Source organism: Denticeps clupeoides, chromosome 7, assembly GCF_900700375.1.
Source record: "Denticeps clupeoides chromosome 7, fDenClu1.1, whole genome shotgun sequence".
Lineage (NCBI taxonomy): Eukaryota > Metazoa > Chordata > Actinopteri > Clupeiformes > Denticipitidae > Denticeps > Denticeps clupeoides.
In genome coordinates, this window is record NC_041713.1 from 3001734 (window position 1) to 3063085 (window position 61352).

The window sequence follows — 61352 nt, forward strand, 5'->3', positions numbered from 1 at the left end:
CCACCACTGCCCCACCGCTAGGCCACCACTGCCCCACCGACCGTCATGGCTTCCAAATGTGCGAAGCATCGCAGTTGCTCGATGATTGGATGTAAAAATGAGGACAAATGTATTGTTTTAGTTCCAACACGCGAGACGCTGAACTAGTGGGTCCATTTTATTATTTTCTCTGGAAAAAATGCCGACACGACTTCCTGTCTGCACCAAACATTGTGGTTGGTGAACGGTGTTGATGTCATTTCCGCAAATGCCTGCTCAACTTCTATTGGCCACTCTCCTCCTCTACAGACACCAAAACGGTGCGTGCTGGGAAATCTCATTGTGGGACTGGATCAAAGTGGCTGAAATTCTGCACCACGGCTGAACTTCGGAAAGAGACTCCGATACAGTGTCAGGGGACAAACAAGGCCGATATAAAAGTAAAATAACATTTCATGTCAGGGGACCTTTAAGTCTTTCAGAATAAAACTGAAAATGTCCATTTTGGGCTGAAAATTCAGTGTATCCCTATTGCAACCACTGAATTTATTACTATAAATACAGTACACAAGCTTTTCTGATGTTTTTGAGATACAAACAAGACGACTACTTACTCACTCCAGGGTATATACGAATTAGGTGTTTTAGAAAATATTGAATTCAGTTCAGAGTTAGGATGTTTCGGCTGAATTATTAACGTAACGTGATACAGACACATCAAACACGGCATCTTGTATATCAACCCTGTTTTTACATTTTCAGTGAACTATAGAATATTGCAATATGCAGAGTATATCATGATTTAATCGTACATCATGTAATGCAAGATCCTTGCCAATACACGTCCCTAATAAGGATCTAGAAGCTTTATCAACGGCAGAGTTGAAACTAAAAAAAAATTAAAAATAAATCTAAAGCCTTTAGTCTTTCAAGAGTGACTTCAGTTACCACGTAGGAAAATCGTATGAAATCACAGCAAAGCAAATTTCACGCAGAGACACCCTTTTTAAGCATTAATGGTGACTGCCCTCATTGTATTGCAAACTGTACTAGCATGCAGCATAAAACTTAATACATTACTATAGTATACTTTAAAGCACCACCTTAACAGCAATCATGCATCTCGCTGGACATGCTGTAAAAATGATCTTAAGCTTTAATAAAATAAAAATGCACGAAATGCATGCATGCATGCACATAAATAAAACAAAAAAATGCAGAACGCATCCCCGTTACCTGCTAATGATTTAACCACCGGCCTAATCCAGGTCACGCAAAAAGGCAAGTTCAAGTCACATCACACGACCTAATTGTTTGATTGCTGCGTTATTAATTCGCAGGTTATACTGCAGTTACAACCCCTTTAAGTCAGCAACAACATTACAGAATACTCACACCGTAAAGAATTCACTGAAAATATAGAACATTTCCTCTAATAATGGTCCATTCTGCTCATTTGGGAAAGCGTGGCAAGGGGACAAGCTAATTCGTTCCAATTTCAAGTTTGGTTAAGGAAAAATGAAACGATTGTGCGGCACATCGGGGTGTTTGGATGCTACCGGGGCAAGGTACAAGCCTAATTCAAGCCTTCATTCTACCTTCTGCAGTACACGGTATTCTCAGGCCAAAGGTCTCATCAATCGCAGCCGAATCATCGGCGCGGATTCGAAGCGAGTGACAGTGGACGACAGGCCGATGGCGGGGAGCAAAAGGTCAAAGTACCATGTAAATTAAAAATGCATTTGTGAGTAAAACATTTTGTTCACAACTGGACAACAGATCACCAGGCTGCCTTACAATAAAAAAAAAACAAAAAAAAAAACACGTGATCATCCTTCTTGGCTTTTCTAAAAGAGAGAACGATGGCGATTATATATAGATTTATGTATAGAATGAGTGTAACGTCCAGCGAGTAGAACCAGTAACTGTCTACACCACCGACAGGGCAAGTTCGGCACAGATCAGTCCGTAGTAGCCGCCTGATAAATGGATTATCGCGGCATCGGGGCCCGAATGACCTCCCGCTGTAACCCCGGTCGTCCCTGCACGCTAAAGCCGACACCGAGCGGCGTTCTCAAAAAAAGCGAAGAGAAGGGCACTTACAGTTCCTGATGTCCGAAATGAACACCGCTAATCCGCGCATTCCATCTCCTTTGGACACAGCCGGCATTTTGGCGGCTTTGCTTTCCCCCTCCGGTCCAAACGAGAAGAGGAAAATATATATATATATATATATTTACTGACGCAGCCGTTCGGTTTTAGCAGCCCAAAGCCTCGGAGCCCGGAGTGGCCTGTTAAAAGGATGCGGGCGTCGCTGTCGTGCCGCGGAGGCGGCTAATCTCGCCCCTGCAACGCTGGAGGTCGGCGCTTCCGCTGGCTAATTCATTCAATGCCGCTCCGCCTGGACGGTGCGACCGCTGACGCCCGTCGGCTGCTATCTTGGCGTAACGGTGTGAACGGAACTTTCACCGGGACGGGGCCGCTGCGGACAATACGGCGTGTCCCCCCTCCACTCCGGGAAATAAATTATAATTTAAATAAAAAAAAAAAAAAAAAAAACCGAGAGAAACGTCAAAAACTAAACACGCGCGGGCGGGCTAGCCGAGGAGCTAGCTAGCTAGCTTGGCTGGCTAGCAGCGTCCGATGCAGAAAAACATCCCAAGTAAAGCGTCGGGCGTGCGGCCAGCCAAAGTGCCCGTTTCTTCGGTTCGTTTTTTTTCTTTTAATGGCAATCGTATACGGCGAGAGAGAGCGAGAGAGAGCGGTCCGTGTTCGGAGCGCGGCGGTCGCGTCGTCGGCGCAGCTACGACTCGTATCCCCGCACTGTGCTCGTGACGGACCGGGCACTGGCCGCTGGCGCTTCCTTCGGTTAAGCCCCGCCCCGCCGCCGCTCGTCCGCACTTTTATTAGCTCCGAGTTAATGTTTTTTTTTTTTTTTTGTTTTTTTTTGTTTGTTGTCACTCGCACCCTGTAATCCTATTGGTGGGTTTACGCGTCCATCACGGCGCTGTGTTCATTTTGATTGGTTCATGCTTTTGACTGTCATGACTGCGACTGTCAAAGTGAAATCCTGCAAATTCTGTGTAAACCTGATTAGTTAAGACGTATCCTTGTTAAGTCATATTAAGATACAGTTTCTTTATGATTAGAAATAAGACATTTCAGTTTCAATTGAATGAAGTGGTGGATGTGATATCTCTCACTACAGCATCTCGGGCTGCTACCAGGGACGGATTTCAGACCGGGCCATCGGGGACGCTGCCCAGGGGCCCTTGGTGTGCAGGGGGCCCGCGGGGCCCCTAGCCCAAAACAATTTGCAACGCAAACAGTTTTTTTTCACATTGGAGAACTTGCAATGCGTAAATCATGGGGAGAGACCTATCTTTGATAATAACCAGGCTGCTGAATAGAAATGGATGCTTTGATTTAGAGCATGAATTGTATGACATTCAAATAATGTCTGTTATGGTACGATCTGGCTGTGCTACATCGCTACCTGTCTCTATAAACAGAGATGGGTAACCTGGTGCTAACATTAACGTGAGGTAATGGCATTAGGCTGTACTGATTATAATTTGAGATCCAATTTACTGTATCAACTTAAGACACCTTTTCACTTTTTACGAGGTAAAAAACGGCAAAAGATTTTGTCAACATCATTCTGCTTTTACAACACGGTACACCGCACTAGTTTGGACCCACCCTCGCGAACATTTTGCCCAGGGGCCCATACGACCCATAATCCGTCCATGGCTGCTACTAACGAGTATTTTGATAATCATTATAATCTGTCGATTGTTATTTTTATTAATCAGAGAATTGGATTAAAAATATATACAAAAAAATAGCACTCATTTCTAACTCTTTATTAAAAAAAATCTTTAGAAAATGCACGATAACGTTGCTCCTTGAGCTGTTATAACAATAAAATAAAATAAAAATGGAGTAACACAAAAAACACACATCTATGCTTTACATCTGCCAAATATAGACCTAAAATAATAAAGTGCCACCTGAGCTACCAGAACAATAATTTATAAAAAAAACAATACAAATCAGAAAACAGGATTTGTTTGAATATCAGAACTTGTTGTCTACACTACACTGCAGACGCACACACTCACAGACGCACACATCTTTGGGGCAGTGGTGGCCTAGCGTTTAGGGAAGCGGCCCTGTAATCAGATGGTCGCTGTTTCAAATCCCGAACCACCACTGAGGTACCACTGAGCAAAGCACCGTCCCCACACACTGCTTCCCTGGCTCCTGTCATGGCTGCCCACTGCTCACCAAGGGTGATGGTTAATAGCAGAGGCACCATGTGCTGTGCCCATATGGCCTCGTATCTTTCCTCTGCCTCTGCTTTTTTTTTTTTTTTTTTTTTTTTTTTTTTTGCTCTGCCCTGTCTATAAAGCGCGGAATTCTGCAGGCATCATTGCGCGAGAGAGACCGAGTTAATTATTTTTAATAATCAAATGTCTCCACATCGCACGACACAACAAATCGATTATGAAATTTGTTGCCGACTCTTACTAATCAATTTTTTTCGATTTAATCAATGCATTGTAGCAGCCCTATTATTATCATCATACTATATACTATCATATCACTACTACTACTACTACAATCATTATTTTCATAGTATATCATGTACTATTTACAGTGTGTGAAAAACTATTTGCCCCCTTCCTGATTTACAGAAATTGAACTCAGGCATGATAAACCACAGTTAAGTTATTTTTTCACCAAGGGGGGCAATCACTTTTTCACACAGGGCCATGTAGATTTGGATTTTTTTTCTCCCTTAATAACGTAAACCTTCATTTAAAAACTCATTTTGTGTTCAATTATGTTATTTTTGACCAATAGTTAACAGTTTTTGATGAACAGAAACATTTAAGTGTGACAAACATGCAAAAGAATAAGAAATCAGGAAGGGGGCAAATAGTTTTTCACATGACTGTATACTAAATACATACATTCACTGATATATTATTATATTGCACTTTCTTGTTCGCCTGGTTTGTCTAGTTTGTCTCCACCTGCACTATATCACGGGTTGGTGCACAATTTCCTTTTTGCACACTGTAAATTCCTGAAGCTTCACAATCTCGTCTCTTTGTTTACTTGATAATGGTAAGATGACAAAAAAGTCGACTTTGATATATGGCCTGGGGTGGCGATGTAATTGCCATGTAATTGGCACACTGAACAGCTCTAAACATGGCATAATAAATATTCTCACAACACATTAGGTTATAATTATTACGAAACTCTATTTTAGGCTTGAGAACATACTTAGGCCACATATTGGCATGCAAATTTACCAAACTTTTTGCAATGCTTCAGCACCTTGGACACGTTTTTCACCCTTTTCTTCTTCTCAAAGGGCAACCAGATCAGATGGATAAAGTAGATTTTCAACATGAGAACTTAGAAGTATGGCATGAGAGCACACAAAGACAAAGTCAAATGCATGTGTCTCATGCTCATTATATGAGGTTTGGCAGCCCTGAATTTGCGTTGTCTTCCATTTAAAAAAAAAAAAAAATATTGTAAAAAACATTGTTATTGTTGTCTTATTGTTATTTTTAAGTCCAGTGTTTGAAACTAGAATAACTCTATCACATTGGCTGTAGCTTGTCAGTGATGTTTTTCATTACCATGAATAATATATTAACTAGAATTAAAAATAATGCATACACTTTGAAACAAATTATGTTCATGAAATGTTCATTTGTTAAACAGTTTAGTCCCTGTTTCAGAGGTCCAGCGGAATTCACACTTCCACTGGCGTAACGGTTAAGGAAGCGACCCCACAATCAGAAGGTTGCTGGTGCGAATCCCGATGCACCGAGGTGAAACTGAGCAAAGCACCGTCCCCACACGCTGCTCACCGGGGCGCCTGTCATGGCTGCCGACTGCTCAACAAGGGCGTTGATTAAAAGCAGAGGACACATTTCGTTGTGTCACCGTGTGCTGTGGTTGTATCACAATGGCAAATATTGATCAACGGTGTTTTTTTCAGTGCCATATGGAAATGCTAACTTCTTTAGCATGTATAAACATGTAAGAATTTATGGTTCAAAAGAGTTTTCACTAATACTGTAAATAAATTAAAACTTATCGAGATGAGAAGCAGCCCCGCAGAGGACTTCCACCGCAGCCCCAACGTTCCGGTCACTGAAGAGCGCCGTTGAAGAAGTACAGGGAAAAGGTCAACGTGGTGGATAAAAGTCCAGTGGAAGCTTTGCTCCTCGCTTGCTTGTAAATGTGGTTCATCTCTTTATCGCTTCTGTCCCTTCCTTGGTCCCTTTGCCATTTTCTGCATTACCTTTGGCTACGACCCTTTTTGTTCCTCTCAACTTCGCCATACGGTTGGCCGAGTCAAGATGTGAAAGGAAACAGGAGAATAAAATATGTGCACGCTGTACGAGGCTTAATGTGCACTGACCTAACGAGAGAGAAGAATAAACACATAATGACCCATGCCAAACATCAAATTTTAACCTGGCCAGTGCACAGATAGTCATTTACCTATTAGCAATTAGCCAATATCCATGTAAGCTGTCTGTTAAGTAATCATTATGGTAGCAGTTAGCGACTATGGCTAGTAAAAAATTATAATGTTAACTTTAACAGACAGTAGTTAAATGTAATTTATAAGCAAGACCCAATTATTTGTGTCTAAAAAGTGTTCAAAACCAGATTTTGAAGACGTTTCAGATAAAGTCTGGGGTTCACACTTGTGGGTGGTAGTGCACCCGTCACATTCATCCCCAAAAGCGAAGTGTAAGGCTTCATTTAGTTGATAAGAGCTCATAATCACCATCATCATTTATATTTTAACCCTCCAGTTTGCAATAACCACCTCTGTTATTATTCAGGCAGCACCAAGCAGTTCCCAGTTGAGTTCCATCTCAAGCAGCTCTCAGCTTGAGATGGATTATACCTTATTTATTAGATGCCTAATGTCCTCTTCCACCTGATCCATTTCCAGTTCCAGATGAACCTTGTACCTCTGCTTAGATAAATTATCCAAACTGATGGACATGCACTGATATTTCGTATTTAGATCAGTCCATTTCTCTCGTAGGGCCTTGATAGTGGCTGCTAGTTCTTCTTTGGCTTTCTGGGCAGCTACTTCTTGTTCCTCACGTTTGAGCCTGAACTTCTCCTCTTCTGCCCGTATGGCCTGTTCCTCCAACATTTTGTAGTCCATCAAGTATTTGGGGGTTTTACCGTAGTCCGATTTATAAACATATTTCCTGATTAGGCCGGAATCATCCAATAACTTTTTATCCCCATTCCTGGTGTCGGCTTATATTTGCTTTGGCACTGTTGGTTTTGAACAAAGCATTGAAATGATATTGCTTTTTACATAATCTGCAGGTGTGGGTGGGACTTTGGTCCTTTTTTGGTTGGGTGGCACAGGAGGTTTTCTCTGAAGGTCAGTGGGATAGCTAAATGGCTTTACCGAAGACAGTACAGGCTCCTTGCTGTGCTTAATGAGGTAATGCTGTGGTGCAGGTGGCTCCACCAATGCCGGGCCCATGGTCTACTACGCCACTTTATTCATTTGCGCTTCACGTTTAACCTGGTCCCTGTATATCGATACATATCTGGGTGGTCTGGGCCCAAAGAATTTTTTACAACATGAGTGTCTTTCTAAAGAATCCATTTTCTTTTTATTATTGAGATTTGATAACTATTACCCATAAATAATGTATTTATTTATAAAGAAATTTTTTTCTTTGTTTTTTTTTGGTATGTTACAGGTGTGACCACATTCAGTTTAGATTTGTTTTAAGGCATTTAAACATGCAAGTATCTTAAAAATGCAAGTGTGTGTTAGTAATGCTTACATACTTTTGTATAAATATTTCAGTATATTTGTTGAAATACAAAATATATTAAGGAATTACTAAAACTGTGTTATTTTTGCACTTTACTAATGAATAATAACAAAAAGTACATATTTCATTCATTCAAAAAATATACACTGCTCACTACTCCCCCTCCCAATCCCTGCACAGTCTGCCTGACCAGCTCGCCTCGTTCTCGTTTTTCTCGCCATTGGGGTCCTTCGGATCGCCAGGGAGTCCTCTCAGCAGCGAACAGAGGCGCCCTCTCATCACTCTGCCCACTCCACCCGCAGGCCGTGCTTCGTAGATGTCATCGGGAGCTCTCGGATCCTCCACCCTGCTTACACCCTCTACCCGTGGTGGTCAGCATTCCGGCCCATTTTCCAACCGGAGGAACGAGCGCTTATGTCGTCTTCGTCTGCACGTTTTGAGACTGCCACATTCTGTCACGTCCAAGGGCTGAGGGGTGAAGAAAGCGCAGAAGGAGGATATTTTTCAAGAAAGGAATTTTGAATGGCAAATACGAAAGAAACGGCACGAGGGCCAATAACAACGGAAACAAAAACAGAAACTAAAATTATCACACAGGTATAAGTGTTTTCGAGTCTTACTTCAAGTGTGGCAGCAACGTCTGACTCCTGATCCATTAAGCTGGGATGGATCAGGACTCCATTATCACGTGTACGTGCACCTGCTGTGCAGGCACCTCCCATGACCCGGGGTGTTACGTCATGACTGTGGCTGTCAAAGTGAAATCTTGCTCATTTTGTGTGAAACATGATTAGTTAGGTGTATCCTTGTTAAGTCATATTAAGATACAGTTTATTTATCAGGAATAAAAGTTATTATTGTTATTATGATGCAACATGTTAATTCCAACCAGTTTCCAGGGCCAAGATGAAGCGTTTGTTTCTTGTGTGAGATGTGGATCATACGCACTTTATTCGATGCCTTATTTCCTCTTCCACCTTATCCAGTTCCTGCTCCAGATAAAGCTTCTATCTCCTCTTAGAAAAATTATCCAAATTGAAAGACATGCACTGATATTTGTGGTTTAGATCAGCCCATTTGTCTTTTAGGGCCTGGAGAGAGGCTTCCTGTTCTTCTTGTGCCTTCTGGGCCGCTTCACGTTTGAGCCTGACCTCCTGTTCCTTTGCCCGCATGGCTTGTTCCTCCAACTATTTATTTTCCAACCTGATGCGTTTGAGCCTGATCTTCTCCTCCCTTGCTTGTATGACGTCTTCATCCAACAGGTATTTTTTGAGCAACACGCTTTTGGGTGTCTGACCGTAGTCCGGTTTATAAACATATTTCATGATTAGGCCGGAATCATCCAATAACATTCTATCCCCATTCCTGGTGTAGACTTATATTTACTTCGGCATTGTTGGTTTTGACCTAATCATTGAAATGATATTCAATTTTACATAATCCGTAGGTGTGGAGTGGACTTTGGTAGTTTTATGGTTGGGTGGCACAGGAGGTTTTCTTGGAGTGGCAGTGGGATAGCTAAACTTTTTTTTTTAAGGCAGAACAGGCTCCTTGCTGTGTTTCATAAGGTAATTCTGAGGTGCAGGTCGCTCCACAAATGCTGGGCCCATAGTCTGTCTTGGTGCTTTATTCATTTGTGCTTCACGTTTAATTTGGTCCCTGTATTTCGTTACATATCTGGGTGGTTTGGGCCCAATCCATTTTTTATAACATGGGTATCTTTCTAAAGAAACCATATTCTTTTTATTATTTAGTCTTGATAACTATTTCCCATAAATAATATATTATGTGTGTGGTTACTATAGTGGATTTTTCAGTTCTTTAAAAGATCAATTTCTCCTGCTTTTTTGCATCAAACAGGAGTGACCATGTTCACAGTGAACCAGTCCAGCTGTGGAGGTTAGGTTTAGTGTTTTTAAACCGTGTCAACAGAGGGGCTGTCAATGTGACTGTCAATGTGAAATACAGCAAATTTACTAAGTCATATTAAGATACAGTTTCTTTATTATCAGGAATAAAGTCTGTCTTCAGATTTCAGGAGAAGTCTGGGGTGAAGTGAAGGTAGGTGCACCTGTCACATTCATCCCTAAAAGCGAAGCGGACGGCTTCGTTTAGTTGATAAGCGCTCATAATCACTGTCATTATTAAAGTTTTCGCCCTCCAGTTTGCAATAGCCACGTCTGTTATTATTCAGGAAACATGTTAATTCCAACCACCAAGCAGTTCCCAGGGCCAAGCTGAAGCGTTTATTTCTTCATTGAAGAAAATCGTACGTTCTTTATAGATTCCTTATGTCCTCTTCCACATGATCCATTTCCTGCTCCAGATAAAGCTTGTATTTCTACTTAGAATAATTATCCAAATTGAAAGATATGCACTGATATTTGTGGTTTAGATCAGCCCATTTGTTTTTTAGGCCCTCGAGAGAGGCTTCCTGTTCTTCTTGTGCCTTCTGGGCCGCTTCGCGTTTGAGCCTGTCCTCCTCCTCCTTTGCCCGCATGGCCTGTTCCTCCAACAATTTTTTTTCCAACATGACGCATTTGAGCCTCATCTTCTCCTCCCTTGCTTATATGACGTCTTCGTCCAATAGGTATTTTTTGAGCAACACGCATTTGGGGGTCTTACCGTAGTCCGGTTTATAAACATATTTCCTGATTAGGCCGGAATCATCCATTATCCTTTTATCCCCATTCCTGGTGTAGACTTGTATTGGATTTGGCTTATAAGACAGTGCCGGCTTCTTGCTGTGCTTGACCAGGTCATTCTAAGGTGAAGGCTGGTCCACCAATGCCGGGCCCATAGTCTGTCTCGCAGGTTTATTAATTTGCGCTTCTAGTTTAACCGGCCCCCGTTGTTTCCCTGTTTGTAGTTCTTTAGACCCCTGTTCTTTTTCTAAAGAATCCATGTACTTTTAGTTACTTAGATTTTTATAACAATTTCGCTTAAATATATATTGTGTGTGTGTGTGTGTGCTTGTTCTTTAGAGAGTTGTTTAGGTGAGACATTTTTTTTCTTGCCTTTTTTGTATATTACAGACCAGGTTCAGACCAGGTTTAGTAAAGGTGTGTTGTTTTGCACTTTGTTAATGTAAATAATCGAAAGTACAAATTTCATTCATTCAAATTTACTTTCTGTTTAGCCTTCATATCTTGATCGTTCCCCACTTCCTCTTAAGTTGACTGTTTATTTTAGCTTTTTACACGGCTCGGAAAAACCGAGTCAGGCCGCAGTAAACATCAGTCCTCTCCTGAGCTGGAAGTTACTCCACAGTCGGACACTAACCAAAGTCTGTTGCTGGTGTAGCGGTTCTTCTTCTGCGTTGTGTAATTTTGTGATTTTGTTTCTTGAACCGCAAATGATGAGCTGACACCCAAGAGATTTCCTGTGCAAAGTGTATTCTGTACAAAAAGCAAGAGTCTGTCACGCTTGGGGAACTGATAAAACATGACATGGATCATGGCGGGCGATTACCGGAGGTGCGTCCCTGGAATCTGGACGAGACGGCGGCGTTGGGGGACGTACATACATGGAACCTTGAACATGGATCTGTGGGGCAGACGTCCTCCCGACCAACCACGGCTCCCTGGATCTCAGTGGGGCGTCGATCGGCTGCGTCCACGTGGTCGGGTCATTCTGTCACGGGTGGGCTGGACATGGCGATGAAGGAGGGCGCATTCGCACAATTTCACACGACAGGGGTTTAATACAAACTACACGCGACAAGGGAACATAAACACGCACAATGACCCAACGGCGAACAGACACAAACAGGATAGCTTTATACAATTATGTAAATAGACAGTGCTTACACTGCTGCTCGCACGCCAGACATTCAAACGTTTTAAAAAACACATCTACCTTATCTGGACAAAACCGGGCTACAAATTCTTCTATGTTAAAGGCAGAAATTGACACTCCTCAACGTTTAACGGATCACAAACCATTCGTGTCAGACAGAACAAGACACACGCTGGTCTGAATCAGTCACAACAATATAAACACATGAAAGGACACGCACAGTTTGTTGACAACAACCAGTCAACCACTTGCTAACGCTACCACAAACCAGGCATGAACGACTCAGAGTCTTGCCACTAGAAGCTGCAAAATGTAAGCAAACAAAACTACTATTGTACTGCACACATAAACACAAAAATCCTGAACTCGAGTCCCAACACTGTTAGGATGTCAGCTAAAACCCAAACTGAAAAAAACCTAACCTGAATATGTGACACCACTTACCTACAGGTCTCAGCGCTAAACCTGGTCCTGGGCCTAAAACCTGGAGCCAGAGTGTCCTCATTCCCCATTCCTCCTTAACTCCACCAGTTCACGTATCCCCACAAACGAAAGAAAACCAAAAAAAAACAAAAATGTGCATTTAAACGAGACAAACAGGAAACAGGGGAAACTGAGGAAGATCCACAACCAATTCTTGTGGATGGGATGTGATTGTGAAAGTGTTCTGCCTAGCTAAGGTGTAGGGCTGCAACTAACGATTATTTTAATAACCGATTAATCACTCGATTGTATTTTGATTAATTGTAGAATCGGATATTTAAAAAAAGGCAGGAAATGCTAAAAATGAATAAAATTTTAGTTTATTAAAAAACAGAACTAAAATCTTTGGAAAGTGCACAAACGTTACTCCTTGAGCTGTTATAACAATAATAATAAAATACAATAAAAATTGAGTAACGCTAAAAACACAAACATGTATGCTTTAGATATGGCAAATATATGGACTTTTTAAAAAATAAAGTGACACCTGGGCTTCATGCACCCTGTACAACTATTAATTACTCTTATCTAACATTTTCCCCCTAGACATTGATTGATATGGCGTAGAAAAAGGCAGCCGTAAGTAACTACATCTACTTTTGAGGCTTCTCTGGTTAAACAGACAGGCAGCCCCTGTTGGCATGAAGTAAGACTGCAGCAGTTGGAAAGCTCCCCATGCACAGAGACCCCCTGACCACGCCTCTTCAGCTAAATTTGTGGGTCTGGACCGTGAGAGGCTGAAGCTTAGGGCTCCTTTAAAGTTGCTATGTTGAGTACTGTAACGTTTCTCTATGATCAGAAATGAAGTTGATCAGTTAAAAGTTTGGGGTGCGTTGGCACATTCCTCTTTAAAAGCAAAGTGGAGGGCTTCATTTTGTTGATAAGAGCTCATTATAGTCACTGTCATCATTTATATTTTAAAGAGCACAAAATGCATGCAAACTAAAAATAATGAGCAAAAATAAGGTTAAGATAATTACATATGTTTAAATGAAATGGTTAAATAATATTAAATAATTTCTCAAAACGAATACAGGCCAACTCATCAGAATCAGAATCGTGTTCATTGGCCAAGTATGTGCAAGCACATACAAGGAATTCGATTCCGGTAGAGGGTGTCTCTCAAGTACAGAGTAGAAGATTGTATCCGAAACGTTTTATGTCTTCAGCTGGAGATGTGGATCATATCATACTCTCTTATACACTTAATTGACTTTTCCACATGATCCATTTCCTGCTCCAGATTAAGCTTGTATCTCTGCTTAGAGATATTATCCAAATTGAAAGACATGCACTGATATTTGTGGTTTAGATCAGCCCATTTCTCTAGTAGGACCTGAAGATTGGCTGCCCGTTCTTCTTTGTCTTTCTTTTCTTTGGCTTCTTGTGCTTCACATTCGAGCCTGAGAGTCTCCTGCTTGGCCTGGATGGCCTGTTCCTCCACCATTTTTCTGTCCAACACGCATTTGGGGGTCTTACCGTAGTCCGGTTTATAAACATATTTCCTGATTAGGCCGGAATCATCCAATAACATTTTATCTCCTTTGCTGGTGTAGGCTTGTATCTGCTTTGGCACAGTTGGTTTTGACCTAATCGTCGAAATTACATTCCTTTTTATAAAATTTGTAGATGTGGCTGAGGCACTAGTAACCAGAGGCGGCACACTGGGTTTTCTTGGATCGACAGTGGTACAACTAAGCTGCTCCTTTTCAGACGGTGCAGGCTTCTTGCTGTGCATCCCTTCCTTGTCCTGGACGGCCTGTTCCTCCACCATTTTGCTGTACAACACGCATTTGGGGGTCTTACCGTAGTCCGGTTTATAAACATATTTCCTGATTAGGCCGGAATCATCCAATAACATTTTATCTCCTCTGCTGGTGTAGGCTTGTGTCTGCTTCGGTACCGTTGGTTTTGATCTAATCGTGGAAATTACATTCTTTTTTATAAAATTTGTAGATTTGGCTGGGGCATTATAAGCCAGAGGCAGCACACTGGGTTTTCTTGAATACACAGTGTTACAGCAAAGCTGCTGTTTCTTAGACAGTGGAAGTTTAACCGGGTCCCTGTATTTTGATACATAGCTGGGTGCTTTTGGGCCAAATTGTTTTTCAGAACCTGGTCCCTTTTGTAAAGAATACATATTCTTTATATTATTTAGATTTCGAAAACAATATCGTTTAAATATATTGTGTGTTTGTGTATTCATTAGCCATTACAATTACTAAATTCTACAAGAATTTTATTAACAGATCCGGCATTTCTCTTGAGTTTATTAAAAAAATACTCAAAAGAGTCAAAACGTACAGAAGTAATCAGTCATATGCTGAAAACGACAACCAGAATCGTATTTATTGGCCAAGTAAGTGTGAGCACATACAAGGAATTTGATTCCGGTAGATGGTGTCTCTCAAGTACAATGTAGGGAAAAAAAAACAACAACAACAACAACAACAACAATGTGCAAGGATGTGGTGTTATTGTCCAAGTTGTGGATTGTTTGTGATTTATAAATAACTATATCTACTTTTTATGAATAAATAGGCAAAAAACAAACTAAATCTTATATACAAGTGAACATGCTAGCATTATAATAACTAGAAACCAAAATTCCAAGTGAAATTTTGATGGGCCTGTCCGGGCGTTTTTCGTAGGAGCGCGGGCATAACCTCCTGAGCTGGTCTCAGCTGTGAAATCAAGTGTTATTAAAATATCCGATAGAGCAGGCAGTGATGTAAAATTTGTTGACGTTTAGAACATGTTGAAAAAATAGCATGTTAGCATGTTAATGCTAGCATGCTAATAAAAAATGCTAACAGGGCGTGGCCAAGGTGCGTCACATTAAATTTGGTGTTGTTTGGAGCATGTTTAAAAAGTAGCATGTTAGCATGCTAATGCTAGCATGCCAACATCAAAAACGCTAACAGGGCGTGGCCAAGATGCGTCATGTTAAATTTGGTGACGTTTGGAGCATGTTTAAAAATTTGCATGTTAGCATGCTAATGCTAGCATACTAACCTCAAAAACGCAAACAGGGCGTGTCCAAGATGCATCACGTTAAATTTGGTGACGTTAGGAGCATGTTTAAAAATTAGCATGCTAATGCTAGCATGATAACATCAAAAACACTAAGAGGGCATGTCTAAGATGCGTCACGTTAAATTTGGTGAAGTTTGGACCATGTCAAAAAACCTAGCATGTTAGATCAAGGCGTAGCATTTTAGAGGCCGAAGGACAGGGCGTCCCTAATAAAGTGGCCGAAGGACAATGCGTCCCTAATGAAGTGGCCGAAGGACAGGGCGTCCGTAATAAAGTGGGCGAAGGACAAGCATCCCTAATAAAGTGGCCGGAGGACAGGGCGTCCCTATTAAAGTAGCAGAAGGACCGGGCATCCCCAATAAAGTTCCTGAAGGACAGGGCGTCCCTAATAAAGTGGCGAAAGACAGGGCGTCCCTAATAAAGTTACCGAAGGACAGGGCGTCCCTACTAAAGTGGCCGAAGGACCGGGCGTCCCTACTAAAGTGGCCGAAGGACCGGCCGTCCCTACTAAGGTGGTCAAAGGGCCGGGCGTCCCTAATAAAGTGGCTGTAGAACAGGGCGTCCCTAATAAAGTGGCTGAAGGACAGGGCGTCCTTATGAAATGGCCGAAGGACAGAGTGTCCCCAATAAAGTGGCCGAAAGAAAGGTCGTCCCTAATAAAGCGGACCAGGCGGTCTTAATAATGTGGATGATTGGCATCCTAATGAAGCTGCTGGTTTAAGATTGCATTGAATTACAGTGCTGGCGCCGCTGCTGTATCAGTACCCCTTGTTAGCATTCAATACATTTAAATGGGAAATGACCCTGTTTGAGCGTTAATAGCTTGGCCACGCCCAGTCCGATCGCTTATAGAAGTGATAGCACACATCACTAATTTTTGATATGTAGCACGCCGGTGTGCGTGATTCGGTACAACCCGCATTAAGTGCCGAAAAAAGGTTGAAATAAATAATAAATACATTTTTGTTTCCCATTGACACTTTTTTGTTTTTTCAAAATTGTGCATGATCCGTAAATCAAACAGAGACAAACCATATATCAAAACGTCGGTCTTGATGAGATCTACGAGACAACATTGAAAACTTTTTGTATGTCAAACTGTCTGGACACAAATCCAAAAAAGTTACATTTTGGACTAAGGATAATAAACACGTTCTGAAAACGCTTTTTGGGGAATTGCGCGCAGACCGTAAATCCGGCCGAGCCGAGCCAAATGTCAAATCGTGCAGAACGAAAAGCCGAAGGTCTGACCTCTTTGTTTTTTTTGTGCATTTCAGGGAGCTGAAAACCTCTTCCTCTGCACAATAGTAAACGGTACTTTTTACACTTTAAACACGATTTGTGTGGGATGATTTGTGGGCGGGCCGCATGACCTACCAAAACAAACCATATGTCATCTTGTGCGGACATGATTCTGCGTTGGTTCTGTGCGTTTCACGGTCTTATCGTGGCAGCCTTGAATGTAAGACATTTCCTTTTTTGCCATTTTCCCAGTTTTCCGGGTTTTCCAAACCTCCGTTGGTGGCACCGACTCGTCCCATATCTCAGATCGTAGGACTCGATTTTCGTGTCGCTGTCTTCAGCGGTTAGCCTCAGGGAGCCAAAAACGTGTTCCCAGCACAATAGTAAATGGTCTGTCATTACGACAGGCCCAAATAATAATAAAATACAATAAAAATGGAGTAATGCAAAAAACACAAACATGTATGCTTTAGATATGCCAAACATATGGACTTTTTAAAAAATAAAGTGACACCTGAGCTTCAGGCACCCTGTACAACTAATAATTACTCTTATCTAACATTTTCCCCCTAGACATTGATTGATATGGCGTAGAGAAAGGCCGACGTAACAACTACATCTACTTTTGATGCTTCTCTGGTTAAGAAACAGAAAGTTGATCAGTTAAAGTTTGGGGTGCGTTGGCACATTCCTCTTTAAAAGCAAAGTGGAGGGCTTCATTTTGTTGATAAGAGCTCATTATAGTCACTGTCATCATTTATATTTTAAAGAGCACAAAATGCATGCAAACTAAAAATAATGAGCAAAAATAAGGTTAAGATAATTACATATGTTTAAATGAAATGGTTAAATAATATTAAATAATTTCTCAAAACGAATACAGGCCAACTCATCAGAATCAGAATCGTGTTCATTGGCCAAGTATGTGCAAGCACATACAAGGAATTCGATTCCGGTAGAAGTACACAGTAGAAGATTGTATCTGAAACGTTTTATGTCTTGGAGTATGATGTGGATCATATCATACTCTCTTATACACTTAATTGACTTTTCCACATGATCCATTTCCTGCTCCAGATTAGGCTTGTATCTCTGCGTAGAGATATTATCCAAATTGAAAGACATGCACTGATATTTGTGGTTTAGATCAGTCCATTTCTCTTGTAGGGCCTGAAGATTGGCTGCCCGTTCTTCTTTGTCTTTCTTTTCTTGGTATTCTTGAGCTTCACATTCAAGCCTGAGAGTCTCCTGCTTGGCCTGGACGACCATTTTTTGTCCGACATGCATTGGGTGTCTTACGCCAGAGGCGGCACACTGGGTTTTCTTGGATCAACAGTGGTACAACTAAGCTGCTCCTTTTCAGACGGTGCAGGCTTCTTGCTGTGCATCTCTTCCTTGTCCTGGACGGCCTGTTCCTCCAACACTTTTCTGTCCAACACGTATTTGGGGGTTTTGCCGTAGTCCGGTTTATAAACATATTTCCTGATTAGGCCGGACTCATCCAATAACATTATATCCCCATTCCTGGTGTAGGCTTGTGTCTGCTTTGGTACCGTTGGTTTTGACCTAATTGTGGAAATTACATTCCTTTTTTATAAAATGTGTAGATTTGGCTGGGGCATTATAAGCCAGAGGCAGCACACTGGGTTTTCTTGAATACACAGTGTTACAGCAAAGCTGCTGTTTCTTAGACAGTGCAAGTTTAACCGGGTCCCTGTATTTTGATACATAGCTACGTGCTTTTGGGCCAAATTGTTTTTCTGAACCTGGTCCCTTTTGTAAAGAATACATATTCTTTATATTATTTAGATTTTGAAAACAATATCGTTTAAATATATTGTGTGTTTGTGTATTCATTAGCCATTACAATTACTAAATTCTACAAGAATTTTATTAACAGATCCGGCATTTCTCTTGAGTTTATTAAAAAAATACTCAAAAGAGTCAAAACGTACAGAAGTAATCAGTCATATGCTGAAAACGACAACCACACAGTAACAACACAAGGCTCCATTCCCGTTACTCTTGTGCAATTTTGAGTCCGTCTGGAAATGACTGCTCTCTTTCAGCAGGATGAGCAAATGCAGGTTCAGGTTGATCCAGACTCCCTACTTCTGGAATCTTTTCAGGGCGCAGCGTTCCACTCCGGCTTTCAGCTTGGCTTTGGATCTTTTCTTCCTCTCCTGCTCCTTACTCAGGTTTGCCGCCACGGTGTGACGAATAACATCCTAGGGCAAGAAGGGATTACGGTCTACTGATTACCAGATAATTCGCAATAACTCACCTTTAAAAATCTGCGTATACAGACATACAGCATGCCCTTACTGCGACGTGGATTTGAAACGAAGGCCCAGTCCTTCGCTTTTCGGTTTCTAAAAACCTGCATCCACATGGGAGCATGATCTATAATGTTATAGATTATAAGTCAGAAAGGCTACAAGACTGCATCGACTGAGAGTCGTGTCTCACAAAATAGAGAGATATGATGGGTGCTTTTCAAACGCAGCGTCCAACGAGGGATGTGAATGGCACGGAGGATTTTCGGCACGACCCCAAACTATATTTTCGCCAAACGTGAGGCAAAAACATAGACATGCAGTGGACACGGGGCATTGGAGTGGCTTCGCACGCGCTATCCTAATGCTTTTTTGAGTTGTGCGAGAGATCTGGGGTGGCCCGGCAGATACAAACACGATTGCCGGCAGTGATCAGGCAGTGGCAAGATGTCCTCCAGGTATGGTAGTAGCCTAGTGGGTAAGACACTGGAGTAAGCCTATGAAGTAGAAGGCCCAGGTCCAAACCCCACTTACCACCATTGTGTCCCTGAGCAAGGGATACGCCAAACGCGTTAGCCATCTTACGTAACCTTCCCTCGTCGCTCAAATAATACAGTGTCATCGCGACTTTTTTTTTTTTTATTGGCTCAGTTGGTCCTCTGCCCTTCGATGAATGGACAAAGTTCTTCGACCAGGACAAGGAATGTCGCTCTAGACATGCGGAAGTTCTCTCTCCGTTCTTTGTCCACCACAAGGGCATTATCAAAGCGCTGGTTCTCCCCGGTCTCACCCAAAATACTCTCCTTGCGTCGTGCCTTGTTCTCCATGTTAAACATCCAGAAGTTCTTGTTCTCCAGACTCTCATAAGAGAGATGACTTCTTGAAGCTGCTTTGAGAGGTTCTGCAGGTGCTGCAGCACAACTATGGGCGTGTCATCCGCCATTGTTGTATTAATTACACATTTGGGGTCAAAGGTAAAAAAAAAAAAAAAAAAAAAACACTCTGCCATCCAGATGGAGACACGGAAAAGAGAAATTCGCCTTGAAACCTGTTTCAGAAAATAACCATTCCGGGGCCCCTGAAGCGCCGTTTCCATGTGGGTGCAAGGCCAGATAGAACAGCAATTTTTCAGTTATCGTGTGGACGGGGCCTACATTGATTTAATTCACTGTTTCAGATATTCAGAATGGGGTAAATGTCAGGACCGTCATGGCCAATTCTATGTGGGTGGTAGTAGCCTAGTGGGTAACACACTTGCCTATGAACCAGAAGACCCGGGTTCGAATCCCACTTACTACCATTGTGTCCCTGAGCAAGACACTTAACCCTGAGTGTCTCCAGGGAGACTGTCCCTGTAACTACTGATTGTAAGTCGCTCTGGATAAGGGCGTCTGATAAATGCTGTAAATGTAAATGTAAATGTATGTGAAATGATATCTCGACCACACTCGTGGTACTAGACAAAACACACATTATTTACAATGGCAGAAACACTTTAGTTGGGCTCCAAATATTTCACTGGCACTTTATAGGATGCAACAATTTGTCTTCTCATTTGCAGTTATAACGTGAATTTACAAATAATCAATGAAAATAATATTTGTCTTTTTTTACCCTCTGGTCCTCATGAGCCACCTTCCTCTTTCGCTTCTCGACGGCTCCACTTGAACTGCGCCCTTTCTTCCTCCTCCGGGGCTTGAACTTTTCGTGGGCAAGTGGGTCAAAGCCCTACAGAGACACACATTTAAAAACACCATGCAATGTAACCCACATTCAGTGAAACGGACACTGACATTAAGATGAGATCTGACCAGGTGCATTCTGGGTTTCTTAGGTGGAAATTGAGGACGTTCCGTTTATCTCATAACTGCCATTAGAAGAGCTACTAACCAGTGCCTGGACACGCTCCTGGTGCTTCTGCTGCCATGTGGCGCGGTCAACGGTGCCCAGCATGGAGGGGTCGAGGCCAATGAGGTCCGGCTGGACCTTCTCCAGAAGGGTTTTCACTTCCCATTCCTGCCGCTGGCGCAAGCTTGCATACGGGTTTAATGCCATGCCGTCAAAGTTGGCCTCACCCGCCCCTACACAGTAAAAGAAGGGCAGAGTATGTATACATATACATCCCTATCAGGATATGAGCGTATGTGTATGTGGCAACACCAGGTTCTGGGTGTTATGCCGAGTGTGCATCTGTGTGTATGGACCTGGCACGATCATGCTCGTGAAGCCCTCTGCATGTCCAACGCCCAACACATCTTCAAAGGGACAGAACGCAAGTCCAGCCACTGCCCCCCTTACACGATGGGCCATGTAGGGCTTCTTCACAGAAGTCCCCCAAACATCCCTGTATACCTGCAGAATCAGAGAACACGGTAACTGCAGGTTTAAGAAAGCCAAATAGAACTTTTAAGGCCACTTTCATTCAATTTTAGATCCTGCATCAGGGTCATCAACTACATTTGTACAAGGGCCATTTTGTTTCCTCTGCAGACACTAAAAGGGAAAATACCTTAAGTAAAATATTATGACATTATTATGACAAATATCTGTCATTTTTTGGCCTTTGTTAATCTACAGACTCATATTACCTGTACTGCAGCAAGCTACTAGGGGGTGGACTGCAATATTTTGGTTTGTTATTCGTGGGTAATTTCCATACATGTTCTGCACTTAGGCCCTTTCCACACTAGAATGTTTTTCTCCAAAACAATATAAATTATCTGACCGACCTGGCCTTGTGTCCACCCCCCCATTTAAATCAAATGAAAAAAAAAAAAAACTAAAAACGTGTGAAACCATTCTTGTGCCACGTAAGCCGTAGAAAATAATGAGTTTCAGAGCAAAGCACATGCCAGGTACGATCTGAAAGCGCATTCATTCCGCTTTGGCTCCGCAGCGCGTCCTTGACATATTAGCCCAACCTGACCTATGACCCAAAAAACGTCAGGCATACAACAATGCCGGATAACATGTTTATTCTGTGCTGCAGCGGCTCTGGCAAAAAGTCCATGAAAAATGTTGCCTGTTCAGCTAATTACGATCTCGTACACAAAAATGCAAAACACATATTAGAAATGCACCAAACGAAACAGTGTAAGTGTGTGTGTGTAATACCTGGACTACATCTCCCATCGACGCACACAGAAGGCCTCTCTGGCTAAGAGACAGACAGGCAGCCCCTGCTGGTAGGAAGTAAGACTGCAGAGGTTTGAAAGCTCTGAGGTCATAAACCTTCAGTTTCCTATCCAGGCCTGAGGTCACCATGTACCTGGATGCACACACGCACACACACACACACGCACAAACACACACAATATTAAAACACAAGTCTAACTTTAGACACAGTCAAGCACACACACACACAGGGATGGAGACTCACATTCCAGTCTTGTCAACGGTAAGAGAACGCACCGCACCACGATGACACAACATCTTGACAAGTGCCTCTTTCTGATTGGGCGACCAGAGGCTGACTGTACCGTTGGGGTGTCCCAGATGGATAACGGCATTGTGTGGATTTTGTGTCATTACGCCTAGACGACCCATCTTGGTGCCGATGGCAGTCACCTCCTTACCCACAGAAACATCTAGATACTGTAGGAACCCAGAAGAGCTCTGGATGGAGTGAGAAAGAGTGATCAACACATAAGAACAATAAGCGATCACACACACACACACACACACACACACACACACACACAAAGCCTCTTACAGCTGTGGCCAGCAGAAAGTGATACGGCAGGAACTCCATGCGCAGAACATCATTGAACTTGCGGATGCAGTGAAGCTCCACCCCCTTGGAATCATAGACATAGAGCCATTTCTTCTGAGCAACGGCAAACATTGCCTCATTGTGGAGCCACCTACAAAGACAGACACACAATCAAAAACAACAGTAACACACTCGTACAGACTCACAACACACACCACACGGTGCAACCATTAACAAAACTAGCCTAGTGGGTAACACAGTCGCCTATGAACCAGAAGAGCCAGGTTCAAATCCCACTTACTACCATCGTGTCCCTGAGCAAGACACTTAACCCTGGATGTCTCCAGGGGGGGACTCCCTGTAACTACTGATTTTAAGTGATAAGGGCGTCTGGTAAATGCTCTAAATGTAAATACTCAGACACACACATACACACATTCGTACAACATCAGGACACAATGCACACAAATATACACACAGCCTGTAGACTAACATACTGATACAACATCTTCTTCTGACTAACACGTGTGAACTGATGTTTACTCACTTGACATCATTGACCGCTTCCATGACGTTTATTTCACTTATGAGCGCTTTGGACTGCCACTCAATGCAACTCACATGACCCCTCCTCCCACCCAGCAGGAGATGCCTGAAAAACACACACGCGTGCAGATTTAAAAGAATATTTTTCTCATCATCATGATTCGATGCAGAGTTGGGAGTCAAAACAGATTTTACAAAATTTGCAAAGTTGCTCTACACATCACAGACCTTCCTGCTCGGCTGTAGTCCAGTCTGTAGGGTCCAAACTGGGACAGGTTCAGATTAAAATACTGCAACAATGAGAAAAGAATGTCAAACCAGATGTCAGTGTCCAACCAAGCACTTTCCACCATTAATAAAGTATATTGACCAATCCAGGCAGACAGAGCATCCTGTTGCCAAACTCACTGACTTTTGCCCCAGACGTGATGTCCACAGCGTCTGCGATGTCGTCCTGTGCGATGGTGCAGGTGTCCTCATCCTCATCACCCTCCAGGAAGCTGAGAAGAGCAGCAGTAGTCAGCACCTGACTGCAACAGCCGCAACTGTGTAAGGGTGGATTGGAGACTACGTTACCCAGCATCCTCGGGGAGCAGAAGGTCATGTCGGGCTGCCTGTTCCTGAGCGAGTGTTGACACTGCCTGTGAGCGCTTGAGGATCTTTTTCAGCTTGCCCTGCACACCAGAGGTCTGGAGACAGAGAGACAAATCGTGGTCGCTCTACAACATTATCAATAAATCAGCTGTTTTTAAGCTATTTCTGTTGAATTTGAGTTTTCAGAATCAGAACAATCCAAATAATTGCGAGACAAAGACCTCCCTGATTGGTTTACTTAGCAAAATAAGCTTTCAGGGCAGATTTTTTTTGCCAAATCTTCCAGCCCTAGTTGGTATCCTGGTTTGGATTTATTAGAAGGACCATGTTTAAGGTAATGAGAAAACGGTCAATCAGGACAACTCACCACTTTATCCACATCTCCACGCACAAATTTCTTTACGCGCTCTACAGGAATAGGGGCTTGTCCCGGGAACGGATCCTTTTTCTGTGGAACAGCAGGTGTGACGTGATCAGGTGTGTCCAGGTAAGAAATTGTTAACTGGGCTTAAAATGAGTGGGTCACCTACCTCCAACACACTCTTCTTTGCCTTCTTCTTCTTCTTCTTCTCTAGCTTCTTCTTCCACCAAGCTTCTCTAATTTTTTTTGTGGAATCTTCTTTCTGTAGAGCGCCATTCTTCCCTTCTCCATCCTTCTGTTCCGCTGTTGTGGCCCAGTAGCGCCGAGGTATCTGCAAACAAGACAACGTTGACATTTTTACAGCATTTACCAGACGCCCGTATCCGGAGCGCCTTACAGTCGGTAATGACAGGGACAATTCCCCCCCTGGACACACTCAGGGTTAAGTGTCTTTCTCAGTGGGGTCACTGCCAACGTTTTAAACCAAAATGGTCCAGCGGTCTCATGCTAACTAGTTTTGAAAACCACAAGCAGTCGGACGCACGTCAACAGACAGCAAGGATCGAACCGTCTGAATCTTATAACATGGGAGGTAGTAGCCTAGTGGGTAACACACTCACCTATGAACCAGAAGACCCAAGTTCAAATCCCACTTACGACCATCGTGTCCCTGAGCAAGACACTTAACCCTGAGTGTCCCCAGGGGGGACTGTCCCTGTAACTACTGATTGTAAGTCGCTCTGGCGTCTGATAAATGCTCTAAATATAAATGTAAAATGTTATAAGCACGGTTGCCATGGTTATTGGGTTAGGTTGTTGGACACAGTAAAACTATCCATTTGGCTGTATTACTGACAACTAGTCTGCCTAGTCACAGGGTTGGAGTTGAATTAGCCTACACAACCACGGTTCCCAACGCACAAAAAGCGTGATGGTAAACGATCTCCGGAGGGAACGAACAACTCGCTGCCTCTTACTAAGGCGGCTAACGTGAGACTCTGATAAAGATTTTCGCCATTAGCGACAGATAAATGCATCCACCGAGCACGGCCACAAACGCGCCCGCTGTTGGTTCGTTGCGCTCCTTTTTTCACCTTTTTCTTTTCCTCCACGTGAGTTCGGCCAAACGCGGTCTCCTCGGCCGCCGCCATCTTTGTTGTGAAGAGATCCGGGAAGGTGACGTCACGCCGCATGGTTAACTCTTTCTCTGGCGACGATCAATAAGCAGGCACCGTGTGTTAAGGCAAGGCTTATAAACTATACATTTTCATTTTCGAGAAATCGTAATTTTACGGTGACATCGTGTCTTCAGTGATTAAAATTAGTTGATAGTTTTTTGGCCCTTAATTCCCACTTTGTTTCAATTGCAGCTTAGTTGCCATGATGTCATGACCAGAGTGAAATTATCTATTTTCAGAAATCTTGTTATTTTGGTTTGAAGAAACCGATAATACGCCAAGGATCGTGACCACTCAAGTAGCCCCGCCCAAGTGTGCGATTCAGCGCGACCCTCTAGCGAATGTGGGGCAGCGGCAAACCAATGACGTCCAGCCTTCAATGGCCGGCCGGCTAAGTGGGAGGAACAGGCCAACCTCCCGACCAATCGCAGCGCAGCGCCTTCGTCGGGGGGCGGAGCCGAGCGGGCTTACATTTACTTTCCAGCGTGCGCCACTCGTCGAGATCCCAAGTTGAGCGGCGAAATGGCGGAGACAACGGAGAGGATGGAGGTGAGTCGCAACCGCGAGGCTCCGGCCGGCCGGTTCTTTGTCGCCGGTTGGCTGCTTTGTGTGCGATTAGATTCCCCCACCCCATTTTAGCGCGTCGTGCGCTCCTTTTTTTTTTTTTTTTACCGCGGCCGTTCGCGCTTTTTCGCGACGCTTGTCGGAATAGCGCGCTAGCCATTCATTCGTCACGTGGTTGCTAGCCCTGCTGCAGATGCTAGCCCGCGAATGGCCGGCCTCGTAGAAACGTTTACGTCCAGCCCGGCTGCGGAGAACACCTCTTCCCCACGTGCGGGTTTTAGATCTTTTTATTAATCGACAGTATTAGATTTTTAGACCTCTCCGGTAGCGTGTTTAGCTGCGTGGCGCGCCTGCGCTAATTCCGGGCCTCACCACCACGTCCATGGTCCGGTTTAAACCAAACTACAAAAACACTACTTTTTTTTTGTCCTTCGTACAATGGTACGGAGAAAGTGTCTGAGCACGTCGAAGCCCACGTGGCAGTGTTTTATCTACTTGTTGGCCACCATGTGCCGCATGCCCCCCTTTTGTTCTCTGCTTCGCCTGACTTCGCCTCCATAATCAGACTCATGATTTCCGCGTCCTCCTCTGGAGGTTTCACAGGGGGAGAGCTCGTCCAAGCCCGCGGCGGAGGACATGACTTCCAAGGACTACTACTTCGACTCCTACGCCCACTTCGGCATCCACGAGGCGAGTTGCAGACGCTTTTTTTTTTTTTTTTTTTTTTCAAACTAATTTTTAACTGGAAATGAGTAAATTAGACTGAGACTTTGGCCTAAATGTCATTCTCTCCCCCCCCCCCCCCCCCCCCCCTTTTCAGGAGATGCTGAAGGACGAGGTCAGGACCTTGACCTACCGCAACTCCATGTTCCACAACAAGCACTTGTTCAAAGACAAAGTCGTGCTGGACGTGGGCAGTGGCACCGGCATCCTCTGCATGTTTGCTGCCAAGGCCGGCGCCAAGAAAGTCATTGGGGTGAGTGCTTGTGGCCTTCTTCTGGTCCTGAAGGTGGTGTTTCTGCTTCCAGCAAAGTTGTGTGGCTGACCAGGGTTTTTTTTTTTTTTTTCCTTCCAGATCGAGTGCAGCAGCATTTCGGACTATGCTGTGAAAATAGTCAAAGCCAACAAGCTTGATCATGGTACGTCTGCAGTTTGAGTTATAAGTTCGTTCCTGGTACATTTAGTGTAATTGCTGTGGAAATGTGGTTAAATGTGATTTTTAGCTTTTCTCAATTTCCTCAATTTCAATTTTTTTTTTGTTTCTGCAGTTGTAACCATCATTAAGGGCAAGGTGGAGGAGGTGGAGCTTCCGGTGGAGAAGGTGGACATAATCATCTCCGAGTGGATGGGCTACTGCCTGTTCTACGAGTCCATGCTGAACACGGTCATCTATGCCAGGGATAAGTGGCTAGTACGTCACAACCAGGAGCATGGCCGGGCCTACCGGGTCTGGGGGGTTTTTAATTTGCCGGCTGGTTTTCATGAGACGTCTGTGTAACTGTGATCTACCGTTTCCCTGGCAGAAACCAGATGGCCTGATTTTCCCAGACCGGGCCACCCTGTACGTCACCGCCATTGAGGACCGGCAGTACAAGGACTACAAAATCCACTGTGCGTGTACGATTTGTACTATCTCTATGAGCTGGGTTTTAGTGGAGGTGGATTTCTCTAACTAACAGCATATTCTCTAGGGTGGGAGAACGTGTACGGATTCGATATGTCCTGCATTAAAGAGGTGGCCATTAAAGAGCCCCTGGTGGACGTGGTGGACCCCAAACAACTGGTCGGCAATTCCTGTCTCATCAAGGTCTGCTTCGTACCTCACAAAGGCTTTAATTATATTTGTCCTCAGTGTTGCCTGAAATTAACTTAATTTGTTTCTGTATTTATTTATGGTCCTTTTTGGCAGGAGGTGGACATCTACACCGTGAAGATCGAGGACCTGTCCTTCACGTCCCCATTCTGTCTGCAGGTGAAGAGGAATGACTACATCCATGCCCTGGTCACCTACTTCAACATAGAGTTCACCCGATGCCACAAGCGCACCGGCTTCTCCACCAGTGAGTTCTGCCCACTGTACTCGTAAACGTGAGCGCACAAGTGTCCCCTGTGGCTGGTTTTAAAAGTTGAGCTTTCCTCTTGTCTGTTTAGGTCCAGAGTCTCCATACACACACTGGAAGCAAACAGTGTTCTACCTGGATGACTACCTAACAGTGAAGACTGGAGAGGAGATCTTTGGGACAGTTAACATGAAGCCCAATGTCAAGAACAACGTAAGTTCTTCAGTGGAGTGACATTTTACCCCAAGTACCCACTACAAGAAGTTAATGTAGGAATGTCCTGTGCTTTTAGCATTCAAAGTGTTTGTGTGAAATGCTTTTTTTAAATTGAGACACATGAGCTTTTCACTGCCTTCAAATAGCTTGTTTTTACATCTATGTCTGTGGCATTTATCAGACGTCCTCATTAAGAGCGCTTTAGTAAGTGGGGTTTGAACCTGTGACTGGTCTTGTTTTGTCTAAATATGCTTGTAATTAACTACTTGAAGGCTTAATTAACAAGTTTATTTCGTTCCGTCTCTTCAGCGGGACCTGGACTTCATCATTGACATAGACTTCAAGGGACAGCTGTGTGAGGTGTCCAAGACCTCAGAGTACCGGATGCGTTAAACCCATCGCCCATGTGTTAGCTTTTTTTTTTTTTTTTTTTTTTGTGGGTGGGTCTTTGTGGGTGGGTGGGTGTGCGCCCCTCATTTTGTCTGACTGTACTGTGATGCATCATTAAGAATTTTTTTTTTTTTTTTTTTTTTAAGGTTTTGTGGAACGTTAACCAGAAGTGGGGCGTTTTATAACTGACTTGTTGGATTTAAAATTTGGTGTGTCAGTAGAAGTCACACTATTTTATTGTGCAATAGTCATTCAGGATGTTTTATGTGTACTGGCATCCGAATTTGGTCTTTTTAATAGTTTTCTCATCGCTAAGAAAACTTGTCCAGTGTTGAACTTCAGATGCTCTGGGTCATGTCCATTTGCCTTCGTCTGATGGGCGAGTAGTTTACCAAACTGTAGAACCATAGTGTTTCAGTGTCATCTAGTGGTCCAGCGTGACTGTGCCACTTAATCCAGTTACTTTGCAAGATAATGACTGAGAAGCGCACCAGGTTTTTTTTTGGGGGGGGGGTTGTTTGAATTGGTAACCATTAGACAGCACTTAAACCTGAATGGCTTAATTCTGATTCTGTGGTTTTGCTGTGGACAGCCTTGTGGCGGTCCTCCAGTCAAAGGTCATGTTGATCTGTCAGTTCAATTTATTATAATTTTTTTTTTTTTTTTTTTTAATAAAATGGATTGGAATTTTGTATTTCTGTATAACTACTTGTCTACAAAAACTAGCATATAAATATCCAGAACTTACAATGTCTGTTTAAATGTAATTGTCTTAAATTGAGCACATGCAATATAAAGATAAACTGGGCAAGTGCTTCTATAAGAGATTTGCTTTAGGTATTGATCATAATACTCCCTATATCCCTCACACACAAAGTAGGTACTTGCTCTGTAAATTCTTCCATCTTGTACACACGTACACTTCATATCAATTAAAAGCTATTAACTGCTCTCTTCGTTTTCCCAAGCAAACGTGAGTTCACTACACAGCCCAAATGAGTGGAAAAAGCTACAATCCTACTTCAGCATGATAGAAATTTATTGATGTTTTACTTTTGCCAAGAACATGTTTAACACACAGCTGGGAACAGTAAAATTGAATAGCAAATGATTCTATAGAAATACAGCCCTGTTTGTCGCAAATGATCTGGAAAGCTGCTCTGCCAGCAGAAAAGCATCATGGGAGCCTGACTGCCTTCCGTACTGCTTCCGTCGTAGGAGCGTCCTAGCACGTGTCCGGGTTCATCGGGGCAGCCCGGCAGCGCAGGACCTTCAGGAAACTGTCGATCTTGTGAGAGTCTCGTCGGAAGCAGGACAGAAGGAAGTGGAAGTTGACCAGGCGGGAGGTCGGGTCCTGACCCAGGTCATTGCTCTCAAACAGCGGGAGCAAGGAGATGGACGGGCCAGAAGAGCCCATCTGGAATGTAGGGAGAGGGAGAAGAGTTAAGCCGTGGACGGAATCGGTTCTGCTCCAGACACGCGTCCGTACCTTGCTGACCAGGTGCTCCAGGCCTTCACCCAAGGTTTTGGACTGATCGTGGAGCTCTTTGGCCTTGGTGTTGATGATACTGTTGGCAGGGTGATCCAGAGCCGAGGCCTCAGAGGACAGCAGGGCCAGCGGGTCGGTCCAGGCCAGGACTAGAGAACGTACCAGAGAGAGCAGCTCTGTCTCCTGCAGAGCCAAGAAAACCCCAACGTTGTCCCATCCATTCATAAAACCCTCAAAACCCTGAACATTTCACTTTATGTATTTTTGAAATTAATATTGTTTATTTATTCTACTTAAATTGTGCACAGTCATGTTGCATTGTTGTCTGCATGGAAATTCTGAAAACAATAAAACTTGACAACAGCAAATGTAGACCACGTCACTGAAGGTGGTGTGGAAATGGAAATGTCCAATTTGGCAGATGATGTCAGCATCAGCTAAAGCGTATGTTTGAAATAAGGAGAAATGTCGTACCGGCACCCTGAGGGCGTGGTCCTTGTCATTGGGCGTCTGCAGAGAGGAGGTGTGGCACGCAGATGGGCGTGGCATCAACAGCCTGGTCACTGGGACGAAATGGGAGTCCTTGAAAAGAGATGGGACATGGACATTTTTAAAACACGTTAATGGTTGAAACCGTATTTGATGCGCCGGTTCACCTTCACCCACCAGGTCGTTGCTCAGGGAGGTGCTGAGAGAGTGCAGCTTGTCTGAGATTTGAGAGGCTCGGTCCAGCAGGTCGCTCACGCCCACGGCCTCGGAACACATGGCCGCGCACATCAACACACTCACTGACACACACACAGACACACACAGATCATCACAACCATTTACAACACTTAAAACGGAGGCATCTGCCTCAAAAATCGGCCTAATTTCCAGCGTCCAAGGGTCTAAAACACAGAGAGACGCTCACCTGCTAAGTGCAGCGCGGTACCCTGGGAGCGTTGTCCTGCCATTGTCCCGTCCTTGTCTTCTGATGGTCCGATCTCGTCTCCGTCTTCACACCCTGGACGCTCTTCTCCCCAGTTTATATCCTTTCTCGGCTGTGTGTGTGCATTGGATATGCAGCAGGCCTGCGTCCTGTCTGGGTTATGACCTAAAGTGGTTCCCTTTGTCCATCTCTAATGAGAAACATTGTCTTTTTCTCATCAATACCCAGTAAGCACTTTGGCCTGAGGTTGACGTGAGGAAAATAGGAAACAAATGAATATTCCCCGTTTTTCCTTAATCAACCACAGTCACCTGCTGGACAAATTAACTTTTTTATGTCGCACTGAATTTAATTTAATTTAGCATTTAATTCAACGGGATCCAACGTTAACACACCTGTGACAAAAACATGAATGGCTTTTATGGCGGGGCTCTTTTTCTGACTGGGGCCTGGCTGCTTCATTATGAGTCTGATAACGAAGCACCATGCATCTTCCACAGAGAACTTATATTGCAGCAAAAGGGGTGTAAGGGGTGTGTTTAAATTTTCGGTACTTCTAAAATATTTTCAGGCATTCCAAGAAGAAAAAAAATGTATTTATAAACGAATGGGTAACAGATTAATGAATGCATGAATTCATAGAATGAGTTTTATAAATGAATATATTTTTGTAGGGTAATGCAGGGGACACAGCTTCCTCGGTATCTGGACATCTTCATCTGAAAATGGTAGGCGAGGATGATGAGTAGGCCTTTACTTCATGTTGCACCGCAGGTGTCCACAAGAGGGCAGCTGGTGGAGATTTGCTCGAACCTCACGGACCAAAAAGGATCTTGTGCCGACAGACGCCAAATTCCTTTTATTAGCAGGTCACCTATCAGCTGTGCACTTTTCACTCAAACAAATTAAATACGATATTAATATTTAATATGTATTCATATTTATAGTATTTAAACGAAAAGACAACTGAAAAGTATGATTTAAAAGTAGCTCAAATATAGATATAATTTTAGAGCCGCAGAGAGAAAGTTATAAAGTTCTTCAGTTGAAGTCCATAATGTCCAGTGCACTCAAATCAGTTACTTGGGCTGCTCACCAAGGGTGATGGTTACATACAGAGGACACGTTTCATTGTGTCACCATGTGCTGTGCTGCAGTGTCTCACAATCACTTCACATCTAGATGTTCATAGAAAACAACAGTTTAATTGTGTAGTTGTGAAAAAAAGAGTGTGTAGGCAACAGTTATAAAAAAAGCAAAGCATGACAAATGCCAGTGTGTGTTTAAGGGAGAAACAGAGATATGTACAAAATTTGCGGGCAACAACGTGCCAACTGTGTTCACAATAGGATTGTGGATGAGAAAAAGAAAAATCTTAATAAGAAACATGTGCAGGATTTTCTCTGCTTTTCATTATTTCTGCTGGCCGGTCTGCTTCAGGGCAGGAAATTCCAGTGGTTTCTCCCCACATGGTCTCCTTGCGCTTATGAACACCCCAAAAGTAAAAAAAAAAAAAAAAAAAAACTGAAGTTCATCCCCCATTCGCTGCTCCTCATTCCGGGACGGGACGTTCCACCTTAAGGCGACTGCAGTAGCGCCATTTCTCCTGCAAGGGGAGACTCATTTACAGCAGCTCAGCAGGATTTGGACAGAGACGTTTCCAGAAATGCACCAATTTTAAAACCCATCACCCTTGGTGAGCAGTGGGCCACTGAGCAAGGGCCACTGCTCCCCGGGCGCCTGTCATGGCTGCCCACCGCTCACTAAGGGTGATGGTTAAATACAGAGGACACATTTTGTTGTGTGTTGTGCTACGTGCTATGTGTCACAATGACAATCGCTTCACTTTCACTAGGCCTGGTACCATTGGTGATACCTAAAGCGGTGAGAAAGCTGAACAAAATTTATTTGCACAAACACATTTTGGGCTGAATGGACCATTGATGTTATCCTACTTTTTCCTAAATAGGTGAGTTTTTAGTGGCCTGGATATCCTGCAGCTTCTACCCCGTGTGGATTCCACAGTGAGGAAGGCATTGGGCCAGGCATCATTCGCCATGATCCTATTGAATTTATTGCATTTACATTTACATTTACAGCATTTATCAGACGCCCTTATCCAGAGCGACTTACAATCAGTATTACAGGGACAGTCTCCCTGGAGCAATTTTAGGGTTAAGTGTCTTGCTCAGGGACACAATGGTAGTAAGTGGGATTCGAACCCGGGTCTTCTGGTTCATAGGCGAGTGTGTTACCCACTAGGCTACTACCACCCTATTGCAATGCAACAGCACCACATAATTACAGTAAAAGGGATTTAAGACTGAGGAAGGCAGATAGAACTTTAGAAAAGGTGTCCGGCTGACGCTCCGCAGGCGACGCCCCCTGCCGGCGACCCGACTGCACGGGGGGGGCGTGGTCAGCGTCCACAGCGCCGATAAAAAAAAGGCGACGGTGACCTTGCGCTCGGCGTTACGCACAAAGTCCCCGGCGCGCACAGCCAGGTACGTTTGAACCCCACTCAGGTGAGCGACGGAGATGATGATGATGGTGGTGGTGATGATGGTGAGGCAGCAGGTGGTGGGGTTTGTCGTCATCTCCTTTTGAAGGTGACTGATTTGATCTGGTTATGCACACGTGGGGACGTCGTGCTTCGTGCGTCGGCCTCTCCGTTTCGCCCCGGAGCGGCCCGTGTTCTTTTTTTATTGTGTGAGGAATGCAAACCGGTGGCAGGGAGGGACTGTGCTGTTTAAACCTGCACAGTCCTGCATCAAGTTGCGCTTTTAATTACTTTACAGAGCTCTCTCTGCCTTGTTACGTTTTACACACTTAAAAGAAGTTTAGTTTTGGAGAACTTTCCTTTTTTTTTTTTAATTTTGAAGGCCAAAAGCCTCAAGTATGTAAATATGCAAATAAAAATTACTCTTGTAAGTAAAGTAAAGTAAATAAAGATTTACCTCTAGACGAATATCATTTAATCTATCAATAGGTGTCTCCGGTTAATTTATGCATTTTAGTTCCGAAAATGCCGGTTTTCAGTATTAGACACCCGTGTCGTGTTAACTCGTGTGTGACAGCTGTATGTTGACCTTTGGCCTGGGGGACATGTGGCTTTTTTCTGCCTGGGCACACCGTGTGCCTTTCTCTGAGTCTCGAACTTCTTTCGCGCTCCCGTGAACTTTTTCCAGTACCCCTTGACCCCGCCCCCCTCTCGCACCCTTTACCCGCGTCCCTGTGCACACATGTGCTCCGTCCTCTCACGTCCCCCCCCCCCCGCTGTACACTCCCCTCTCGTGCGAACTCACTCGCCCGCTCTCTCTCCCTCTCTCTCTCCACGCTCAGGAGCGAGGGAAGCATCACACGCGGCAGCGCTGCTCAACATGTCGGACTCAGAGACCGCTGCCCCGGCCGAGACCCCCGTCCCAGCAGCCTGTGAAGCCGTAAAGGCCGACCTGGACAAATGGTGAGAGCGACGGCGTGTGTGTGTCCGCGTCCATCCGTCCGTCTGTCTGTCTCCCCGTTCCCGCCCGACCCCGCTCACAGCCCCTCTGCGGCCGCTCTCATCCTGGTAAAATGGAGGACCACGGGCTGGGATGGCGGTCGCTGCGCTTGGGCGTCAACGTTGGTCCGATAATTTCTCCTGCAACTCGTTAACCGTCTTTGTTCTTCGGGTACGTTGGGGCGCCGGAATTTCAGCGGCCTGATGCGCTTGCACACGCCTGACCGGCTGTATGGAATGTGTCAACGTCACGTTTCCTCATCTCGGCCGCAGCCCGAGGCCCTTCGTTCGTTCGTTCGTTCGCTCGACCACCCCCCTTCCCAACCCTGCCCCCCAGGATTAGCACCGTGGCTTCATTTTCCTTAAAAAACAGAGGGATTGTGACGCGCCCGGCCGCCCGTGGCCACCTCAATGACGGCCCAATGTCACTCGACGTGACGCGTTGCTCAAGCCGCAGCGATCGCCCGGCCTCTGATAAGGCCGCCGGGGTCCGACGTTGGAGGCCTGATAAGACCCTCGCTGCGGCTGCAGATAACACCCGGACTCGGGGGCGGGGTCCGTGCTCTGGCTAAAGGTCAGTAAAGGACCCGGAGTACCACTCCGCCCGGCTACAGCTTAAATGATAATATTACTGTCTGGTTAATAATAATAATAATATTATTAATAATGTGCTGCTTGCTTAACGCAGGTCGTTGCAGGGCAGCATGGGTAATCTATACCCGCCTCTGCCTCTATATATAGAGCTCTTATAAATAGGCGTGTCTGCATGAAGGACTGGCGACCGTTCCGTAGGCCGGCTTGAGTTTCCCGGCAACGCGACACCCCGACCGCTCCACGGGTGGCCATCTTGGCTCTGCTGGCAAGGTGGGCGGGGCTTCTGCGCCAATGTTCGTTCGGGATGGCTCCTCGGTCACCTTGCCTCGGCAGGCTCTCCAGTGGACGTCTAGTCTTTCCGTGGTGCCCCCCCCCCCACCCTGTAAACCCAACACCCGCTACTCGCCCGTTTGATCCCGAACTGTGCCGGGTGTTTGTGTGCGCGCGCACATTCCTGCGCCCGGCGGGGTTCGTGCCAGCCTCGTATGTGACACCCGGCACTGGTGTGAGGCGATGACACGGCCATGAGATCCGTTAGCGTGACACGGGGGGGGCTCAGGTTCGGCCAGAGAACGTGCTGGGTGTGCAAGTCTCGGGTTTTTTTGGGGGGGGTGGGGGGGTTGATCCCTGCTACAGGACGAGCTTGACCGCGCCCCGGTTCCGGTGGATGTTTCATTTGAAGCTTTAATGACGGTAAATATTTAACTTCCTACCTGTCTGGCGCTTCTGGTCTCCACACGTCATTCTCCTACGAGTAACGTAGGATGGAGACCCACGCAGACTCTTTTACAGCACTCGCCGCGACTCGGAGGATAAGAAGGGACGCCATGAAATATCATGTCAATGTGCTTCTCATGTTCATGTGTAAAGATATTTTGGGGTTGAACATCATTGTCTGATGGCTCCTCATACTGTAAAAAGGGGGCCAGTGGTGGCCTAGCGGTTAAGGAAGTGGCCCCGTAATCAGAAGGTTGTCGGTTCGAATCCCGATACGCCAAGGTGCCACTGAGCACCGTCCCCACACACTGCTCCCCGGGCGCCTGTCATGGCTGCCCACTGCTCACTCAGGGTGATGGGTTAAATGCAGAGGACAAATTTCACTGTGTGCACCGTGTGCTGTTCTGCTGTGTATCACAAGTGACAATCACTTCATTTTTCTACGTCACTTCGTTGCATCTCCACTTACATTTACAGCATTTACCAGACCCCCATATCCAGAGTAGTTACAGGGACAGTCCCCCCCCCGGCGACACTCAGGGATACGTGTCTTGCTCAGGTACACAATGGTAGTAAGTGGGATTCGAACCTGGGTCTCCTGGTTCATAGGCCAGTGTGTTACCCACTAGGCTACTACCACCCTACACACACACTTCAGCCACTCAGTAAAACAAGCAGAGAAGTCGTCAGCCAACCGAGTCCCAAACCGTCAAAACTGCAGAGTAGAAACTGGCTGAAGGGACGAAGGATTCGAGTTTGTCATTGCTGCCTACAGAACGTCGTCCAGAAGGCTGACTGGTGTGTGTGTGTGTGTGTGTGTGTGTGGTGCGGAACGGTCCCTGCTTGTGTTCTCTGTGATGTATAATGCATCGACCTCCGTGCGGACGTAAGCCTCCGAGTAAATAATTCAGTTCCACTTCGGCGTGGACGTTTCCGGCCAGCGTCCGCAGCGTCCCCCTCGTCTTCATCTTCACCGGCGGACGTGACGTCGCGGGGACAAGCGGCGCGGCGTCTTTCCCAGGCCCGGGGGGCTCTAATTACTGTCAGGCAGGACGATGGACTTGATTGGTCTAATTGGTCCCACCGTAGCTTCACAATGGACCATTCACCCCTCCCCCCCCTCCGTCCTGGATTACTGGGATGAATCTCTGCGTGTTGTGAGGTCATCACTGGAACACACACACACACACACACACTCAGCGGACATAAACCCCTTTTTAATCCGAAGCCACCAGCTGTGTGTTACATCACCGCGGCCCATCAGTGAGTTGTGTTTGTGCGAACGACCCCCCCTTTCCAACCCCCGCGGGGGGTGGAGCTGAGGTTGGAGGAGGCGGACCTTCTGAATGAACACACACACACACGCTGGGAAGGATGCATTACCTCGCCGCCTCAGCCGATTGTGTTTTTCAGGCCTAGCATCTCTCTCTCTCTCTCTCTCTCTCTCTCTCTCTCTCTCTCCGCCGCACGCGGATGGGTCCCCCCCCCCCAACCCCGCCCCCTCCCTCTTTCGCTCCATCACCCTAATGCCGTGTGTCAGTGTCTGCTGCTGCTATCAGCGCTGAGAGCCTCCGATCGTTGGCTTCCCTCCCCCCCTCGTATAACTCTGCGAATCGCACGCGTAGCGACGACCGGATCCTCCGTATCGCCTCACCGCCACCGTGCCACGGCGAGACGAAACGAACCAGTGTGTGTGTGTGTGTGTTTCCTCTGCAGTGTGAAGGGACAGGGCGAAGGGGCCTGCAAGGAGCTGATGGAGGCCTTCGCCGCCTGCCTGAAGAGCGCCGGCGGCGCGTCGTGAGGGGGCCGCTCGGCCCGGGAAAATGTAAACCCCGCCAACCGCCCGCTCCAGGTCGGACAGTAACCAGCCGCGCTCCCCGTTTCGATGGCGTTAATGGCGGCGCCTCGCGGCCTTGTTTTTTTTTTTTTTTTTTTTTTTCCAGGTCTTCTGCACTGACTCCTCCAACCATCCCAGCATTCCCTTCCGACCGAGGCGCCGGACCGGCTGATTCCGAGAATCCACGCCGCGTTTTCCCAGTTTTGTCCTCCTGCCATCCCCCGAAAAAAAGTGTAAACGGATCCCCCCCCTCCCCACCGTCCCGGCCGATTTATTTGTAGACGGCGCTGGAAACCCGGTGGCTCTAATGTGAAATGTCTTCTTGAGGTTAAAATAAAACAAATGAAAATCTTCTCATTCACGAGGCCTCGTGTGAATTCATGAAGTCGTGCACACTGTTCTCTGCAGAACATCTGCGGTTGGGGAAAAGCTGGCTCTCCACGTCTTCGGGAAACAAAAACACGTTCATCACACGTTTATCTGTTAACTGCTTCCATTTAGCTGGGACCGGCTGTCCCTTTCGGGAGAAGGCCCGTGACCCGTGACCTTCCACCATTAAACGCGACGATCTAACGTCGCGGGCCGGGGGATTACGTCCCGCCGGATCGTCCAGGATTTGCCAGCGCTTGATCCTGCTTTGTGAACTGCTGCCCAGCTGTCCCCCTCCTCCTCCGTCCTGCGTAAGCCTCTGGCGAGAACGCCGCACGTCCCGGCGTCTCGGTTCCCTGATCTCTGGTCCATCGCAGGTGCGGGTTGGCTGTTTACAACCAGGATTTCGAAACATCTGTTCACCTTTAACACTACGCACGTAGGAGACAGCTCTCGTGATTTAGCTGTGACGGTTTTAGTAACGGGGCGACCCTCTCCGCTGGGACACGCACGTCCCACCATCAATCATGCAGGACCACACGCTAAATTAAAAATAGAACAAAAAGAAATATCGTGCGGATCATGCCGATGGATTTGAAACCAGCCACGTTACATCCACTATTCCAATAACAATATGCAGAATGGAAATTTCACAAAATTACATATATATACACACAACACCCCTGGGAACTCCTTCAAGACTGTTGGAAAACCATTTCAGGTGACGACCTCTTACATTTACATTTAAGGCATTTGGCAGACGCCCTTATCCAGAGCGACTTACAACGAAGTGATTAATTCTGGTTCACTGGGACCCCCAATTATGAATACAATATTTTTATTCACTCTGTTGCAGTTTCTATACAGAAGTCAGACAATAAGAAGGTTACAAGTTCATCTAAATATTACCTAAAGCTCATCGAGAGAATGCCAAGAGTGTGCAAAGCAGTAATCGGAGCAAAGGGCGGCTATTTTGAAGAAACTAGAATAAAAAACATGTTTTCTGTGATTTCACCTTTTTTTGTTAAGTACAGAACTCCACACGTGTTCATTCATAGTTTTGAGGCCTTCAGTGAGAATCTACCAACGTAAATGGTCATGAAAACAAAGAAAACACGTTGAACGAGAAGGTGTCTCCAACCTTTAGGCCTGTACTGTACGTGTATGAAGAGCCAGTTGTCCTAAACTGAGAAAAAACTGGAACTGTCCACATTTATGGCGTACAGTTCCACTTACTACCATTGTGTCCCTGAGAAAGACACTTAACCCGAAGTTGCTCCAGGGGGGGGACTGTCCCTGTAACTACTGACTGTAAGTCGCCCTGGATAAGGGCGTCTGGTAAATGTAAGGAAGGTGAGCGCAGAACGGCGGCCGCGGCCGCTGCTTTCCGGGGCCACATCGTGACAGGTATCGGCCGCCGGAGCTTTTCTCTCGGCTTATGAATGAATCATCAGCATGACGCCTAGCGGACCCTCGGGGACGAGTCTCGCGGCGCGGCCCCGCTTCCGGTGTGACGATCGGCGCGCCTCTGCCGCCCCCGCGCGGCCGGCGCCGGCACTGCACTGCAGGAGCGGCGGCGCGGCTGCTCCGTCCTCCACGGTTCCTGGCGATGATACGATTATATATATATTGTATTATTAACAAGCATGCTAATTGAAATAACGTTAACAGTTGTAATTATTATTATTATTATTATTAACGTTGTTGTAATTGTAACCGTGGCCACTCTGCACTCCGGCGCATGCAGCCTACGTGTGATGTGGGGTGGGGTGGTGTTGCTGGGTGGGGCGGGGGTGTGTGTGTGTGTGGGGGGGGGGCTGCTCCAGGAAAAAAAAACGGGAAGGGAGGGGAGGGGAGGAGAGCATCGGGAACGCAATCCGAGCGAAACCCGGATGCTGATGCTGACTGTATCGGATGAGGGGAAAGGAAGAGGAGAGGCAGAAGGAGACTGTGGAAGGGGGGGGGAATCAGGATCCGTCGGCGCGTTCGAGCTCCGTTATTAACCTCATTATCGTTATTGGTAGTGTTATTGTCATCGTCGCGTTTGCCCGGAGCCCGGAGCGGCGGCGGAGGACGGGAGATGCTGTGATCTGCCCGGTCAGTGAGGGAGGGCGAACCGAGCGGGAGGAGGAGGAGGAGGAGGAGGAGGAGGAGGCGAGCTACGCCAGCCTCAAGATGCTTGTTTTTTTCCCGAACGCCGAGGCATTCCGGTAATAAAAAAAGAAGAAGAAAGGAAGGAAGGAGGGAAGGAAGGAAGGAGGGAAGGAGGAGAGAAAGCTCCCCAGAATTGCGTCCCGGATGTGAGGCCCGGAGCTCCGCACCCCGGACAGGCCCCGCGGCATCGTCGGAATTCCGTGCGCTCGACGGAAATGCGTCCGCGCCGCTGACGCCGCCGCAACTCGCTGTTTCTCGGCACGACGCGGGGCCGCGATGCTGCGCGGCTCCGCCGAGGTGGCCGCGCAGGCCGGCCGCGCTCCAGCAGGATGCTCGCTGCGCGTCCCGACGCCCGGTTCGCCGGAGCTGCAGTGATACCGGGCCGCTTTTTAACGATGGATCCGCTCCGCCTCCTCCACCGCATCTATCGATCGGGGCAGTGAAAAGCGCTTCTTCTTCTCTTTTATTTTCACCCCCTTCCGACCCCGGACGGACTCGCGTACGGACACGGGAGCGTTCCGCTCGGGAGTCGGGCTGTAGGCCGCGTCCCCGCGTCCCTGTGATGACGCTCCGCGGGACTGACCCACCCCACCGACTAAAATAACCGGGAGGCAAAACAAAAAAAAAGACCCCCCCCCCCCCCCCCCCCCCAAAAAAAAAAACAACACCCCAAAAAGCAGCCCGCCGACATGTCCAGCAAGGAGCTGTCCGGCCAGTCGGCGCAGTACGTCGGGCCCTACCGCCTGGAGAAGACGCTGGGGAAGGGGCAGACAGGTAAAAAAAAAAAAAAAAAAAGGCCCGCAGCGGTCCGGCTCACTTTCTGACCCTCCACTCCACCTTTTTCACGCTTTAAAGGTGCAACGTGGAGGATTTGGTGACCTGGTCGATAAAGAGTTGGTCCGATAGGGGGCAGTATTTCACCGAGCGGCAAAAACCCCAAAAATATACCAACTTCCAAAGTGTTAAACAATGCAATAATCCTGCGTAACGGTTTTGGGGCCGGAATAGGAACGGGAATGGGTCTAGCCATCATTTACATTTAAGGCAGAGCGACTTATAACGTGCTTCTGTGTTACCAGCGATGAAGTTATCAGTTCTAGTTCACTAGGACCCCCAACTATGAATACAATCGTTTTATTCACTCTGTTGTAGTTTCTATGCATAAGTTAGACAATAAGAAGTATTCTTTAAAGAGGAAGGTCTTGAAAGTACTCAGTGACTGAGCTGTTCTGACCTCGAGTGCGAGTTCATTCCACCACCGAGGGGCCAAGACGGAGAAGAGTCTAGATGAGCGTCTTTTACAATAGACCACAGTAACTCACTATCATCAAAGCTGGTTAGCATGCTATCTTCAGTAAATATTGATGTATTTCAAGACAGTAGGTTTTGTTTAACGTAATCAATTTCATTTATCTTGCAGATTATTGTTTCACACTATCCCTGTAAATATAAGATGTTGGAAATTGACGAATTGTTTGTACATCAGAGATTTAAAGTTGGTGTGAAAAAATCCAATCAGGGTCCTCAAAGTCCTGCTGCTCTTCCAGCCAGGATTCCTGTGTCTGATATCCTCTGGAAGGCCAAAAGCACCAGAACTGGAGAATATTTGACCACTGCCTGAAGCTCATTGTTCTTTTTATGTATGATTTGCTCATCTGGCCCCATTGAACATAATCGAATTAGCTTATTTTTTAATCAAGCTTTTACAGTCATGGTCACACTTTTTTCCCCCACTGGTAATATTTTAAGAACTTTATCCAATCCACTTAGACTAAGACATATTTACAGCAGCATTTGTGAATAAATGGCGGGACGGAGGCGTGGCACTGGTGGTGAAATCAGGACACTGTTACGTACAGATGAGTTGATGCATTTATCAGAAACCTGTCTGTTCTGTCCCTCTTACTGCAAAGATTGTTCATGTGAGTTCATTTCATTTCGTTACGTTCATTTATGCAACTGGGAAGAATGCACCCTCAAGTTAGGACTGGTTCTGTACCCTAAAAATATTATAAATATATCCAAATATTCGCCACGGCATTCCTACATTCATTTATAGAAATCAATAAATCAATCAGATGATATAAAAGAGATTGTCATTGGGAAGCACAGCAAGCTGTGACACGGTGAAATGTGTCCTCTGTATTTAACCATCACCCTTGGCGAGCAGTGGGCGGCCATGATGGGCGCTGGGGAGCAGTGTGTGGGCACCTCGGTTGCACATGGGCGGACGGGGATTCGAACCCGGTTACGGGTCCGCTTCCTTAAGCCGCTATGCCTCCACTGCCCTGTATTTTGCACTATATTTCACACCTATGCCAGACTACTTGATGGAACTTAATTGATGCAAGAAAATAATCTTTTTGGACTTCATTAGCACACTCACTGTATAAATAACAACTGTAAATGGTCAAATCACAGCAGCAGCATATATTTCTGAAAGTCCTTTGGAAAACAAATGTTTTTAGATGTAACTTTCAAAACAATTCACATTTTCATTTCAGTAATTATGTTATGTTAGGTTGTAGCTGGAGTGGAACACCACTGTTTTCTGGGGTCCATTGCGTCCATCTTCATTTACTGCCGTAAATGTGTGGATCAGTACAGAATCTGTCCATCTGTGGACTTGTTCCAGCTCACCTGATTAGACCCGAATTGTCTGTCTCCGCTTTTTGGAGATTAGATCTGGCTGAAACGGACTGAACGGGGGGATGATGCTACACGCATGTAAAACACAATTTAAAACACAAAACACAAACACGAAACAGAATGGTAGCAGTAAAGCTGATGTATGTGTAACAGTGCAGGATGTTCGTGGTTGTTCTCCAAAACATCTCCATCCTGCTGTCTCTTCCCAGGTCTGGTGAAGCTGGGGGTCCACTGCATCACCGGACAGAAGGTGGCGATAAAGATTGTGAATCGAGAGAAGCTCTCCGAGTCGGTTCTCATGAAGGTACGGCTGCTGGGCGTGGCAGTGCGGGCGGGGCGCTTCCTCTCTCTCGTGGCTCTTAACCAGATCTGTGTGATTTTGGCTTAACTGTGCTGCAGAGTCTCCCTGCACTAACATGCCTACTCTGTCTGACTGTCCACCTGCGCTTTTCTCTGTTCTCGGTGGAAATGAGCAGTACTGCTGTTTGTCGCTGAAGCCTTTTTGTCCCTTCTCTTTCCTCTTTACCCCTTCCCTCTTTCTCAGGTGGAAAGAGAGATAGCTATTCTTAAACTAATAGAGCACCCTCATGTGCTGAAGCTGCATGATGTGTATGAGAATAACAAATATCTGTAAGTATCTTCTGAAAGAGTGTGTGTGTGTGTGTGTGTTGCGTGTGTGTGAAGGTCTATCGGCTTGTGTTAAATGCATTTCTTGGAATATCAAGAGATATTTCAATATTTTTTTTATTTCAAATATATTTTAAAAATTTTTTATTTAAATGAGTTTATTTAATTTATACCACTTAGCAGTAAGTAATTATTGGTAGCCAAAAATATATTTTCACTAAATATTCAACTGCGTATGTCATAAACTGTAGCTGTGAGTCGATGTGATCAATAAAACGTTTTGGTTATGTTAGTAAAACAACAGCTCTATGGTAACTTGTGATCAATAAAACGTTTTGGTTATGTTAGTAAAACAACAGCTCTATGGTAACTTGTGATCAATAAAACTTTTCAGTTATGTTAGTAAAACAACAGCTCTACGGTAACTTTTGATCAATAAAACGTTTCGGTTATGTTAATAAAACAACAGCTCTATGGTAACTTGTGATCAATAAAACTTTTCAGTTATGTTAGTAAAACAACAGCTCTACGATAACTTGTGATCAATAAAACGTTTCGGTTATGTTAATAAAACAACAGCTCTACGGTAACTTGTGATCAATAAAAGTTTCGGTTATGTTAATAAAACAACAGCTCTATGGTAACTTGTGATCAATAAAACGTTTCGGTTATGTTAATAAAACAACAGCTCTACGATAACTTGTGATCAATAAAACGTTTCGGTTATGTTAATAAAACAACAGCTCAATTTTATCTTCTGTGATATAATATGCCTGAAACCAGAGGCATGGAAAGAGCCAGATTGTTTCAATCATCGTTTTAGCTTCTAAGATTTGCAAATTTCACAGACATGAGTTTACATTTACATTAAACTGCACCTTTCGGACAGCTGTATACCGCACAGCTTTTTTTGGTTTGTTTGTTTGTTTTCTTTTGGTACTTCGACCATCATATCAGCATTATGTGACTTTTTGTCACAATCATCTCACTTTTCTCTGCACAGCACCAGTCATAAGACAAGTATTTAGACGATAGTGGAACGAGTCATTCATTAACGATTTTATTTTGTCTGATCAAAAAGACAGGCAAACATCAGCATGCCCACACTGGTCAGAAATACCCGTAACATAATCAAATCTGCTTTAGGCATAGAGCTAAACTTAATGTTAAAGTGCTAATTGTGCTTAGTTGTTTGACAATGATGCTTTTGGGTAGCAAGAATTTAATTTACTGAAAAAGTAAAAAAAAAAAAAAGTACATCAGTACTGTAGTGATGCACATTCAACATCAGTGTAGCACCATATAATGTGATTAAAATGTGATAAAAACAACATGATGATAGCCATAACAGTAAAGGTAATAACATTTGATAGCTCATATTAAACATATTGTACAGCCATGTCTTTGCACACTTTAAAGTGTTTTTTTGTAACCTCTGAGCATTTTACCCTCCAGGTATCTGGTGCTGGAGCACGTTTCAGGTGGGGAGCTCTTCGACTATCTGGTGAAGAAGGGCAGACTGACCCCTAAAGAGGCCAGAAAGTTTTTCAGACAGATCATCTCTGCTCTGGACTTCTGCCATAGCCACTCGATCTGGTAAAACCAGCAGAAGATGCAAAACATAAATACACATTTCTGGGTGGGAGATTTATGGGTTTAAAGATCAATTACATTTGTTCATTAAAACCACATTTTAATTTATCAAACATGAATTTATACATTGTTGACAGTGCTATAAATGACTATGGTAGGATGCTAACATGATACATGTTATTCATTAGTTGTTATAACATGATACATATTATTCATTAGTGGTTATAACATGATACATGTTGTTCATTAGTTGTTATAACATGATACATATTAATTAGTGGTTATAACATGATACATGTTAATCATTAGTTGTTATAACATGATGCATATTATTCATTAGTGGTTATAACATGATACATGTTATTCATTAGTTGCTATAACATGATACATGTTATTAATTAGTTGTTAGAACATGAGGCATTTTAATCATTAGTAGTTTAATCATTAGTTTTACATGAGATGATTTCACTAGTAGGCACAACATGCGACATTATTCATTAGTAGTTAATACATGAGCTATTATTTATTCAGACAATGACACATGTTAATCATTAGCAGTTAATGTTAATCATTAGTTGGTGACCAGCCCTGTACCCATTGTCCCAGGATGCGGTTGAGGATAGTGAGTGACAGTGAAACTGAAGCACGTGATCACATTTTTTTGACTGATTGGTAAAAACACAAAAAGATCAATAATGATGCCATGAAGTCTCTGATAGCAGGAAAGTGTTGTATGAAACGACAATACGCTGTGATTTCTGTCTAAACAGGACTAGAGACACGTGGTGGTTATTTTAGAATTACTGACCTGCTGAAATGGTAGGAAACAGAAGCAGAAATAGAAACACTTTCCTTGCATTCCTCTGCAGCCACAGGGATCTGAAGCCGGAGAATTTGCTTCTAGACGAGAAGAACAACATTAGGATTGCTGACTTCGGAATGGCTTCTTTACAGGTTGGAGACAGTCTACTGGAGACCAGTTGTGGGTAAGTCACGTGGGCCTGTGTGTGTGTGTAAATGATCTGTATAATAACGTCTGACTCTGTGTGCTTACAGATCTCCTCACTATGCATGTCCGGAGGTTATTAGGGTAAGTGTCTCTCAATGCTCTGTTCTGTGTGGAAGAAACCATAAAAAAAGCCACCTGGCAATCCGATCTCTGAGTACGGCCAGGTTGTAGGGCCTGGTTTTCCCGTTCAAGACCAGTGAAGGCTGCAATAAATAATAAGTGGATGTTTATGTGAATGTATGAATGTATGAATATCAACAATATATTTGTGTGTGCTACAGGGCGAGAAGTATGATGGCCGTCGGGCGGACGTCTGGAGTTGTGGAGTCATTCTCTTCGCCCTGTTAGTGGTGAGAAACGACATCTGCAGCAAATATAGACCCATCTGCACATTATTAGGATTGGCAAACGATGATTGAGTGTGGAAAGGGTGGGGTGAGATTGTAGTATGGCAGAAGACGGGTGTGAGAAAGAATCCAGTTGTGAAAGAATCCAGTTGTGAAAGAATCGTTCGTTGGCCTATTAAATGTTTTTGTCACCAGCAAGTGCAGTCATTCTTTACATGCATCCATTAATAGACACAGTTCAGTTTTGAGGAGCAGTCCATGGATTTCAGATAGCAAGATTACTTTAGATAGCCCATGACATTAAAAATTAATTCATACAAACTCATTATGTCGGCTTGCTGCCCTCATTATTATGGAGTAGTTGAGGCTATTTCAACAATGTATTTTAAATGTATTCTTTAGACATCCTTTATGTAACAGAATACATTACTGAATACATTTATGGCGATGGATGAATTTTTTACAAATCATACTTGTGTGAATTGATTCATAAGCACTTGGTTTTTAGTTAATGATCAATAATTCCACGTGTTTGACAACTTGTGCGCTGAGTAAGTCTTGTGATAAATTTACAGCTATCTTGATAAACGTCAGAGTGCCGGATTTCGCCCTAATCAGATTATCTTTATGATTTAATCGATCTTCTGCACCGATGCAGAAACGCAATGCAGCGACTATGACATTAATTTCAACACCCCATTCCACATTCATTCAAGTCGCAAAATGATGATTACATAGACATGTATGCACATGCATATTTGCATTTGCATCATGGAGTACCATATTCCTATAGATAACTAGAAAACCTGAAGGTATGTCCTGGGTATGTAACTAGGTTTGTTAATGTAACGTCGAACAAATTCAAGCCAAATTCAGAAATAACAGGGCGCCATTCACGTGCAAAACCAAACATAACTTTATTTTGGTCGAACGTACATAACGGACCTGAGCATGTTTTGTGCTAAACTCCACTTACTTTTTTTTTGGCAATCTATAAGTCTTGTTAAGAAATTAAGAAAAGTGCTATGTAGCGTGCCTTATACTGGGCTCTGCCGACATTTGAGCCCCTTCTCTTTTCAGGGGGCGCTGCCCTTTGACCACGACAACCTGAGGCAGCTACTGGAGAAGGTGAAGAGTGGCGTGTTCCACATGCCCCACTTCATCCCGCCCGACTGCCAGGCCCTGCTGAGGGGCATGATAGAGGTCAACCCAGAGAAGAGACTCACGGTACGAGGGTGTTTCATTTTCCGTTTGAACAACCAATGTGAAAGTTTATCGTAAAAAAATGTCCTGGCTCAAAATTTGCTGAGCTTTCTGTACTTTTGTACACCATCTGTACATAATTTTTTTAGATTAGATTTATATATATATTTGTATTTAATTAGATTGAATTACTTTAATGTACACAACACAAACTGTAAAGTAGCATGCCCCCATCCCAACGTTTACTACAGACGTGTCTCTGCTTACTGACTGATCAATGAAGGGGGTTTAAATGCAGTGTTAAGCAATACTGAGCATGAGCACTGAGCCTCATCAGCATGGATGGAGGCATCACAGGTCACCTTTAGCCCTGGATTCAAGCCCAGGATCAGAAAGCTCTCGACTGGGGGGGGGGGGTCACATCTTTTCCCTCTCCCTCCCTTCCCTGTTTTCCTGCTTCCTCCATCGTCTTGTCTACTGTCTCATACCTTGAGAGACTGTCACAGCCCTGCTCTCCGAACCGAGGAACTCCTTCCCCTCCTGAGACACTCTCTCCCACATTCCAAGGACGTCCCCACCCCGATCCAACACCCATACCCACAGAGTGGATGGGCAGGTCTGACTGGCGCCCCCCGGTGGCCGCAGGGCCAGATGGCTGTTTGTTTATGATGGAATAGCCCTAAGTGAAGTGAATCTGAAGTGACTGTCATTGTGACAGCACACGGTGACACAACAAAATGTGTCCTCTCTATTTAACCCATCACCCTGTGTGAGCAGTGGGCAGCCATGACAGGCGCCCAGGGAGCAGTGTGTGGGGACGGTGCTTTGCTCAGTGGCACCTCAGTAGCACCTTGGCAGATCGGGATTACAGGGCCACTTCCTTAACCGCTAGCCCCACAACCCCTACACCCCTCTCATGCTTGTGTCGTGACCATGTGCCTGTTTTTCTTTTTGGTTCCTACAATGTACTCCCTATTAGAGTACAGTTTTTAACTCTCCTCCTCTCTTACCACGTCATTTTTGTGTATATGTCCAGTCGGGTTGATGGCCAGTAAAATAAAGAGTATTTCAATAAAGAGTTCTTATCATCATCATGTGAATACATTTAATTAAATGCATTAAATAAATGTACTTAATATAGTAATATTATTTTGAGTAATAATAACATGACAACCAGATTTTAATATATATGGATTTATATCACAATAAAAAAATGACAAATGCTCAAATGAGCAGTAAGATGACTTAGTTTAGTAAGACTACGGTGATGATGATTTAAAGATATTTATATATATTTGTATATTTTTGTCATTGTCAACAGCTTGAAGCAATACAGAAGCATCCTTGGTATCAGTAAGTATCTCTGTCATCTCTGAACATCTTCAGATGCTCAGTTGTGCTATTGGACACGTTACAGCGGGGTGTCCCTCATTTCTCAGGGGTGGCCGGAATGAGCCGTGTCCAGAGCAGCCACCACCCAGGCGGGTGTGTGTGAAGAGAATCCTGTCGTTGACGGAGCTGGACCCGGACGTGCTGGACAGTATGCATTCGCTCGGCTGCTTCCGGGACCGCGGTAAACTGACCCGGGACCTGCAGTGTGAAGAGTGAGTGCCCACATACACACAGATACGGCACCGGGCGTCAATCCAGCACTCCTTTTCCAAATAAGGTCTCGACTGGGGGACAGGAGATAGGGGACAAGGATTTCTGTGGGTGATATATCCTGCTAAATGGGACAGTGTCCCCCACTTTTATAAAAAGTGTTGTAAAAAAATGTATTCAAAAATAGAACAAATCCAAGGCCAAAAGGGAAACCGACAAAAACATGTTATGATATGAGGCAAATGATGTTACATTTGGCAACTACTGGGGGGACAGCACAGGTTTGGGAGGGAACTCAGGGGAATAGTGCTAGGAAAACCCCTGGACAAAGTACATTTCTGTTTTGTCGTCGTCCTACTGACGTGTGGGAGGCTTTCGTTTTTGCTTTCAGAGATAACCAGGAGAAGATGATCTACTACTTGCTGCTGGACAGGAAAGAGCGCTACCCCAGCTGTGAAGATGAGGACCTGCCCCCCAGAAATGATGTTGGTGGGTCCAGCCTCTAATACAACATGTGTGTGTGTGTGTGTGTGTGTGTGTATTTAAAACAAACTGTAATTCTGAAATAGAACTGATTCAGAAGCACCACCGGTCGTCCTTATGTGATTGAGGACTTGGTAAGACTTTTGATCAAGAAACCAATGATCATTCTGGGCGAGATCTAGATCATCTTTGCGCAGATGAGCGAACCTATAAGACAAATGTGAGCACAACACTCCATCAATCCGGCACGTATGGTAGATTTGTCTTTGGTAGACAGATTCAAGAGAGGTTTATTGTCAATACATCAGTATACACAGCATACAGTGTATTGAAATGCTGTTTCACACAGACCCTCCCCCATAGTGTGATTACAAAAGATATCACTATATGTAAAGATTACACGTAATATCATCATTGTTCTCTGTATAAGGCTTTCCTGAGAATGAAAAGTAAATGAGGCAAAAAACAAAGGGATGTGGCAGAGCACAATAGTGACTTTTGCGACAGATCTCATGATCTTGCCTGAATTTTTAATTTAAAAAAAATTTCCAAAGAGGGAAATCAGCATACTGGACCATGCCTTCATAAACATACCAAGAGCAGTCCCTGAAGTAGGCGGGAGACCACCACTGTAAACCGCAGACCCGTAATACTCTGATATGTTACATAAATAATATGTTTACATGTTTTACACTTACGTGTGTTATATGTATACGTGTGTTATGTATATAATGCCTACTTGTGCCCGTGCCAGACCCGCCCCGTAAGCGCGTGGACTCTCCCATGTTAACTCGGCATGGCCGCTGCCGACCAGAGAGGAAGAGTCTGGAGGTGCTGAGTGTGACCGAGCAGGGCTCGCCGACGCCCCCCCGCCGAGCGCTGGACACATCCGCCCACAGCCAGAGGTACACAGCCGCCCAGCCGTACCGCGAAGGATGTGCACATTCGCACAGTCGCTTAAAAAAGAACCATGCGTTTTTATTTTTTCATTCAGCAGGTCCTACATTAACTCCTGATGTACTGCCATTAGTTAGGGCGGTGCGATATGCCATAAAATCCGCTTTACGATATGTATTCAACCATAGTCGGTAGACGGTGTATATTGTGGTGTATAATTTTAAATGTAACAGGAGGTTGTAGAATTTACTTTTTACAGAGACATCAACATATAGCGTAACCGTAAATCAGATAAAACAATATCCGGGACTTTCTGTCACACCCATAAGGCCAGTGAAATACCAGATTTGTATGATGCCAGTGACTATATAAAATTTTAGGATTTTTTGTATTCATTTCTGTCGAGTTTACATTAAAAATATTGTTAGAAAAGATTTAAATAACACTATGCTTGATCATATGTTATCATGCCGTCCCACGTCCCATCCCGCAGGTCTCGTTCCGTCAGCGGAGCCTCTACCGGCCTCTCCTCCAGCCCTCTCAGCAGCCCCAGGGTGAGTCTCTTTCTGCACGTGGCCTAACATAATTACATGTGCTATCAGTTATGCACAAAAACCAACTTCTCAGACCCTCGCACGGAGAATTGGCAACACAAACACAGTGAAATCCGGTCAGGAATGTCAGGAACGTAAACCAGGGAAGAGCATTGTTTAACAAATCCAAAGAAGTTGTCCCCCTTCTCAGCAGACCCACGCCATCTTTAACCGACTCGCGGTTGAACTTTTGGAAATGCGTTTTGCCGGAAATGCCATTGCAATGACCTCAAATGGACAACGTGGGCCAAACCACGCGGAAAGTGTTTGTAACTGTGCAGATATGGCAGTTGCGTGGGTTACACATCTGCAGCACAATGAGGCTGCGTTTCACTCCCAAGTAGCGGCGGTCGGTTCAGCGTCCCCTCCGGCACCACACTCATCTCCCACACCCTCATTCCTCATGCCGTAGACACCGCCGGTCGCACGGTTCGCCTCTCACAGTTCCTGTTGTGCTATTTTGCGTGGTGGTGTGGGTCTTTGTTAAGTGTTGCCTCGCTTGGCGAGGCTTTCTGTCATAACTTCATAACTTTCATGACCATGGCTTTCTCCATCTCTCCTTCCCTCTTTCCATCCTCTGTCCTTTCTCTTCTGCTCTGTCAGAGCCCTGTGTTCACTTTCAGCCAATCAGAAGTCACCTCTGCTTCCACCACCCTGCCCAAAGACCCCAAAGCAGGAAGTGCTACCACTCCCCGGGCGTCGCAACGTGCGCCCGATCAAAAAACCCAGACCCTGCCGTCCAAAGCGGCTTCCGATCGGCCTCATCTCCAATCCATGAAATCCCTCCCCCTCCAGGCCCCGCCTTCCCCCTCCCCCTCCCCCCTCCTGTCCCCTATCCCTCGCTTCTTCTTCTTCCCCGCTCCCTCCGTCCTGAAGTCTGTTACTAAGACCATCTATCCTAACTCTGCCCATGTGTCGCAGGTTACCCCACAGGGTTCCCCGCTGCCCACCCCTCTCAGCACCCCAGTCCACCACCCACAGCACCCCCCTCCCACCCCTCCCTCCTCCTCCTCCTCCTCCTCTTCCTCGCGCGCCGAAGGCGGGGGTGGCGTGGGCGGCGGTTCCCTGTCTCTCACTCCACCCTCCAGCCCTGGGGGAAGTGGGGGGATGGCGGCCAGCAGCTCCGCGCACTGGAGGACCCGCCTGAACTCCTTCAAGAACAACCTGCTGGGCTCACCACGCTTCCACCGGCGCAAGCTGCAAGGTGAGTGGTGCATTTTGGGTAGTAAGTGTAAGGGTAGTAAATTAACTTTTCTAAACTTTGAGTATAAATAACTTTCAATCACTCTGTACTCTTGGCACAAAATCACTTTGCACAAAATAACAACAACAACAACATTTATTTCTTATAAAGCCCAAAATCACATACAGTACATCTCAATGGGCTTTGACTGGCCCTACAGTTGACACCCCCCACACTTGACCCTTCGGTACACAAGGAAAAACTCCACACAAAAAAAACTCTAGGAGAGAGAAGAAAGAAAGGAAGAAACGTTGGGAAGGAGTGATACAGTAATGACCCTGCACCCATTAATCGAAGGGGGCGTGGCGGGTCGTAAAGAACTAAAAGTTCACTCAGGTTTTGCGGGGTGAGACCATTTAGAGCTTTATAGGTCAAAAGTTGGATTTTGTAGTCAATCCGAAATTTGATGGGTAACCAGTGCAGTGATTGTAAGACTGGGGTGATGTGGTCAAATTTCCTGGTTCTAGTTAGAATTCTGGCTGCAGCATTCTGTACTAGCTGGAGTTTACTCATGCACCTACTAGAGCATCCAGACAGTAATGCATTGCAGTAATCTAACCTTGATGTAATAAATGCATGGACCAACGTTTCTGCATCATGCATTGAAATGATATTTATTTTTTTCGCAATATTTCTAAGGTGAAAGAATGCTATTCTAGTGACATTATCTACGTGCGAATTGAATGAGAGACCTGCATCAATGATGACACCTAGATCCTTTACTTTAATACTTGGTGAAATAGAAAGGCTATCCAGGTTTATTGTGTAGTCAGCCAGCTTATGCCTGGCTGCTTGAGGCCCAAGTACAAGCGCTTCTGTCTTGTCAGGGTTTAACAGGAGAAGTGGATGGTGAGCATCCACTTTCTAATGTCCTTCAGACAATTCTCTATTTTGTTCAGCTGCTGCCTCTGATCTGGCATTGCTGATAAATACAACTGTGTGTCGTCAGCGTAGCAATGAAAGCTAATACCGTGTTTGCGGATGACGTCACTTAAAGGTAACATGTATAGAGAAAAAAGTAACGGACCTAGGACAGAACCTTGTGGAACACCAAACTCTACTTTACCATGTGAAGACGAAACACCATTGATGTCCACAAATCGGTTGGTCAGATATGATCTGAACCATTCAAGGGCTATTCCCTTAATCCCGATAACATTCTCTAACCTGGCAAGGAGAATAGCGTGATCGATAGTGTCAAACGCTGCACTCAGATCAAGCAGGACAAGCAGCGAGATGCGTCCCTGATCAGAGGCCAACAGCAGGTCATTAACCACTTTAACCAGCGCTGTCTCAGTGCTATGATGAGGTCTAAATCCCGATTTATATACTTTGTGGATATTGTTGCTGTCTAGGTATGCGCTCAGGTGCTGGGCTACGACTTTTTCTAAGATTTTTGATATGAACGGAAGGTTGGATATCGGTCTATAATTTGAAAGCTGGCTTTTTAATCAGGGGTCTAATGACTGCTACCTTGAACGAACTTACGTGGTACGTGGCCGGTGCTAAGCGACGAGTTAACAATTTTGAGGATAGAATTTATAATATCGGGTGCTACTTGTTTAAGGAACCTTGTTGGGATATCGGCAGAGCTATTTGTTGTGCTTTTAATCTTATCTCTATTCGTGACTATTTTAGTATTAAACAAATTCATAAAATCGTCGCTACTATGATATTGAGTGGTAGTATCAATTTCTGTCTTATTCCTGGTTAGTTTGGCTATAGTGTTAAACAGGAATGAGGATGAGGAAATGATCTGAGATCATTTCAGATTGCGGAAGAATAACTATATCTTCTATATTTAAACCGAAGGTCAGTACAAGATCGAGTGTGTGACCACCTTCATGAGTAGGTCCTGTTATATGTTGGTTAACTCCAACTGAGTCTAGTAAAGACAGGAACGCTGCGCTTTTTACTCTTTGCACAAAATCTCTGCTCTTTTTACTCTTTTTTTTTTGCTTTTTTTATCTTATTTTTATCAATTTTGAAGAATATTTTTAGAATATTTATTTTTAGTCAGATCATATACACACACACACACACACACACACACAAATAAAGAAATGAATAAATTGATAAATAGATAACAAATGAATTAATAAATATATTTTAATATTTTTGAGCCAAACTAAAAAAAATCCTATAATTTATAGCTGTGATTAGGCCTGAAAAATTAGGCCCGACCAGGCCCGAGCCAGACCAGTACAGCTTTTTAAAAGCCCAGCTTTCTTTGTCAGTGCTAATTGGTATTAAAATTGCTAATTAATATCAGAGAATATATATTTTTGACAACCCTTCAAACTACTATCGTTGCCTAGAATTTATTTTAGTGTACCTCTTTTTAGTACATTATTTTAGTACTTATTGCTGAATGGACACTTTCAGTACATTGTGAAACCAGGATGTATTTATAGGTGGAAATCTCAGAATGTCTTCAATGTTTTAGGATGTTTACCGGCTCTTTCCTCTTCCCCATGCAGTTCCCACCTCAGAGGACATGTCTAGTCTGACGCCAGAGTCCAGTCCTGAGTGAGTTTGCAGGATTTTATGTCCCTTTTATGAAGTGTGGGCAGTTTTAACAACAGAGAATGTTAAATAAAAGCTGTGGCCACATCCTGTAGTGCCTACAGGATTTTTAAAATGTGATTCCATTACACAACGACATGAGGGACAGAAACACAATACAAGAGGGTCAAGATCCAGGCTCTAAAAAGTATTTCAGCATTCTTTGAACAATGTCATCTCTGTGTCTTAAAACCGCTGTTCCAACCCAGCCCGGTCAAAGTTTCGTAATAAGTGTAAGTTAGTAAAAATAAGTTTTGTATTATTGTTTATTGTATTGTGTACATATTCACAAATTTTGGACTTAATATACTGAACTTGGCCAATAATATACATAAATATAACATAATTGGTCAAACTGATCAATCTCTTTGTGTATTCCTGATATAGGTAATCGCCCTAATGTACCTTTACTAAAGTCGAAACTTTTCAGAATTATTTGGTTCTGTGCAGGGAGATGTGACGAAAACGTCCCTAGCACCTCACAATGGATGGGTAGTGTGTTAAGAGTTTATGGCTTTTGAAGGGCTTAGCTTAGCTTCTTAGCTTCCATGTGTTTGAGAGATTAACCTTACAAATGCTGTGCTCTGTATCTGAACTGAATTTTGCAGTTATATTGGATTATCATCTGTCTTTAATTCGGTCTGTGTGATGCAGGTTGGCTAAGAAGTCGTGGTTTGGCAACTTCATCAGCCTGGAGAAAGAGGAGCAGATTTTTGTGGTTATCAGAGATAAACCACTCAGCTCAATTAAGGCAGACATCGTACACGCCTTTCTTTCCGTGAGTATGAGGTCCTTGATGTAATGAATTTCCACTTCATACAATTGCAAATACCCCAATACTGAATACTAAAACATATAAATAATTACTACTGACAATATATACACAGACACACACACACACACACACACATAAATATATATTCACATACTGTCACGATGGCTGGACCTGGCGAGGAAGGAGGACACATATGCACGACATCGCGAGACGGGATTTATGACAATAACACCCGACAAACAACGAACAGACATGAACAGGGCAGCTTTTTACAGCCACACTCAGTGAGAACAATCAGGAGACGTGGCACCACAGGACGAACACGAAACTCCAGATCCTGACACCCACACACACACACACACACATATAACAGTTGCATATTTTCAATATGGCCATGCACAAAAATGGAACTTTTGAGTATATCTTTGGCAAAAAACAGCATGCCAGGATAGAGCCAGCGGGAACTGTGAAAGGACTTTTCCATGATGCACACTACACGGTCATATGGCCCAAAATGAGATTCCACCACTGTGAGACTTCATGACTTTTCCTCTCACCTGTCTGGCCAGATCCCTTCTCTCAGCCACAGCGTCATCTCCCAGACCAGCTTTCGGGCAGAGTACAAGTCCTCCGGAGGTCCATCTGTCTTCCAGAAGCCTGTCAAATTCCAGGTGGACATTGCCTTCTCCGAGGGAGAGAGGGAGGTGGAGAGGGAGCGGGACAGGGAGAGAGAACGGGAAAGAGGTGGGAAGCGAGAGAGTGGCATCTACAGTGTCACCTTCACCCTAATATCAGGTACGTGCCCGAACATTCCAACCAAATACAGTTGAGCAGATTCCTAATTCTTCAGTAAATTCTACGTTTGTGTATGTTGCACCGTGTGCTGTACCGTGTTTCACAATGACAATCACTTCACTTTCACTTCAAGTGACTGGGGGGAGATGTGCCATGATCACATTGTAAGATGGTTTGTGAATGCCACCCATTTCCTGCTTTTTACGTTTACGGCATTTGGGAGACACCCACATGCTTTCCTGTTCTTGCCAGTGAAAGTTATCAGTTCTGGTTGACAGGGTTCCTACCTTCATTGAAAATACGGTCATTAAAAATGTTCTAAAGTTTTGGAATACGAAAAATCATTGAGATCTGATTGACACATGTATAATGTATAACATGAAGTACATAGATCCTGTATGACTGCGCTTTTTTTTTATGTCTTTTCAACGTTTAAAACCAGCACAGGTATCTTTGCTGGCTTTACGCAGTGAACCTCCGTAGCCGCGTGCCTCCTTTTGAAAGTCACGTAAATTACAGCTGATGATCTGATGCCCGAACCTCATTTTTACTCGGGCTCGGGCTGCGCCAGCTTGGAGGAACAAACACTGTCGTTTAAGTGAAGCTTTTTTAAATATGTTAAATGTTATATCACAAAGGGAAATTCATGGGACTTTTATAATCAGTTTTCACTTTTAGCTTCACAGATGTGCCATGATTACAATTCAGAGAGGGGAGAGGGCTCGTGAATGCCACCCATTTCCTGCTTTTTCCATATCCGTTTTCCATTTTGACAGCATTTGGGAGAAACCCTTGTCCACATTCTCTCATGTTCTCGCCAGTGAAATCAGTTCTGGTTCACAGGTTACTGTCATTAAAAAAACAAACATCTGATGTTCTGGAATGTTCAGTTGTTGGCCCAACAACTGTCTTGGCCCATCGGTGGTGGAATGAACTTCCCCTCGAGGTCAGAACAGTTCAGTCACTGAGTATTTTCAGGTGGCAGCTCAAGTCCTTCGTCTTTAGATAATATTTAGATGAACTTGTAACCTTCTTATTGTCTGACTTCTGTATAGAAACTACAACAGAGTGAATAAAAAGATTGTATTTATAGTTGGGGGTCCTAGTGAACCAGAACTGATCACTTCATGGATGGTAACATGGAAGCACGTTGTAAGTCGCTCTGGATAAGGGCCTTAAATGTTCACTTTTTTGAGATGCATTTGTATATAGTTTATTTGCATTTAATGTCTTAGTCTGTGTGGCTGTCATCTGGACTTCAACTCTGTGTTTCGATTGGTTCACAGGTCCCAGTCGCAGGTTTAAACGGGTGGTGGAGACGATCCAAGCGCAGCTGCTCAGTACTCACGATCAGCCATCTGTGCAGGCACTCGCTGGTGAGCGCGATCCTCACACACACACACACACACATTTACATTTATGGCTTGTGAAAGAGGGACTTACAATCCGTACTTACAGGGACAGTCCCCCTATGGAGACAGTCCCCATATGGAGACTCATGAACAAATATCACACCACTCATAAATGTAGCACCGTTCACAAATGCATTTCTTATGTGATTCACAAATGTCCGTGCGGTTACATTTATTCACAAACCGATTTTTGAAACATCCCTGACGGCGCTCATTTCACCAATGCCAGGTAGCCAATCAAATGTCTCCCGAGACCGGGGTGCCATAAATGTAACAGATTTCTGGTAAATTCCACTTTTTTTTTTATTACTTTTACTCACATCTGCACAGTGTTTCATAAGAAGTAGGATTCCCAAACGTGAAATTCTCAGAAGTTCAAGTGCAGCTGCTCATCGCCAGACTGTTTTAAATCGCATTTATTCACGTCTGTATGTGCAGGGCGATGCACCGTGATAAGTGCTGCTGTCCCTAAGCAAGACAGGGGGGGACTGTCCCTGTAACTACTGATTGTAACTCTGGATAAATGCTGTAAATGTAAATGTCCAGAATATGACTCATTTAATGTCCATCTTGCCTCCAGATGAGAAGAACGGGCAGCTGTCCTCTCGCCCCCCCAGCACCCCGACCCGTCAGAACTCTCGGCGCTCGGAGGGGGGCGGCGACCGGGGGGAGTGGGAGAGCGGGGGTCTCGTCGGCAGCGTCAGCGTCCTGCAGAGGCGGGGCTCGGGCAAGGACAAGACCCGCCTCCTCTCCTCCAACGGCACCCAGTCACAACCCTGATGGAACATTTTAGACAGACACGCCCGCCGCCAGCACCCAATGAAGAATTAACTCACAGATGCCCCGCCCCCCTCACCACTGGAAACCATTTTAATTAGAAAAAGAACAAATGATGGGCTTTTACCAAGAGGCCTTCTCCTGTGAAAAACCCTGCAAAACTACTGTCACGTTGTTTGATGTCACGTCCCAAAATCCCATGTTACTAATCACGCTGAGCAGGAGCAGGCAGGTCCCCAGCATTAATAATTCTCCTCTTTCACGGATCGGCAAAAAGACTATTATTTAAAAAAAAACAGAGAGCGAAAGACAAGAAAAAATGGATGAAACTACCTAAATCCATGGTCATTTTTGCCCAGTAAGTGTACCATTTCACCGTAGACGTTTTAAAAGGCGGTAAGATCAGCGGCCAGCGCTAAACCTGTACAATCTCCGGAAAATATCCTACTCAAGAACTTGCCTTGCATTGTAGAACAAAGGAAAAATCCTATTTTTTAATCTCTATACGCGTTGCCAGGCTGTTCAAGGACTCTACGAGGACCGCCTCGGCGGGGGACGGCGGCGAGCGAGAATGTAGAACGCGAGCATCGGCGGGACGGCTGGCCCAGGATCAGTCACGGGATGGGAAAAGGGGAACGACGGCGTTTCCAGGCAGAGAGAAAGAAGGAGAAAAACAGCACACTTGAACTTGAATGAGGACTCAGAAGAGACGTTTTTTTTTTTTTTTATTATTATTGCACCTGCTCCGGCTTTTCTGGTTTCGTTTGTGCGGACGGTTCAGACGACCTGTGATTCAGGCAAACAAACTCATAAGCAAACATACGAAAAAAAAAAAAAAAAAACAATGATAAAAGAGGCGCTTTGGGAAATATGAATTTAATTTGTTGGTATTTATTTTGAAGATATTTATTTGGTGGTTATTTATTGCTCTGGAACTAACTGTCGTACGTTGGACTGCCAGTGCTGAAACTTGGAATTGGGCCGAGAAGATGCGAACAGTGGCCTTGATCCCTTTTCAGAGAACAAGGAACCCATTCTGCAAAGCGTCTTCCGGACCGTCGACGACGTCTGGATATAATTTTGACCCACAGGAACCGAGAGATGAACTCAAAACCAGGGAGGACGAATGTTCTGACGGGGATGAGCCCAAAGCTTTCAGGCTGTCTGTGTGTGTGTGTGTGTGTGTGTGTATGTGTGTGTGGTCTGAACACATGCACACTCCCCCATGTGGACGGTCCTTGTCATTGGGCCGACGCCCGCCTCCTTTTCCGGAGCGATCCACGCTGAAAAATGAATGATAACCTGAAAAAAAAGAGAAAAAAGGAAGGAAGCGGCCCGGTCCCCACAGCCCACCCTTCCCCAGGCGAACACATCTGGTGCCCAGTTAGGGCCAACGGAAGACAAAAAAAAAAGCACTGATTGCATTTCCTGTCCCCTTACACACACTTACATGTACTAACATGGCCAAGTACACACTCCCCGTCTCCTCCTCCTCCAACCATGTATCAGACCAAATCAGGAGACAACACACATCGAATTAAGTATGAATAGATGATGACGGACAGTTTGAATGTAGATAAAAGGCTGTCCTTTTAGTGGAGCGTGAGCGAGGAAATGGGTGTGAAATCCTGACATGGCACCCCGCGTTGACGTACCTCAACTGGTCTGAATCTTGAGTTAGACGCAGACACACACCCACATTGAAGCCCGCGGACCTTCCGGGCCCCCCGAGGGGGAGGCTGGGAGTCGCCATGGCCATTGGCTTTCACTAAGCAGCTCTTCTTTCCCGTCCCTCCGAGCACACGGTAACCCCGGCCCAAGCCGCGCTTCTGCCCGTATGTACCGCCACGCCCCGCCTGTAACCCCGCCCCTCCTCACCCCGACATTGTAACCACGCCTCCTCATGTATGCCAGTGTCTGTCCATTGTAAACGGTATGAATCCCGCCTTTTTTTATTTTAGCCCCTCCCCTTGTCTTCATTATTGACTATTCCAATTAAGATTGTAAACCTGTACTCTCCTTTCCCTCACGCACAGTAGAAACTTTTTCATATAAAAAAACAACCTAAGTTGCAAATTGGAGAAAAAAAAAGCATCAACGATGAACAAAAAGAGAAATGTCTGTATTACTGAAAGTGCACTATTACTATTGCCTGTGATACATAAAAAACAATAAACCAGATAAAAGAAAGCGCAGATTCCTGTTTGCTAATGTATTTCAGTCACTATTATCTTATGACGGTATGATTATGCTATGATGATAAATTACGATGAATGATCTGTGGCGTTTTGTTACTGCGTTTGAATTATTGGCCGTGTTGTAATGTACAGCTTTTAAATTCAGTTATTATCTTTACAATAGTAAAAAAATGTAATGTATGTATTAGAATGTAAAAAAAGAAACAGACAGACAGAAGGACCTGACTGTGGAAGGAATTAATGGCTTCACTCCTGGGATATTCACTTCCTGGGATATTCCTACAGCTGCCTGGATGTCCAGAGGCGTGGGTCCGGCGGGCGGGACCAGCCATGCGGGCTGGCCAATGGCGATGCTCGTTGCACGCCCCTCATTAAAATATTACGCACACGACTTCTTAACATCGTTTCTTTCACGTTACATGTCTGAAGGCAGGGACGGATTACGGACCGTCCAGCGGGGCCGCTGCCCAGGGGCCCTTGAGGTGCAGGGGGCCCGTGGGGCCCCTAGCCCAAAACAATTTGCAACACAAACTGTTTTTTTCACATTGGAGAATGTGAACGTTTTGCCCAGGGGCCCACACGACCCATAAGCGAGCTTTTTTATGTACGTGCAATATGGAGCTAATATTATGACAAAACCATTTGAATGTGAATTGTGTAAATTTGAATGATCAAAACTGAATATTATATGGGATTTAAAATA

At 44.8% G+C, this 61352-nt stretch overlaps 5 protein-coding genes and 1 long non-coding RNA gene across 13 annotated transcripts in view; 3 read left to right on the top strand and 3 right to left on the bottom strand.

Moving 5' to 3' along the window:
* Positions 1 to 2838, bottom strand: part of ap2a1 (adaptor related protein complex 2 subunit alpha 1) — an 18126-nt gene extending 15288 nt beyond the window's left edge. For 2 of the 4 annotated variants that reach the window (XM_028985280.1, XM_028985278.1), the window contains exon 1: positions 2083 to 2838. In XM_028985280.1, the coding sequence (XP_028841113.1) occupies positions 2083 to 2149 (67 nt within the window). In that variant the 5' untranslated portion in view covers positions 2150 to 2838. The remainder of the gene's footprint in view (positions 1 to 2082) is intronic. The other 2 variants (XM_028985281.1, XM_028985279.1) reach the window with 1 other exon arrangement.
* Positions 2839 to 18301: 15463 nt separating this feature from the next.
* wdr46 (WD repeat domain 46) lies at positions 18302 to 25090 on the bottom strand. Its single transcript, XM_028986148.1, has 14 exons — positions 24978 to 25090; positions 24053 to 24214; positions 23890 to 23970; positions 23505 to 23617; positions 23341 to 23428; positions 23157 to 23218; positions 22930 to 23034; positions 22383 to 22533; positions 22050 to 22285; positions 21785 to 21938; positions 20875 to 21022; positions 20561 to 20751; positions 20285 to 20398; positions 18302 to 18622 (listed from the first exon to the last, which is right to left on the bottom strand). The coding sequence occupies exons 1-14, from the start codon at positions 25074 to 25076 to the stop codon at positions 18503 to 18505; spliced, it is 1824 nt and encodes a 607-aa protein (XP_028841981.1). The 5' UTR covers positions 25077 to 25090; the 3' UTR covers positions 18302 to 18502.
* Positions 25091 to 25529: 439 nt separating this feature from the next.
* prmt1 (protein arginine methyltransferase 1) lies at positions 25530 to 28345 on the top strand. Of its 2 annotated transcripts, none has more exons than XM_028986149.1 (10): positions 25530 to 25610; positions 26220 to 26315; positions 26446 to 26601; positions 26701 to 26764; positions 26894 to 27036; positions 27149 to 27236; positions 27317 to 27432; positions 27535 to 27685; positions 27777 to 27898; positions 28211 to 28345. In XM_028986149.1, exons 1-10 carry the CDS (start codon positions 25584 to 25586, stop codon positions 28292 to 28294), a joined length of 1047 nt encoding a protein of 348 aa, XP_028841982.1. In that variant the 5' UTR covers positions 25530 to 25583; the 3' UTR covers positions 28295 to 28345. The 2 variants fall into 2 exon arrangements, with proteins under 2 accessions (XP_028841982.1, XP_028841983.1); XM_028986150.1 differs by having other exon boundaries at positions 25557 to 25610; positions 26229 to 26315.
* Positions 28346 to 29422: 1077 nt separating this feature from the next.
* Positions 29423 to 30736, bottom strand: prl (prolactin). Its single transcript, XM_028986108.1, has 5 exons — positions 30694 to 30736; positions 30447 to 30568; positions 30255 to 30362; positions 29781 to 29963; positions 29423 to 29708 (listed from the first exon to the last, which is right to left on the bottom strand). The coding sequence occupies exons 1-5, from the start codon at positions 30734 to 30736 to the stop codon at positions 29517 to 29519; spliced, it is 648 nt and encodes a 215-aa protein (XP_028841941.1). The 3' UTR covers positions 29423 to 29516.
* Positions 30737 to 33103: 2367 nt separating this feature from the next.
* LOC114794401 (uncharacterized) lies at positions 33104 to 37666 on the top strand. Of its 2 annotated transcripts, none has more exons than XR_003750347.1 (4): positions 33104 to 33215; positions 34054 to 34174; positions 37238 to 37346; positions 37465 to 37666. It is a non-coding gene; the product is annotated as an uncharacterized LOC114794401 (long non-coding RNA). The 2 variants fall into 2 exon arrangements; XR_003750348.1 differs by lacking the exon at positions 33104 to 33215 and adding an exon at positions 33302 to 33320.
* A 2858-nt stretch (positions 37667 to 40524) lies between these two features.
* On the top strand, positions 40525 to 60641 carry brsk1b (BR serine/threonine kinase 1b). Of its 3 annotated transcripts, none has more exons than XM_028986266.1 (19): positions 40525 to 40655; positions 42740 to 42834; positions 43075 to 43160; positions 44613 to 44753; positions 45620 to 45736; positions 45807 to 45840; positions 46041 to 46109; positions 47187 to 47333; positions 48631 to 48662; positions 48749 to 48913; positions 49303 to 49400; positions 50149 to 50299; positions 50785 to 50845; positions 51488 to 52088; positions 54608 to 54656; positions 55347 to 55470; positions 56037 to 56262; positions 57549 to 57638; positions 58255 to 60641. In XM_028986266.1, exons 1-19 carry the CDS (start codon positions 40571 to 40573, stop codon positions 58452 to 58454), a joined length of 2571 nt encoding a protein of 856 aa, XP_028842099.1. In that variant the 5' UTR covers positions 40525 to 40570; the 3' UTR covers positions 58455 to 60641. The 3 variants fall into 3 exon arrangements, with proteins under 3 accessions (XP_028842099.1, XP_028842100.1, XP_028842101.1); XM_028986267.1 differs by having other exon boundaries at positions 51806 to 52088; XM_028986268.1 differs by lacking the exons at positions 40525 to 40655; positions 43075 to 43160 and having other exon boundaries at positions 42751 to 42834.
* The last annotated feature ends 711 nt before the right edge of the window (positions 60642 to 61352 follow it).

Coding starts and splice junctions, on each gene's coding strand:
- prmt1 (XM_028986149.1), top strand. CDS start 25,584: ATGGCGGAGACAACGGAGAGGATGGAG. Junction 27,433..27,534: donor GCAATTCCTGTCTCATCAAG/GTCTGCTTCGTA, acceptor CCTTTTTGGCAG/GAGGTGGACATCTACACCGT. Junction 27,899..28,210: donor AGCCCAATGTCAAGAACAAC/GTAAGTTCTTCA, acceptor CCGTCTCTTCAG/CGGGACCTGGACTTCATCAT.
- wdr46 (XM_028986148.1), bottom strand. CDS start 25,076: ATGCGGCGTGACGTCACCTTCCCGGATCTCTTCACAACAAAGATGGCG. Junction 20,752..20,874: donor CACGAGCATGATCGTGCCAG/GTCCATACACAC, acceptor TTTACTGTGTAG/GGGCGGGTGAGGCCAACTTT. Junction 18,623..20,284: donor TGGCTCATGAGGACCAGAGG/GTAAAAAAAGAC, acceptor TTCTTGCCCTAG/GATGTTATTCGTCACACCGT.
- brsk1b (XM_028986266.1), top strand. CDS start 40,571: ATGTCCAGCAAGGAGCTGTCCGGCCAGTCGGCGCAGTACGTCGGGCCC. Junction 45,841..46,040: donor CATGTCCGGAGGTTATTAGG/GTAAGTGTCTCT, acceptor TGTGTGCTACAG/GGCGAGAAGTATGATGGCCG. Junction 52,089..54,607: donor CCACCGGCGCAAGCTGCAAG/GTGAGTGGTGCA, acceptor TTCCCCATGCAG/TTCCCACCTCAGAGGACATG.
- prl (XM_028986108.1), bottom strand. CDS start 30,736: ATGGCAGGACAACGCTCCCAGGGTACCGCGCTGCACTTAGCAG. Junction 30,569..30,693: donor TACCGCGCTGCACTTAGCAG/GTGAGCGTCTCT, acceptor TGTGTGTGTCAG/TGAGTGTGTTGATGTGCGCG. Junction 29,964..30,254: donor ACCACGCCCTCAGGGTGCCG/GTACGACATTTC, acceptor TTGGCTCTGCAG/GAGACAGAGCTGCTCTCTCT.